The sequence below is a fragment of the Pecten maximus genome, chromosome 18 (assembly GCF_902652985.1).
Source record: "Pecten maximus chromosome 18, xPecMax1.1, whole genome shotgun sequence".
NCBI lineage: Eukaryota > Metazoa > Mollusca > Bivalvia > Pectinida > Pectinidae > Pecten > Pecten maximus.
In genome coordinates this window covers 538682-595797 of record NC_047032.1, presented here as the reverse complement: position 1 = coordinate 595797, position 57116 = coordinate 538682, and the positions used below count along the sequence as shown (strand labels likewise).

General features: G+C 37.4%; 2 protein-coding genes across 2 annotated transcripts; one reads left to right on the top strand and one right to left on the bottom strand.

The window, feature by feature from the left end:
• Positions 1-15634: 15634 nt before the first annotated feature.
• LOC117316937 (serine/arginine repetitive matrix protein 1-like) lies at positions 15635-18583 on the top strand. The gene is made up of 4 exons (XM_033871715.1): positions 15635-15787; positions 16131-17399; positions 17560-17868; positions 18233-18583. The coding sequence occupies exons 1-4, from the start codon at positions 15635-15637 to the stop codon at positions 18581-18583; spliced, it is 2082 nt and encodes a 693-aa protein (XP_033727606.1).
• A 15061-nt stretch (positions 18584-33644) lies between these two features.
• Positions 33645-54702, bottom strand: LOC117316935 (carbohydrate sulfotransferase 1-like). Its single transcript, XM_033871713.1, has 3 exons — positions 54441-54702; positions 39298-39466; positions 33645-34425 (listed from the first exon to the last, which is right to left on the bottom strand). Exons 1-3 carry the CDS (start codon positions 54700-54702, stop codon positions 33645-33647), a joined length of 1212 nt encoding a protein of 403 aa, XP_033727604.1.
• Positions 54703-57116: the final 2414 nt, after the last annotated feature.

The following is a 57116-nucleotide window of genomic DNA, read 5'->3' as shown; positions in this document are numbered from 1 at the left end:
TTACATCATGACAAATGTACATCACATAATGACAAATGTACATCACATAATGAAAAATGTACATCACATGACAAATGTTCATCACATAATGACAAATGTACATCATATAATGACAAATGTACATCACATAAAGACAAATGTACATCATTCAATGACAAATGTACATCATAAAATGACAAATGTACATCACATGACAAATGAACATCACATACTGACCAATGTACATCATTCAATCACAAATGTACATCACATAATGACAAATGTACATCATTCAATGACAAATGTACATCATAAGATGAAAATGTACATCACATAATGACAAATGTACATCATTCAATGACAAATGTACATCATAAAATGACAAATGTACTTCCCATGACAAATGTACATCACATACTGACAAATGTACATCATTCAATGACAAATGTACATCACATAATGACAAATGTACATCATTCAATGACAAATGTACATCATATAATGACAAATGTACATCATTCAATGACAAATGTACATCACATAATGACAAATGTACATCATTCAATGACAAATGTACATCATATAATGACAAAAGCTGGAAACGTTTAACATGCATTTTCAGCTAAACACTTTGAAATCACATGTGAACAAAAATCAGATGCATGGACAAATACCAAGTGGTCGGACAAATACCAAGTGGTCGGACAAATACCAAGTGGTCGGACAAATACCAAGTGGTCGGACAAATTCCAAGTGGTCGGACAAATACCAAGTGGTCGGACAAATACCAAGTGGTCGGACAAATACCAAGTGGTCGGACAAATACCAAGTGGTCGGACAAATTCCAAGTGGTCGGACAAATACCAAGTGGTCGGACAAATTCCAAATGATTCATACATGCTCCCATCCGATTAGGGAATCAAACCAAGGTCGACTTGTTGAACGAAAAACTCACTAACTTTTATGCAAACTCGCTATCCTCTATACAAACCAGCTATCCTATATATAAACTCCCTATCCCTTATACAAAATCTGTTGTCCTCTGTACAACCTCGCTATCCTCTATAAAACTCGTTATCCTCTATACAGTCTCGGTATCCTCTATATGAATTCGTTATTCTCTATACAAACTCCCTAACCTCTATACAAACTCGCTATCCTCTATAAAAACTAGCTAACCTATATACAAATTAGCCATCCTCTATACAAAATAACTATCCTATATACAAACTCGCTATCCTCTATACAAACTCCCTATCCTCTATACAAACTCGCTATCCTATATAAAAACTAGCTAACCTATATACAAACTAACCATCCTCTATACAAAATAACTATCCTATATACAAACTCGCTATCCTCTATACAAACTCCCTATCCTCTATACAAACTCCCTATACTCTATACAAACTCGCTATCCTCTATAAAAACTAGCTATCCTCTTTACAAAACTCCCCCTCCTATTAAAAACCCCACCTCATACAAACTCCCTATCCTTATATAAACTCCATCCTCTATAAAACCCCACCCATAAAATCCCAATCTCTATTATACCGACCTCTATCAAACTCCCTATCCCTATACAAACTCCCTATCTTTTATACAAACTCCCTATCCTCTATACAACTCCCTATCCTCTTAAAACTCCCAAACCTCATACAAACCAATCCTCATATAAATCCCACCCCTGGACAAACCCCAATCCTCTATACAAAATCAACTCAAAAAAGCCCTTCACCCCCCTATTCAAACCTACAAACCCCACCAAACCCTTCCTCACAAGGACTATACGATGTCGTTTATCCTCACAAAGACTATATGATGTCGTTTATCCTCACAAAGACTATATGATGTCGTTTATCCTCACGAAGACTATATGATGTCGTTTATCCTCACAAGGACTGTACGATGTTGATCATCCTCACAAGGACTGTATGGTGTCGTTTATCCTCACAAGGACTATACGATGTCGTTTATCCTCACAAGGACTATACGATGTCGTTTATCCCCACAAGGACTGTACGATGTCGTTTATCCTCACAAGGACTATACGATGTCGTTTATCCTCACAAGGACTATACGATGTCGTTTATCCCCACAAGGACTGTACGATGTCGTTTACCCGGAAAACTTCCCACTCAAAGAAAACGTTGCGTGTTCTGATTTACATGATAACACAACCATTAAAATTTTTATAATATATTTTCGTTAGTACCACACTCAGAATTAAAACGTTAATCGTTCAAAATAAAAACAATAACATCTTACCGTATACATATATGCGTTATTAGTTTTTTGTTCGACAACACTTTGGCGATAAAATCTTAGATATTGAGATTATTTCTATCAAAACAATAGGGAATATCATCATAATAATCGTAATTATATCGCAAAGTAAATTAAAATGAGAAGTTTCATTCAATGACAAATGTACATCATATACTGACAAATGTACATTACATAATGACAAATGTACATCACATGACAAATGTACATCACATAATGACAAATGTACATCACATAATGACAAATGTACATCATATACTGACAAATGTATATTACATAATGACAAATGTACATTACATACTGACAAATGTACATCACATAATGACAAATGTACATGATATAATGACAAATGTACATCACATGACAAATGTACATTACATAATGACAAATGTACATCACATAATGACAAATGTACATCATATAATGACAAGTGTACATCACATAATGACAAATGTACATCACATGACAAATGTACATCACATAATGAAAAATGTACATTACATATGACAAATGTACATTACATGATGACAAATGTACATTACATAATGACAAATGCACATCACATAATGACAAATGTACATCACATGACAAATGTACATCACATAATGAAAAATGTACATCACATGACAAATGTACATCACATAATGACAAATGTACATCACATAATGACAAATGTACATCACATAATGACAAATGTACATCACATGACAAATGTACATCACATAATGAAAAATGTACATCACATAATGACAAATGTACATCACATGACAAATGTACATTACATAATGACAAATGTACAGCACATAATGACAAATGTACATCATATCAATACAAATGTACATCACATGACAAATGTACATCACATAATGAAAAATGTACATCACATAATGACAAATGTACATCACATGACAAATGTACATTACATAATGACAAATGTACAGCACATAATGACAAATGTACTTTACATGATGACAAATGTACATTACATAATGACAAATGCACATCATTCAATGACAAATGTACATCATCTACTGACAAATGTACATCATATACTGACAAATGTACATCATTCAATGACAAATGTACATCTTAAAATGACAAATGTACATTACATAATGACAAATGTACATCACATAATGACAAATGTACATCATATACTGACAAATGTACATTACATCATGACAAATGTACATCACATAATGAAAAATGCACATCACATAATGACAAATGTACATCACATAATGACAAATGTACATCACATGACAAATGTACATTACATAATGACAAATGTACAGCACATAATGACAAATGTACTTTAAATGATGACAAATGTACATTACATAATGACAAATGTACATCACATGACAAATGTACATCACATAATGACAAATGTACATCACATAATGACAAATGTATATCACATAATGACAAATGTATATCACATAATGACAAATGTACATCACATGACAAATGTACATCACATAATGAAAAATGTACATCACATAATGACAAATGTACATCACATGACAAATGTACATTACATAATGACAAATGTACATCACATAATGACAAATGTACTTTACATGATGACAAATGTACATTACATAATGACAAATGTACATCACATAATGACAAATGTACTTTACATGATGACAAATGTACATTACATAATGACAAATGCACATCATTCAATGACAAATGTACATCATACGATGTCGTTTATCCTCACAAGGACCGTATGATGTCGTTTATCCTCACAAAGACTATATGATGTCGTTTATCCTCACAAGGACTATACGATGTCGTTTATCCTCACAAGGACTATACGATGTCGTTTATCCTCACAAGGACTGTATGATGTCGTTTATCCTCACAGGGACTATACGCTTTCGTTTATCCTCACAAGGACTATACGATGTCGTTTATCCTCACAAGGACTATACGCTGTCGTTTATCCTCACAATGACTGTATGATGTCGTTTATCCTCACAAGGACTATACGATGTCGTTTATCCTCACAAAGACTATATGATGTCGTTTTTCCTCACAAGGTCTGTATGATGTCGTTTATCCTCACAAGGACTATACCCTGTCGTTTATCCTCACAAGGACTGTATGGTGTCGTTTATCCTCACAAGGACTATACGATGTCGTTTATCCTCACAAGGACTGTATGGTGTCGTTTATCCTCACAAGGACTATATGATGTCGTTTATCCTCACAACGACTGTATGATGTCGTTTATCCTCACAAGGACTATATGATGTGGTTTATCCTCACAAAGACTATATGATGTCGTTTATCCTCACAAAGACTATATGATGTCGTTTATCCTCACAAGGACTGTATGATGTCGTTTATCCTCACAAGGTCTGTATGATGTCGTTTATCCTCACAAGGACTATACGATGTCGTTTATCCTCACAAGGACTATACGATGTCGTTTATCCCCACAAGGACTGTACGATGTCGTTTACCCGGAAAACTTCCCACTCAAAGAAAACGTTGCGTGTTCTGATTTACATGATAACACAACCATTAAAATTTTTATAATATATTTTCGTTAGTACCACACTCAGAATTAAAACGTTAATCGTTCAAAATAAAAACAATAACATCTTACCGTATACTTATATGCGTTATTAGTTTTTTGTTCGACAACACTTTGGCGATAAAATCTTAGATATTGAGATTATTTCTATCAAAACAATAGGGAATATCATCATAATAATCGTAATTATATCGCAAAGTAAATTAAAATGAGAAGTTTCATTCAATGACAAATGTACATCATATACTGACAAATGTACTTTACATAATGACAAATGTACATCACATGACAAATGTACATCACATAATGACAAATGTACATCACATAATGACAAATGTACATCACATAATGACAAATGTACATCACATGACAAATGTACATCACATAATGAAAAATGTACATCACATAATGACAAATGTACATCACATGACAAATGTACATTACATAATGACAAATGTACATCACATAATGACAAATGTACTTTACACGATGACAAATGTACATTACATAATGACAAATGTACATCACATAATGACAAATGTACTTTACATGATGACAAATGTACATTACATAATGACAAATGCACATCATTCAATGACAAATGTACATCATATACTGACAAATGTACATCATATACTGACAAATGTACATCATTCAATGACAAATGTACATCATACGATGTCGTTTATCCTCACAAGGACCGTATGATGTCGTTTATCCTCACAAAGACTATATGATGTCGTTTATCCTCACAAGGACTATACGATGTCGTTTATCCTCACAAGGACTATACGATGTCGTTTATCCTCACAAGGACTGTATGATGTCGTTTATCCTCACAGGGACTATACGCTTTCGTTTATCCTCACAAGGACTATACGATGTCGTTTATCCTCACAAGGACTATACGCTGTCGTTTATCCTCACAATGACTGTATGATGTCGTTTATCCTCACAAGGACTATACGATGTCGTTTATCCTCACAAAGACTATATGATGTCGTTTTTCCTCACAAGGTCTGTATGATGTCGTTTATCCTCACAAGGACTATACCCTGTCGTTTATCCTCACAAGGACTGTATGGTGTCGTTTATCCTCACAAGGACTATATGATGTCGTTTATCCTCACAACGACTGTATGATGTCGTTTATCCTCACAAAGACTATATGATGTCGTTTATCCTCACAACGACTGTATGATGTGGTTTATCCTCACAAGGACTATATATGATGTGGTTTATCCTCACAAGGACTGTATGGTGTCGTTTATCCTCACAAAGACTATATGATGTCGTTTATCCTCACAAGGACTGTACGATGTCTATACTCACAAAGACTATATGATGTGGTTTATCCTCACAAGGACTGTATGGTGTCGTTTATCCTTACAAGGACTATACGATGTCGTTTATCCTCACAAAGACTATATGATGTCGTTTATCCTCACAAAGACTATATGATGTCGTTTATCCTCACGAAGACTATATGATGTCGTTTATCCTCACAGGAACTGTACGATGTTGTTCATCCTAACAAGGACTGTATGGTGTCGTTTATCCTCACAAGGACTATACGATGTCGTCTATCCTCACAAAGACTGTATGATGTCGTTTATCCTTACAAGGACTGTACGATGTCGTTTATCCTCACAAGGACTGTATGATGTCGTTTATCCTCACAAGGACTATACGATGTCGTTTATCCTCACAAGGACTGTACGATGTCGTTTACCCGGAAAACTTCCCACTCAAAGAAAACGTTGCGTGTTCTGATTTACATGATAACACAACCATTAAAATTTTTATAATATATTTTCGTTAGTACCACACTCAGAATTAAAACGTTAATCGTTCAAAATAAAAACAATAACATCTTACCGTATACTTATATGCGTTATTAGTTTTTTGTTCGACAACACTTTGGCGATAAAATCTTAGATATTGAGATTATTTCTATCAAAACAATAGGGAATATCATCATAATAATCGTAATTATATCGCAAAGTAAATTAAAATGAGAAGTTTTATTCAATGACAAATGTACATCATATACTGACAAATGTACATTACATAATGACAAATGTACATCACATGACAAATGTACATCACATAATGACAAATGTACATCACATAATGATAAATGTACATCATATACTGACAAATGTATATTACATAATGACAAATGTACATTACATACTGACAAATGTACATCACATAATGACAAATGTACATGATATAATGACAAATGTACATCACATAATGACAAATGTACATCACATAATGACAAATGTACATCATATAATGACAAGTGTACATCACATAATGACAAATGTACATCATTCAATGACAAATGTACATCACTTGACAAATGTACATCACATGACAAATGTACATCACATAATGAAAAATGTACATTACATAATGACAAATGTACATTACATGATGACAAATGTACATTACATAATGACAAATGCACATCACATAATGACAAATGTACATCACATGACAAATGTACATCACATAATGACAAATGTACATCACATGACAAATGTACATCACATAATGACAAATGTACATCACATAATGACAAATGTACATCACATGACAAATGTACATCACATAATGAAAAATGTACATCACATAATGACAAATGTACATCACATGACAAATGTACATTACATAATGACAAATGTACAGCACATAATGACAAATGTACATCATATCAATACAAATGTACATCACATGACAAATGTACATCACATAATGAAAAATGTACATCACATAATGACAAATGTACATCACATGACAAATGTACATTACATAATGACAAATGTACAGCACATAATGACAAATGTACTTTATATGATGACAAATGTACATTACATAATGACAAATGCACATCATTCAATGACAAATGTAGATCATCTACTGACAAATGTACATCATATACTGACAAATGTACATCATTCAATGACAAATGTACATCATAAAATGACAAATGTACATTACATAATGACAAATGTACATCACATAATGACAAATGTACATCATATACTGACAAATGTACATTACATCATGACAAATGTACATCACATAATGAAAAATGTACATCACATAATGACAAATGTACATCACATAATGACAAATGTACATCACATGACAAATGTACATCACATGACAAATGTACAGCACATAATGACAAATGTACTTTACATGATGACAAATGTACATTACATAATGACAAATGTACATCACATGACAAATGTACATCACATAATGACAAATGTACATCACATAATGACAAATGTACATCACATAATGACAAATGTACATCACATGACAAATGTACATCACATAATGAAAAATGTACATCACATAATGACAAATGTACATCACATGACAAATGTACATTACATAATGACAAATGTACATCACATAATGACAAATGTACTTTACATGATGACAAATGTACATTACATAATGACAAATGTACATCACATTATGACAAATGTACTTTACATGATGACAAATGTACATTACATAATGACAAATGCACATCATTCAATGACAAATGTACATCATATACTGACAAATGTACATCATATACTGACAAATGTACATCATTCAATGACAAATGTACATCATACGATGTCGTTTATCCTCACAAGGACCGTATGATGTCGTTTATCCTCACAAAGACTATATGATGTCGTTTATCCTCACAAGGACTATACGATGTCGTTTATCCTCACAAGGACTATACGATGTCGTTTATCCTCACAAGGACTGTATGATGTCGTTTATCCTCACAGGGACTATACGCTTTCGTTTATCCTCACAAGGACTATACGATGTCGTTTATCCTCACAAGGACTATACGCTGTCGTTTATCCTCACAATGACTGTATGATGTCGTTTATCCTCACAAGGTCTGTATGATGTCGTTTATCCTCACAAGGACTATACGCTGTCGTTTATCCTCACAAGGACTGTATGATGTCGTTTATCCTCACAAGGACTATACGCTGTCGTGTATCCTCACAAGGACTGTATGATGCCGTTTATCCTCACAAGGACTATACGATGTCGTTTATCCTCACAAGGACTGTACGATGTCGTTGATCCTCACAACGACTGTATGATGTCGTTTATCCTCACAAAGACTATATGATGTCGTTTATCCTCACAAGGTCTGTATGATGTCGTTTATCCTCACAAGGACTATACGATGTCGTTTATCCTCACAAGGACTGTACGATGTCGTTTATCCCCACAAAGACTGTATGATGTCGTTTATCCTCACATAGACTATATGATGTGGTTTATCCTCACAAGGACTAATGTACAAATGTACATCACATAATGACAAATGTACTTTACATGATGACAAATGTACATTACATAATGACAAGTGCACATCATTCAATGACAAATGTACATCATATACTGACAAATGTACATCATATACTGACAAATGTACATCATTCAATGACAAATGTACATCACATAATGACAATTGTACATCACATAATGACAAATGTACATCATATACTGACAAATGTATATTACATGACAAATGTACATCACATAATGACAATGTACATCACATAATGACAAATTTACATTACATGATGACAAATGTACATCACATAATGACAAATGTACATCATCTAATGAAAAATGTACATCACATAATGACAAATGTACATCACATGACAAATGTACATTACATAATGACAAATGTACATTACATGATGACAAATGTACATTACATAATGACAAATGCACATCATTCAATGACAAATGTACATGATCTACTGACAAATGTACATCATATACTGACAAATGTACATCATTCAATGACAAATGTACATCATAAAATGACAAATGTACATTACATAATGACAAATGTACATCACATTATGACAAATGTACATCATATACTGACAAATGTACATTACATCATGACAAATGTACATCACATAATGAAAAATGTACATCACATAATGACAAATGTACATCACATAATGACAAATGTACATCACATGACAAATGTACATCACATAATGATAAATGTACATCACATAATGACAAATGTACATCACATGACAAATGTACATTACATAATGACAAATGTACAGCACATAATGACAAATGTACTTTACATGATGACAAATGTACATTACATAATGACAAATGTACATCACATGACAAATGTACATCACATAATGAAAAATGTACATCACATAATGACAAATGTACATCACATGACAAATGTACATCACATAATGAAAAATGTACATCACATAATGACAAATGTACATCACATGACAAATGTACATTACATAATGACAAATGTACATCACATAATGACAAATGTACTTTACATGATGACAAATGTACATTACATAATGACAAATGTACATAACATAATGACAAATGTACTTTACATGATGACAAATGTACATTACATAATGACAAATGCACATCATTCAATGACAAATGTACATCATATACTGACAAATGTACATCATATACTGACAAATGTACATCATACGATGTCGTTTATCCTCACAAGGACTATACGATGTCGTTTATCCTCACAAGGACTATACGCTGTCGTTTATCCTCACAAGGACTGTACGCTGTCGTTATCCTCACAAGGACTGTACGATGTCGTTTATCCCCACAAAGACTGTATGATGTCGTTTATCCTCACAAAGACTATATGATGTGGTTGATCCTCACAAGGACTAATGTACAAATGTACATCACATAATGACAAATGTACTTTACATGATGACAAATGTACATTACATAATGACAAATGCACATCATTCAATGACAAATGTACATCATATACTGACAAATGTTCATCATATACTGACAAATGTACATCATATACTGACAAATGTACATCATTCAATGACAAATGTACATCACATAATGACAAATGTACATCACATAATGACAAATGTACATCATATACTGACAAATGTATATTACATGACAAATGTACATCACATAATGACAATGTACATCACATAATGACAATGTACATCACATAATGACAAATGTACATCACATGATGACAAATGTACATCATCTAATGAAAAATGTACATCACATAATGACAAATGTACATCACATAATGACAAATGTACATTACATAATGACAAATGTACATCACATAATGACAAATGTACATTACATAATGACAAATGTACATCATATAAATACAAATGTACATCATATACTGACAAATGTACATTACATAATGACAAATGCATATCACATAATGACAAATGTACATCACATAATGACAAATGTACATCACATAATGACAAATGTACATCATATGACAAATATACATCACATGACAAATGTACATCACATAATGACAAATGTACATCAGATAATGACAAATATACATCATATAATGACAAATGTACATCATATAATGAAAAATGTACATCATATAATGAAAAATGTACATCACATAATGACAAATGTACATTACATGATGACAAATGTACATTACATACTGACAAATGTACATTACATAATGACAAATGAACATCATATAAATACAAATGTACATCATATACTGACAAATGTACATTACATAATGACAAATGCACATTACATTATGACAAATGTACATAACATAATGACAAATGTACATCACATAATGACAAATGTACATTACATAATGACAAATGTACATTACAAAATGACAAATGTACATCACATAATGACAAATGACATCACATAATGACAAATGTACATCACATAATGGACAAATGTACATCACATGATGACAAATGTACATCATATGATGACAAATGTACATCACATAATGACAAATGTATATCACATAATGACAAATGTACATCACATAATGACCAAAGTACATCATATAATGACAAATGTACATCACATAATGACAAATGTACATCACATAATGACAAATGTATATTACATGACAAATGTACTTCATATACGGACAAATGTACATCACATAATGAAAAATGTACATCACATAATTGCAAATGTACATCACATAATGACAAATGTACATCACATAATGACAAATGTACATTATATACTGACAAATGTACATCACATGACAAATGTACATCACATAATGAAAATGTACAGTACATAATGACAAATGTACATTACATAATGACAAATGTACATCACATGACAAATTGTACATTACATCATGACAAATGTACATCACATAATGACAAATGTACATCACATAATGAAAAATGTACATCACATGACAAATGTTCATCACATAATGACAAATGTACATCATATAATGACAAATGTACATCACATAAAGACAAATGTACATCATTCAATGACAAATGTACATCATAAAATGACAAATGTACATCACATGACAAATGAACATCACATACTGACCAATGTACATCATTCAATCACAAATGTACATCACATAATGACAAATGTACATCATTCAATGACAAATGTACATCATAAGATGAAAATGTACATCACATAATGACAAATGTACATCATTCAATGACAAATGTACATCATAAAATGACAAATGTACTTCCCATGACAAATGTACATCACATACTGACAAATGTACATCATTCAATGACAAATGTACATCACATAATGACAAATGTACATCATTCAATGACAAATGTACATCATATAATGACAAATGTACATCATTCAATGACAAATGTACATCACATAATGACAAATGTACATCATTCAATGACAAATGTACATCATATAATGACAAAAGCTGGAAACGTTTAACATGCATTTTCAGCTAAACACTTTGAAATCACATGTGAACAAAAATCAGATGCATGGACAAATACCAAGTGGTCGGACAAATACCAAGTGGTCGGACAAATACCAAGTGGTCGGACAAATACCAAGTGGTCGGACAAATTCCAAGTGGTCGGACAAATACCAAGTGGTCGGACAAATACCAAGTGGTCGGACAAATACCAAGTGGTCGGACAAATACCAAGTGGTCGGACAAATTCCAAGTGGTCGGACAAATACCAAGTTGGTCGGACAAATTCCAAATGATTCATACATGCTCCCATCCGATTAGGGAATCAAACCAAGGTCGACTTGTTGAACGAAAAACTCACTAACTTTTATGCAAACTCGCTATCCTCTATACAAACCAGCTATCCTATATATAAACTCCCTATCCCTTATACAAAATCTGTTGTCCTCTGTACAACCTCGCTATCCTCTATAAAACTCGTTATCCTCTATACAGTCTCGGTATCCTCTATATGAATTCGTTATTCTCTATACAAACTCCCTAACCTCTATACAAACTCGCTATCCCTCTATAAAAACTAGCTAACCTATATACAAATTAGCCATTCTCTAGACAAAATAACTATCTATATACAAAATCGCTATCCTCCTATACAAATATCCCTTATAATCTATACAAAAATCGCTACCTTATATAAAACTAGCTACCTATATACAAACTAACCATTACTCTATAACAAAAAATAACTATCCTATATACAAACTCGCTATCATCTATACAAACTTCCCTGACCGCTATACAAACTCCCATTACTTCTATACAAACTCGTATACTCTATAAAAAACTAAGCCTATTCCTCTTTACAAACTCCCTTTCCTATCTATAAAACTCCTATCCCTTCATACAAACTCCCTATCCTTATATAAACTCCCTTCCTTTTATATTAAACTTCCCTATCCTCTCTATTATAAATAAACTCCTCCAATTCCTCTATCTAAAATCGATATCCTCTATACAAACTCCCTATCCTCTATACAAACTCCCTATCTTTTATACAAACTCCCTATCCTCTATATAAACTCCCTATCCTCTTTATAAACTCCCAATCCTCTATACAAACTCCATATCCTCTATATAAACTCCCTATCCCCTTTACAAACTCCCAATCCTCTATACAAACTCCATATCCTCTATATAAACTCGCTATCCTCTATTCAAACTCCCTAATCTATATACAAACTCCATATCCTCTATACAAACTCCCTATCCTTTATATAAACTCGCTATCCTCTATACAAACTCCCTATCCTCTATATAAACTCCCTATCCTCTATACAAACTCGCTATCCTATATACAAACTCGCAATCCTCTATACAAACTCCCTAATCTCTATACAAACTCACTATCCTCTATACAAACTCGCTATTCTCTATACAAAATCGTTAACCTCTATATAAACTCCCTATCCTCTAAACAAACTCGCTATCCTCTATATAAACTCGCTATCCTCTATACAAACTCCCTATCCTCTATACAAACTCGCTGTCCTCTATACAAACTCCCTATCCTCTATACAAACTCGCTATCTTCTATGACAAACGAGCGAGCCCGCGAGAAACGCCGCGAGTACGGCGAGAGAAACGCCCGAGCCTCGAGAGAAAAGACAGATCCTGGAGAGAAACGTCCCCACGCGCTCTAGACAAAAGCGCGGGAGTGCAGAAAGACGCCCCGAGCGAGAGACCAAGCGACGAGCCTTGCGAGTACGAAACGAATGATCCCGAGGCAAACGCCCGTATGCACGCTATACAAACTCGCGTCATGAGAGAAAACTCCCCGATCGGCTGAGACAAACGGCTGCGAGGCCGGGCGAGACAAAAGCCAGAGGCGAGTACAAACCGCCCCGAGCCGCGAAGAAAAACGGCCGATCCGCGATACAAACCTCCCGATCCTCTATTACAAACTTTCCCGTATCCTCTATGACAAACTCCCCATCTCTTTACAAAACGCCTACCTTCGAGTACAAACTCCCAATCCCTCTAGATAAAAACTCGCTATCTTCATATAAACTCCCCTCTCCTCTATATAAAAACTTTCCCAATCCTCTATATAAACTCCCATGGTACTATAAAAAACTCGCTTCCTCGATACAAAACGCCCAATCTCGATATAAAACTCGCTATCCCTAGACAAACTCCCGAAGTCGCGAGAACACAAACTCGCCTATCCTCTATATAAATCGCTAATCCTCGAACCAAACGCCCGAGGCCTCGAGAGAAACTCCCTAGCCGTGAGAACAACTCCCTAGCCTCGAGGGACAAAAAACTCCAGAGCATCGAGCGAAAATCCCATTTCCTCTATACAAAAACTCGCTGTCTCAGATAAAATCCCGATTCCTCTATATAAAAACTCCATATCCTCTATTACAAAAACCCATAAGCCTCCGATACAAATAAGCCATATCCCTATACAACTCCTATCCTTCGAGAGAAAACTCGCGCGAGCCTTCTATACAAACTCCCCGAGGCCGCGAGAGCACCGCCAGAGCAGCGAGAAAACGCTGGAGACGGGAGGACCAAAAGTGAAGCGCGAGACAAACGCCCCGAGCCTGCGACGACAAACGCCCGAGCCGCGAGAGACAACGGCCCGAGCCGACGAAGACAAACGCCCCGAGCCGCGAGACAAACGCCCTGAGCCGGTAGAGAACCGCCCCGAAGCCGGCTAGACGATAACGCGCGAGCCGCGAGAGACAACGCCCGCGAGCCGCGAGAAAACGGCCCAGCCGCGAGAAAACGCCCGAGCCGCGAGAGAACGCCCGAGCGCGGAGACAAACGCCCGAGCCGGGAGACAAACGCCCGAGCCGCGAGAGCAAACGCCCGAGCCGCAGGACCAAACGGCCCGAGCCGCGAGACGAATAACGCCCAGAGCCCTCGAGAGTCAACGCCCGAGCCGCCGCGAGGAGCAAACGCCCAGAGAGCGCTGAGACAAACGCCCGAGCCGCGAGACAAACCGCCCGAGCCGCGAGATGCAAAACGTCACGAGCCGGCGGATTGACAACGCCCGAGCTTGGCGAGAGACAACTCCCACCCAAGCCCGTCGAGACAAACGCCCCGAGACGCGAGCCAAACGGTCCCTAGCCGCGAGTACAAACGACCTAGGCCGCGATACAAAACAGCGAGTCCGAGAGACAAAATGCCCCCAGTCCGAGAGACAACTCCCGAAGCCTCGAGACACCAAACTCCCTATCAGCTAGATAAACTGCCATATCCTATATACAAAAACTCCCCTAACTCTATACATAAACTCCCTATCTCTATAACAAAAAACTCCCTATCCTCTTATAAAACTCCCTATAATCTATACAAACTCCCTATCCTCTATACAAATACTCCGCTATCCTCTATAAAAATAAACTTCCACTATTCCTACTCTATAAACCCTTATCGTTTACAAAAACTCCCTATCCTCTATACAAACTCGGTATCCTCTAAACAAACTCGCTATCCTCTATACAAACTCAGAGATCCGCTAGACAAAGCCGCAGCCGTAGTACAAACACGCGAGCAAACGCCCGCGAGACAAACGCCGATCCGCGAGACAAAACGCGCCGAGCCGCGAGAGAAACGCCGAGCTCGGAGGACAACGTCCCCGAGCCGCGAGAGAAAAGCCCGAGCCGCGGAGAGCAACGCCGAGCCGCGGAGAGAAACGCGCGAGCCGCGAGACAAACGCCCGAGCCGCGAGACAAACGCCCGAGCCGCGAGAGAAACGCCCTAGCCGCGAGACAAACGCCCAAGCGCGAGACAAACGCCGAGCCGCGAGACAACTGCCCGGAGCCGCGAGAAAACGCGGAGCCGCGAGACATAACGCCCGAGCCGCGAGAGAAACGCCCGAGCCGCGAGAGAAAACGCCCCAGGCCGCGAGCGAAACGCCCGAGCCGCGAGAGAAACTCCCGAGCCGCGAGACAAACGCCCGAGCCGCGAGAGAAACGCCAGAGCGCGAGACAAACGCCCGAGCCGCGAGGACAAAACGCCCGAGCCGCGAGACAAACGCCCGAGCCGCGAGAGAAACGCCCGAGCCGCGAGAGAAACGCCCGAGCCGCGAGACAAACGCCCGAGCCGCGAGAGAAACGCCCGAGCCGCGAGACAAACGCCCGAGCCGCGAGACAAACGCCCGAGCCGCGAGACAAACGCCCGAGCCGCGAGAGAAACGCCCGAGCCGCGAGAGAAACGCCCGAGCCGCGAGAGAAACGCCCGAGCCGCGAGACAAACGCCCAGCCTCGAGAAAACCCCGATCCGGATACAAACCCCGACCCGAGACAAACGCCGAGCCTGAGAAAACCCGCGAGCCGCGAGACAAACGCCGAGCCGCTAAGAAACGCCCAAGCCGCGAGACAAACGCCCAGCCGCAGGAAAACGCCCGAGCCGCGAGACAAACGCCCGAGCGAGCACGCGTCGAGACAAACCCCGAGCCGCGAGAAAACGCCCAAGCCGCGAGAAAACGCCAAGCCGCGAGAGAAACGCCGAGCCGAGACAAACGCCGAGCCGGAGAGACAAACGCCCGAGCCGCGAGACAACCGCCCGCGATCCGCGGACAAACGCCCGAGCCGCGATACAAACGCCCAGATCCGCGAGAGAAAACGCCCGAGCCGCGAGACAAACGCCCGAGCCGCGAGACAAACCCGAGCCGCGAGAGAAACGCCCGAGCCGAGAAAACCAAAGCCGCGAGTACAAACGCCCGAGCCGCGAGACAAACGCCAGCCGCGAGAACAAACGCCCGGCCGCGAGACAAACGTCCCATCCCGAACAAAACGCCATCCTCTATACAAACGCCCATCCTCTATAATAACTCGCCCGTAGCCTCTATAAAACTCCCTATCCTCTATACAAACTCCAAGCCGCGAGAGCAAACGCCCAGCCGCTATACAAACGCAAGCCTCTATGAAACGCCCAGAGCCGCGAGACAAACGCTCGAGCCGCGGACAAACCACGAGCGCGAGAGAAAACGCCCAAGGCCGCGAGACATCACGCCCGAGCGGCGCGAGAAAGCCCGAGCCGGAGAGAAACGGCCCATAGCCGCGAGAGAAAAACGCCCGAGCGCAGAGAAACGAGCGATCGCGGGGACACACGCCGAGCCCGGGAGAGAACGCGCGAGCCGCGAGACAATCGCCGAAGCGCGAGACCAAAGCACGAGCGCGAGAGAAAAGCACGAGCCGCGGAGAGAAAACGCCCGAGCCGCATAGACAAAAGCACGAGCCGCGAGGCAAAACGCCCGAGCCGAGCAGACAAAAGCCAGAGCCGCGCAGACAAACGCACCTGAGCAGGCCGAGAGAAAAAATAGCCAGAGCCGGGAGAGAAGACGCCCAAGCAGCGAGACAAACGCGGCAGAGGGCAAGACAAACGCGCGAGCAGCGGACAAACGCCCGAGCCGCGAGACAAACCCGAGCCGAGAGAAACGCCCGAGCCGGCAGACAATAACTCCCCTCAGGGCGCGAGGACAAAAGCCCGAGCCGAGAGACAAACGCACGACCGCGGTACAAACGCCCGAGCCGCGAGACAAAAGCCAAGCCGCGAGAGCAACTCGTATCGGCTAGATAAAGCGTATCCTGATAGACACAACTCACTAGCCGCTATACAACGTCCCGATCGCGAGAGAAAACGCCCAAGCCGAGAGACAAGACGCGGGTAGACGAGAGGCAAACGCGACAAGGCCGCGAGACCAACGCCCGAAGCGCGAGACCAACTCAGAACCGCGAGAAGAAAGAACAGGCCGCGAGGAAACGCAAGAGCGCGAGGACAAACGCCGAGCCGCGAGACAAACGCCTAGCCGCGAGACAAAGCCGGATCCGCGAGAAAAACGCCCGAGCCTCGAGGGACAAACGCCCGATGCCGCGATAGAAACGCCCGAGCCGCGAGACAAAACACCCGAGCCGCGAGAAAACGCCCGAGCCTCGAGAACAAACGCCCGAGCGCGCTGAAACTCCTCGAGCCTTATTACAAACTCCAGCACGCGAGAGAAACCCGATCCGCAGACAAACGCCGAGCCGCGAGACAAACGCCAGAGCGCGAGACAAACGCCCAAGCGCGAGAGAAACGCCCAAGCCTGCGAGACAAAACGCCGAGCCGCGAGACAAACCCGCCGCGGACAAAACGCCGATCCGAGAAACTCCCAGCCCTAGAGAAAACTCGAGCCCCGATCAAAACGCCATCCGCTTAGAAACTCGCCAAGCCGCGATACAAACTCCCTATCCGAGACAACTACCCCCCTAGTAAAACTCCCGAGCCGCGAGACAAACTCCCGAGCCTCGATACAAACCCCATCCTCTAGAAACCCGCCCCGTAGAAAACTCTATCCTCAACAAACTCCCAATCTCTATACAAACTCCTATCTATAATAAACTCCGCATCCTCTATACAAACTCTATCCTCTATATAAACTCCCTAATCCTCTATACAAACTCCCTATCCTCTATATAAACTCGCTATCCTCTATACAAACTCCCTATCCTCTATACAAACTCCCAATCCTCTATATAAACTCCCTATCCTCTATACAAACTCCCTATCCTCTATACAAACTCGCTATCCTCTATACAAACTCGCTATCCTCTATACAAACTCCCTATCTTCTATATAAACTCCCTAATCCTCTATATAAAACTCGCTATCCTCTTTACAAACTCCCAATCCTCTATATAAACTCGCTATCCTCTATACAACTCCCTATCCTGTATATAAACTTCCGAGCCTGTCATACAAACTCCCTATCCTCTGATACAAACTCCCTATCCTCTATATAAACTCGCTATCCTCTATACAAACTCCCTATTCTCTATATAAACTCCCTATCCTCTGTACAAACTCCATATCCTCTATACAAACTCCATATCCTCTATACAAACTCCCTATCCTCTATACAAACTCGCTGTCCTCTATATAAACTCGCTGTCCTCTATATCAACTCCCTATCCTCTATATAAACTCCATATCCTCTATACAAACTCCATATCCTCTATACAAACTCCCTATCCTCTATATAAACTCGCTATCTTCTATACAAACTCCCTATCCTCTATACAAATTTGCTATCCTTTATATAAACTCCCTATCCTCTATATAAACTCGCTATCCTCTATACAAACTCCCTATCCTCTATACAAACTCCGATCCTCTATACAAACTCCCTATCCTCTATACAAACTCCCTATCCTCTATATAAACTCCAATCCTCTATACAAACTCCCTATCCTCTATATAAACTCCCTATCCTCTATATAAACTCCCAATCCTCTATATAAACTCCCTATCCTCTATATAAACTAGCTATCCTCTGTACAAACTCCCTATCCTTTATATAAACTCGCTATCCTCTATACAAACTCGCTAATCTCTATACAAACTCGCTATCCTCTATACAAACTCCCTATCCTCTATACAAACTCCCTATCCTCTATACAAACTCGCTATCCTCTATACAAACTCCCTATCCTCTATACAAACTCCCTATCCTCTATACAAACTCCCTATCCTCTATATAAACTCCATATCCTTTATATAAACTCCCAATCCTCTATACAAACTCTCTATCTGCTATACAAACTCGCTATCCTCTATACAAACTCCCTATCCTCTATACAAACTCCCTATCCTCTATATAAACTCCCTATCCTCTATACAAACTCCCTATCCTCTATACAAACTCCCTATCCTCTATACAAACTCCCTATCCTCTTTACAAACTCCCTATCCTCTATACAAACTCCCAATCCTCTATATCAACTCGCTATCCTCTATACAAACTCGTTATCCTCTATACAAACTCCATATCCTCTATACAAACTCCCTATCCTCTATATAAACTCGCTATCTTCTATACAAACTCCCTATCCTCTATACAAACTCCCTATCCTCTATATAAACTCGCTATCCTCTATACAAACTCCCTATCCTCTATACAACTCCCTATCCTCTATACAAACTCCCTATCCTCTATACAAACTCCCTATCCTCTATATAAACTCCCTATCCTCTATACAAACTCCCAATTCTCTATATAAACTCCCAATCCTCTATACAAACTCGCTATCCTCTATACAAACTCCCTATCCTCTATATAAACTCCCATCCCTATATAAACAAACTCCCTATCCTCTATACAAACTCCCTATCCTCTATACAAACTCCCTATCCTCTATATCAACTCGCTATCCTCTATATAAACTCCCTATCCTCTATACAAACTCCCTGTCCTCTATACAAACTCCCTATCCTCTATACAAACTCCTAATCCTCTATATAAACTCGCTATCCTCTATACAAACTCCCTATCCTCTATATAAACTTCCTATCCTCTATACAAACTCCCAATTCTCTATATAAACTACCAATCCTCTATACAAACTCGCTATCCTCTATACAAACTCCCTATCCTTTCTATAAACTCCCTATCCTCTATATAAACTCCCTATCCTCTATACAAATTCCCTATCCTCTATACAAACTCCCTATCCTCTATATCAACTCGCTATCCTCTATATAAACTCCCTATCCTCTATACAAACTCCCTGTCCTCTATACAAACTCCCTATCCTCTAAACAAACTCCTAATCCTCTATATAAACTCGCTATCCTCTATACAAACTCCCTATCCTCTATATAAACTCCCTATCCTCTATACAAACTCCCAATTCTCTATATAAACTCCCAATCCTCTATACAAACTCGCTATCCTCTATACAAACTCCCTATCCTTTATATAAACTCCCTATCCTCTATATAAACTCCCTATCCTCTATACAAATTCCCTATCCTCTATACAAACTCCCTATCCTCTATATCAACTCGCTATCCTCTATATAAACTCCCTATCCTCTATACAAACTCCCTGTCCTCTATACAAACTCCCTATCCTCTATACAAACTCCTAATCCTCTATATAAACTCGCTATCCTCTATACAAACTCCATATCCTCTATACAAACTCCATATCCTCTATGCAAACTCCATATCCTCTATATAAACTCCGTATCCTCTATACAAACTCCCTATCCTCTATACAAATTCCCTATCCTCTATACAAACTCCCTATCCTATATACAAACTCCCTATCCTCTATACAAACTCCCTATCCTCTACATAAACTCGCTATCCTCTATACAAACCAGCTATCCTCTATACAAACTCCCTATCCTCTATACAAACCAGCTATCCTCTATACAAACTCCCCCTCCTCTATACAAACTCCCTATCCTCTATACAAACTCCCTATCCTCTATATAAACTCCCTATCCTCTATATAAACTCCCTATCCTCTATATAAACTCCCTATCCTCTATACAAACTCGCTATCCTCTATACAAACTCGCTATTCTCTATACAAAATCGTTAACCTCTATTCAAACTCGCTTTCCTATATACAAGCTCGCAATCCTCTATACAAATTCCCTATCTCTATACAAACTCCCTATCCTCTATACAAACTCGCTATTCTCTATACAAAATCGTTAACCCTCATTAAAACCTATCCTCTAAATAAACTCGCATCCTCTAGATAAATGCGCATCCGCATCAACAAAACGCCCTAGCGCGAGACAAACGCGCGGCCGCGAGACGGACAATCGCCAGCGCCGAGAAAAGCGCGAGCGGCGAGACAAAAACGCCCGAGCCGCGAGACAAACGCGCGAGCGAGAGAGAAAACGCCTCGAGCCGGGAGAGAACCCCAGAGCCGCGAAGAACGCCCGAGCCGCGAGACAACGTCCGAGACGCGTAGACAAACGCCGAGCGCGAGAGCAACGCGCGAGCCGGAGAGAAAATGCCAGCCGCGAGACAAACGCCAGGGCCGCGAGACCAAAAGCTAAGAGCAGACGAAACAACTCCGAAGACGCAGAGAAAGACGAGAGAGAGACAAACGCAAGAAGGCCGATGAGACAAAACTCCAGTCCGCGAGACACAAAACTCCAGATCCGCGAGAGCGTTAAAGCCGTGAGCAGCTAGACAAACGACGAGCATCAGTAAAAGGCCCGAGCCGCGAGACAACGCCCGGAGCCGAGAGACAAACGACCGAGACGCAGACAAACGCCGCAGCGCTACAGAGTAAACGCGATATCGCCGACACACCAGCCGAGCCTCTAGTACAAAATCCGCTCCTCTAGACAAAACCTCCCGAGTCATCGAGAAAAAACGCCAGAGCCTCTATACAAAGCCGAGCCTCTATACAAACTCCATATCCTCTATACAAACTCCCTATCCTCTATATAAACTCCTATCCGCTATACAAATACCTAGACTCTATACAAACAACTCGCATGCTCTATACAAAAGCGTTAACATCTATCAAAGCGCTAATCCTATAACAAGCTCGCACGCTCTATACAAACTCCCTAATCTCTATAACAAACGCCAGCCTCGATACAAAAGCGCGATTGCGTCGATACAAAAGCGTTTAACAGGCTAGATAAACTCCCTATCTCTAAATAAACTCGCTATTCCTCATTATAAACTCGATCCTTCTACAAACTCCCATCATCTCTACAAAACTCGCTTGTCACTTATACAAATCCCATCCTCTATACAACTCGATATTTCTATACAATCCTACCCTATCCTCTATACAAACTGCTATATTCCTTATATAAACTCCCTATCTCTATATAAACTCCCTATCCATATATAAATCCCAATCCTCTATACAAACTCGCTATCTCGATACAAAACTCCTATCTCTATATAAAAACTCGCTATCTTTATATAAAACCTCTATACTCTATACAAACTCTCTAGCCCCCCTCATATAAATCGCTCTATTTCTATATGTAAAAAGCGCTTCCGGTGTCAACTATACAAACTCCCAATCCTATATATAAACTCGCTATCTCTATATAAACTCCCTATCCTCTACAAACTCCCTATCCTCTATACAAACTCCCAATCCTCTATATAAACTCGCTATCTTCTATATAAACTCCCTATCCTCTATATAAACTCCCAATCCTCTATATAAACTCCCTATCCTCTATATCAACTCCTAATCCTCTATATAAACTCCCTATCCTCTATAAAACTCCGCTATCCTCTATACAAACTCCCTATCCTCTATATAAACTCCCTAATCCTCTATACAAACTCCCTATCCTCTATACAAACTCCTATCTCTATATACTAAACTCGCCTATCCTCTATATACAACTCGCTATCCTCTATATAAACTCGCTATCCTCTATACAAACTTCCCTATCCTCTATACAAACTCCATATCCTCTATATAAACTCCCTATTCCTCTATATAAACTCCCTATCCTCTATACAAACTCCATATCCTCTATACAAACTCCCAATCCTCTATACAAACTCCCTATCCTCTATATAAACTCCCTATCCTCTATATAAACTCCCTATCCTCTATATAACTCGCTATCCTCTATATAAACTCGCCTAATCCTCTATATAAACTCGCTAGCACTATACAAACCCATATCCTCTTACAAACCTCCAACCTCATACAAACTCCCTATCCTCGAGACACAACTCCCTATCCATATATACAAACTCCCCTATAATAATACAAACTCCCGATCCTTATCTAAACTCCCTATTCCTCTATACAACTCCCTAGCCTCTATACCAAACTTCCCTATATATCTCTACAAACTCCCTATCCTCTTTACAAACTCCGTATCCTCTATCAAACTCCCTATCCGTCATATAATTACTACCTATCATCTATATAAACTCGTATCCTCTAGAACAAACTCCCAATCCTCGAGATAAACTCGCTATCCTCTATACAAACTCCCTATCTATATAATTAATAACATCCCATCCTCTATACAAACTCCATCCTCTTATCAAATCAGCTATCATCTATATAACGCCCAAGTTCGCGGAGATGAAAAGACTCCCAAGCCGCTAGACAAAACGTCCCGAGCCGCGAGAGAACTCCCCAAGCCCTATAGTAATCCCTATCTTATGATACAAACTCCCTATCCTTATAGAAACTCGATAGCCGCGAGACAAAATCCCGATCCGCGATAGGAAACGCCTATTCCTGAGACAAACGCAAAAGGCCGCTTAGAGAAAACGCCCAAGACGAGAGACAAACGCGCGGCCGCGAGAGAAAACGCCCTAGCCTAATAGAAACGCCCGGGCCGCGAGACAAACGCCCAACGCCGGGAGGAGAAACGCCGGGACGCGAGAGAAACGCCCCAAGCCGCGATGACAAACGCGGAGCCTGCGATAAAACGCCAATCCGCGAGACAAACCGACTAGCGCTATAGAAAACACAAGCAGCGAGACAAAGCCAGAGCGCGAGAAAAACGCCAGGCGCGATATAAACGCCGGACAGATCTGAGACCAAACCCCGAGCAGGGAGAGAAAACGCCGAGCGGCCGAGACAAACGCCCGGTCCTCTATACAAACTCCCTATCCTCTATTACAATGAGAGGTCCCAATCGCGATATAAACTCCCTATCCTCTATACAAACTCCCTATCCTCTATATAAACTCCCTATCCTCTATACAAACTCCCTATCCTCTATATAAACTCCCTATCCTCTATACAAACTCCCTATCCTCTATATAAACTCCCTATCCTCTATACAAACTCCCTATCCTCTATACAACTCCCTATCCTCTATATAAACTCCCTATCCTCTATACAAACTCCCTATCCTCTATATCAAACTCCCTATCCTCTATACAAACTCCCTATCCTCTATATAAACTCCCTATCCTCTATACAAACTCCCTATCCTCTATACAAACTCCCTATCCTCTATACAAACTCCCTATCCTCTATATAAACTCCCTATCCTCTATACAAACTCCCTATCCTCTATACAAACTCCCTATCCTCTATACAAACTCCATATCCTCTATATAAACTCCCTATCCTCTATATAAACTCCCTATCCTCTATACAAACTCCCTATCCTCTATACAAACTCCCTATCCTCTAATACAAACTCGCAATCCCTATACAAACTCCCTAATCTCTATACACAAAAACTCCTATCCTCTATAAAATCGCTTTGCTCTATACAATCGTTAACTATTATAAACTCTTCTCCTCTAAATAAACTCGCTATCCTCTGATATAAACTCGCTTCATCATACAACTCCCTATCCTTTATACAAACTCGCTTGTCTCTATACAAAACTCACCTCCTCATATACAAAATCGCATCGTTATACAAAACTCGCTATCCTCCGAGTACAAAAGCCGATCATCGGATAGACAACTCGTCTCTTCTATAAACTCGCGATCCCTATACAAACTCCCAAGCCGCGGAGGAGAAACTCGCTATGCGAGAGAACGCCCGAGGCGCGAGACAAAAGCCCAGGCCGCGTAGACAAAACGCCCAAGCCTCGAGAGGAAAAGCGGAGAGGCGAGAGAAAGCGCAGAGGCGAGAGAGAAACGCGCGAGGCCGCGAGCCAAACGCACGAGCGCGAGAGAAAACGCCGAGCCGGAGACAAACGCACGAGCGCGAGAGCAACGCGCGAGCCGCATGATAAGAAACGAGAGATACGCGCAGAAAAACTCCCTATCCTCTATTATAAAACGACAAAGTATCGGAATAACTACAGATCCTCGAGACAAACTCACGCTCACTCAATACGAAATCGCGATCCTAGAGACAAAATGACCCTATCATAATTTAACTCCCTATCCTTACAAACTCCAAGTCGCTTAGTATAAACTCCAAATCCTCTATTACAAAACGCCCGATCCTCTATAAAACTCACCATCCGCTATACAAACTCTATTCTATATTAAACTCGCTGGTCCTCTATACAAACTCCCATCCTCTATATAAATCCCTATCCTCGATATAAATCCCAATTCTCTAGATAAACTCCCCCATCATCTAGACAAACGCGTTATCCTGATATAAAATCCCTATCCTCTATACAAACTCGCAATTCTTCTATATAAACTCGCTGTCCTCTATACAAACTCCCTATCCTCTATACAAACTCGCTATCCTCTATACAAACTCCCTATCCTCTATACAAACTCCTATCCTCTATATAAACTCCCTATCCTCTATACAAACTCCCTATCCTCTATATAAACTCCCAATCCTCTATACAAACTCGCTAAATCCTCTATATAAACTCCCTATCCTCTATACAAACTCCCTATCCTCTATATAAACTCCCTATCCTCTATATCAAACTCCCTATCCTCTATACAAACTCCTATCTCTATACAAACTCCCTATCCTCTATATAAACTCCCTATCCTCTATATAAACTCCCTATCCTCTATACAAACTCCCTATCCTCTATACAAACTCCCTATCCTCTATATAAACTCCCTATCCTCTATATAAACTCCCTATCCTCTATACAAACTCCCTATCCTCTATACAAACTCCCTATCCTCTATACAAACTCCCTATCCTCTATACAAACTCCCTATCCTCTATACAAACTCCCTATCCTCTATACAAACTCCCTATCCTTTATATAAACTCCCTATCCTCTATACAAACTCCCTATCCTCTATATAAACTCCCTATCCTCTATACAAACTCCCTATCCTCTATATAAACTCCCTATCCTCTATACAAACTCCCTAATCTCTATATAAAACTCCCTATCCTCTATATAAACTCCCTATCCTCTATACAAACTCCCTATCCTCTATACAAACTCCCTATCCTCTATATAAACTCCCTATCCTCTATACAAACTCCATATCCTCTATACAAACTCCCTATCCTCTATACAAACTCCCTATCCTCTATACAAACTCCCTATCCTCTATACAAACTCCCTATCCTCTATACAAACTCCCTATCCTCTATATCAAACTCCATATCCTCTATACAAACTCCCTATCCTCTATATAAACTCCCTATCCTCTATACAAACTCCCTATCCTCTATACAAACTCCCTATCCTCTATACAAACTCCCTATCCTCTATACAAACTCCCTATCCTCTATACAAACTCCCACCCCTCTAGACAAAACGCGCGAGTCGTATAGAACAAAATCGGTAAATTCTATATAACTCCCTATCCTTAAAGAAAAGCGAATAGACCGCGAGAGACACGCCCATCAGCTAGAGAAAACTCCCTATCCTCTATACAAACTCGCTGTCCTATACAAACTCCCTATCCTCTATACAAACTCGCTATCTTCTATACAAACTCCCTATCCTCTATACAAACTCGCTATCTTCTATATGAAACTCCCAATCCTCTATATCAACTCCCTATCCTTTATATAAACTCCCAATCCTCTATACAAACTCCCTATCCTCTATAGAAACTCAGCACGCGTTTATAGAAACTCGGCGATATCCTCTCAGAGACAAACTGCCCTTAGGCGCGAGAGAAATCGCGAGCGGCTAGATAAACCTCGCTAGCTCTATACAAATCCAATCCTTATATAAACTCCTATCGGCGAGAGACAACGCCGAGGCGCGAGACAAAGCCCGATGCCTCGAGAAAAACTCCTATCCTGCTATATAAACTCCTATCCTCTATACAACTCGCCTATCCTCTATACAAACTCCCTATCCTCTATACAAACTCCTATCCTATATACAAACTACGCTAGCCTCTATACAAACTCCTCTATCCTCTACTAAACTCTCTATCCTCTATACAACTCCCTATCCTCTATACAACTCCCTATCCTCTATATAAACTCCCTATCCTCTATACGAAACTTCCCTATCCTCTATACAAACTCCCTATCCTCTATACAAAACTCCCTATCCTCTATACAACTCCTATCCTCTGATACAAACTCCCTATCCTCTATACTAAACTCGCCTATCTCTATATACAACTCCCTATCTCTATACAAAATCGCTATCCTCTATACAACTCCGCTATCCTATATACAACTCGCTATCCTCTATACAAACTCCCTAATCTCTATACAAACTCCCTATCCTCTATACAAACTCGCTATCCTCTATACAAACTCCCAATCCTCTATATAAACTCCCTATCCTCTATATAAACTCCCTATCCTCTATACAAACTCCCTAATCCTCTATTAAAACTCGCTATCCTCTATATAAACTCGCTATCCTCTATATACAAACTCCCTATCCTCTATACAAACTCCCTATCCTCTATACAAACTTCCCTATCCTTTATATAAACTCCCTATCCTCTATACAAACTCCCTATCCTCTATATAACTCCCTATCCTCTATACAAACTCCCTATCCTCTATATAAACTTCCCTATCCTCTATATAAACTCCCAATCCTCTATACAAACTCCCTATCCTCTATATAAACTCCCTATCCTCTATATAAACTCCCTATCCTCTATATAAACTCCCTATCCTCTATATAAACTCCCTATCCTCTATATAAACTCCCTATCCTCTATACAACTCCCTATCCTCTATACAAACTCGCCTATCCTCTATACAAACTACCTATCCTCTATACAAACTCGCTATCCTCTATATAAACTCCCTATCCTCTATATAAACTCCCTATCCTCTATATAAACTCCCTATCCTCTATACAAACTCCCTAATCCTCTATACAAACTCCCTATCCTCTATACAAACTCCCTATCCTCTATATAAACTCCCTATCCTCTATACAAACTCCCTATCCTCTATATAAACTCCCTATCATCTATACAAACTCCCTATCCTCTATACAAACTCGCTATCCTCTATACAAACTCCCTAATCCTCTATATAAACTCCCTATCCTCTGTACAAACTCCCATATCCCTATAACAAACTCCGGTATCCTATAGATAAACTCCTATCCTCTATACAAACTCCTATCCTCTAACAACTCCTATCCTCTATACAAACTCCCAATCCTCTATATAAACTCGCTATCCTCTATATAAACTCCCTATCCTCTATACAAACTCCGCTATCCTCTATATAACTCGCTATCCTCTATACAACTCCCTATCCTCTATACAAACTCCCTAGTCCTCTATACAAACTCCCTATCCTCTATAGCAGAACTCGCTATCCTCTATATAACTTCCTATCCTCTATATACAACTCCTATCCTCTATACAACCTCCTATCCTCTATACAAACTCCCAATCCTCTATATAAACTTCCTATCCTATATAAACTCCCTATCCTCTATACAAACTCCCTATCCTCTATATAAACTCCCTATCCCTCTATATAAAACCCCTATCCTCTATACAAACTCCCAATCCTCTTATATAAACTCCTATCCTCTATATAAACTCACTATCCTCTATACAAACTCCCTATCCTCTATACAAACTCTCTATCCTCTATATAAACTCGCTATCCTCTATACAAACTCCCTAATCCTCTATACAAACTCCCTATCCTCTATATAAACTCGCTATCCTCTATACAAACTCCCTATCTCTATATAAACTCCCTATCCTCTAAAAACCCCTATACAACTCCCAGGCGGGGGAGAAACTCGCGAGCGCGAGCAAAAACGCCCGCGCAGCGAGGAGAAAACGCGCGGGGCCGCTAGACAAACGCCCGAGCCGCGAGAGAAACGCCGATCGCGAGAGAAACGCCCAAGTCGCGAGAGAAAGCGACCAAGCCGCGAGACAAACGCGCGAGCCGCGAGAGAAACGCCTATCCGCGAGCAAACGGCCCAAGCGCGAGAGAAACGCCCAAGCCGCGAGGAATACGCGCGAGCAGCGAGGAACAAAAGCCCCGAGCAGCGAGACAAAAACGCCCGGGGCCGCGGCAGACCAAAAGCCCAAGCCGGGGGAGAAACGCACGAGCCGCGAGAGAAACGCCCGGGCCGAAGAAAAACGCCCGAGCCGCGAGAGAAAGCCGAGCCGAGAGACAAACGCACGAGCCTCGAATAAAAGCCCGATCCTCATATAAACTCCCTATTCCTATATATAAACTCGCTATACTCTATCAAAACTACCTATCCTCTAAAAACGCCAATCCTATATACAAACTCCCTATCCTCTATATAATTCCCTATCCTCTATATAAAATCCATTCCTCTATATAAACTCCCTATCCTGCTATTAACTCGCCTATCCTCTATATACCAAAACTCAACTATCCTCTATATAAACTCACTATCCTCTATACAAACTCAATATCTGTGATATAAACTCAATATCCATCTAATACAACTCCCTATCTCTATTAAAAACTCGCGTCCTCTAGGACAACTCCCGTACCTCTATACAAAAGCCCTATCCTCTATACACAAAGCCTACAGCCTACAAACGCCTATCCTCTATATTAAACTCCATATCCTCTATATAAACTCCCTCTCCTGTATAACCCAAACTTTCCTCTTACAAAACAAACGATCCTCGAACAATCTCGTATGACTATGGCCGGATACATTTCAATTAGTGGCATTTAATATTGCAAGCATCAGAAATTAAGGATATGATCTAAAATTAGTTTGTAATATTCGAAAGGATCACCGCATCGCGATAGCTATAACTAGTTTGAAAACCGATTAAAGATCACCGGTTATCATGTACATTCACAGGGATGCCTTGTATTGTCATTGTTATTATATGGACGTTGTTTAGTGTGAACATTAACGTTACAAATCTATATGCCCTTAATGAGAGTCTAATCGAGTTTTCCATAAAACCAGCTTTCAGAATCAAGAACTATCGACCAGTGGGCCAAGAAGAAAGAAATGTTCGATACGCTTTTCTAAATGTAATATGAAAATAAAAAATAATATTTTGCTTACTTTTATTAAAATCAAACAGACAGGTATGGAAAAACGATCATGAGATATTTTATATAAGACATCCAACAACTAATCCTCATTAGATCAAACCAGCCAGGATTTTATTGAATAAGAAAGCAAAATAATGACTCTAAGTATGTGGAAAACGGAGCTTTGAAATGAAGATCTTGAAGTAGATGTGAGATTTGGATATCCTTGTAACCGATTCTTTGATAATACTGTCACAGCATTGATCTTACAACAGAACACATTTAACGGGGTTGTTTTTCCGCCATTCCTCAGCTTGTTAGAAGAAACTTTGGTCGTTACACATTTTCCGACACTCCTTTTCGGGGGTGTTGGAGTGGAGTCTAGCTGTGATGATGTCTCTTGTTTCTTCCGATTTCAAACCAGCAATTTGTAATCCTTTGGGCTTCAATAATGGATGATATGCTACTACTCGTTAAAACAGTGGACATTAATTTTTCGGGATAGATATTCTGTTGAATTCTTTTCCCAATCCTCTATATAAACTCCCTATCCTCTATATAAACTCCCTATCCTCTATATAAACTCGCTATCCTCTATATAAACTCGCTATCCTCTATACAAACTCCCTATCCTCTATATAAACTCCCTATCCTCTATACAAACTCCCTATCCTCTATATCAACTCGCTATCCTCTATATAAACTCCCTATCCTCTATACAAACTCCCTATCCTCTATACAAACTCCCTATCCTCTATATAAACTCCCAATCCTCTATACAAACTCCCTATCCTCTATACAAACTCCCTATCCTCTATATAAACTCGCTATCCTCTATACAAACTCCCTATCCTCTATATAAACTCCCTATCCTCTATACAAACTCCCAATTCTCTATATAAACTCCCAACCCTCTATACAAACTCGCTATCCTCTATACAAACTCCCTGTCCTCTATACAAACTCCCAATCCTGTTTATAAACTCGCTATCCTCTATACAAACTCCCTATCCTCTATATAAACTCGCTGTCCTCTATACAAACTCCCTATCCTCTATATAAACTCCCTATCCTCTATATAAACTCCCAATTCTCTATATAAACTCCCAATCCTCTATACAAACTCGCTATCCTCTATATAAACTCCCTATCCTCTATACAAACTCCCTATCCTCTATATAAACTCCCAATCCTCTATATAAACTCGCTATCCTCTATACAAACTCCCTATCCTCTATACAAACTCCCTGTCCTCTATACAAACTCCCAATCCTGTTTATAAACTCCCTATCCTCTATATAAACTCCCTGTCCTCTATACAAACTCCCTATCCTCTATATAAACTCCCTATCCTCTATACAAACTCGCTATCCTCTATATAAACTCCCTATCCTCTATATAAACTCCCTATCCTCTATATAAACTCGCTATCCTCTATACAAACTCCCTATCCTCTATATAAACTCCCTATCCTCTATACAAACTCCCTATCCTCTATATAAACTCCCTATCCTCTATATAAACTCCATATCCTCTATATAAACTCCCTATCCTCTATATAAACTCGCTATCCTCTATACAAACTCCCTATCCTCTATATAAACTCCCTATCCTCTATACAAACTCGCTATCCTCTATATAAACTCCATATCCTCTATATAAACTCCCTATCCTCTATATAAACTCGCTATCCTCTATACAAACTCCCTATCCTCTATACAAACTCCCTATCCTCTATACAAACTCCCTATCCTCTATACAAACTCCCTATCCTCTATATAAACTCCATATCCTCTATATAAACTCCCTCTCCTGTATACAAACAAACTTTCCTCTATACAAACAAACTATCCTCTATACAATCTCGTTAATGACTCTGGCCGGATACATTTCATTAGTGTGCATTTAATATTTGAAATGCATCAGAAATTAAGGATATGAATCTAAAATTAGTTTGTAATATCGAAAGGATCCACCGCATCGCTATAGCTATAATATGTTTGAAAACCGATAAAAGATCACCGTTTTATCATTGTACATTCACCGTGCTATTGTATTGTCATTGTTATTATTGTGACGTTGTTTAGTTGTGTAACATTACACGTTACAAATCTATATGACCTTTAATGAGATTCTAATCTGAGTTTCCATACAACCAGCTTTCAGAATCAAGAAATCTCGACCCTTGCCAAGAAGAAAGAAATTTCGATACGCTTTTCATAAAATGTAATATGAAATAAAAAGTAATATTTTTTGATACTTTTATTAAAATACTAAACAGACTAGATGTATGAAAAACGATACATTGAGATATTTATATATAGACATCCAACTAACTCCTCATTAGATAAAACCAGCCAGGATTTAATTGAATTAAGAAAGCAAATAATGACTAAGTATGTGGAAAACGGAGCTTGAAATGAAGATCTTGAAGTAGATGTAGATTTGGAATATCCTTGTAACCGATTCTTTGATAATACTGTCTACAGCATTGATCTACAACATGAACAAATTTCAACGGGGTTGTTTTCCGCCATTCCTCAGCTTGTTTAGACGAAACTTTGGTCGTACACATTTTCCGACACTCCTTTTCTGGTGTTGGAGTGGTAGTCATAGCTGTGATGATGTCTTCTTGTCTTCTTCCGAATTTCAAACCAGCAAATTTGTAAATCCTTTGGGCTTCAATAACTGGATGATATGCTACTTCCTCGTAAAACAGTGACATAATTCTTTCGGGATATTTCTGTTTAATCTTTTCCGCAACCTTTGCATCATCATTAAGTCGATAACAAAAGTTTGTCACGTCCTCGATTTCTGTTTTCTTTCTTATCATCCCAAAATGCACTCGTGCTCGTGCCATTGCCCTCGGATCCCGCTGAAGATATATTACTTTTAGCTTAGGAATCGTCTCTAACAACTTTAATAGAATTGAAAACGAGAGTCGAATGACCTTTATTAACATGACCTCCGATCCCATGCAGCTTTGTAATAACTTCTGTAGACATGTTTTCTTATGATCATATTTTTTGTTGGCGTGATCGTGTATACACAGGTTGTACTGTCTTGCTTTCTTACTCCTGTTCAAAAACATGTCACGAAGAATACCACTCGGTACCTTATTGAGCTCACATCTACTCAGGTGAGTTTGGATTGATTCTGTCTTATTTCGGAACCTACAACAGGAAAACATGAAAGTGATGAATATAGTTAAAAACGCTCGAAATGTAAATATGTTTTTCGGCATAGCGTATAATTTTCTTTTTGCCCCGGATATGACGCGACAGGTGGCGTTATTGGTCAAGATGAAGTTTGTGATTGGTCAATGTAGCGGTAAATGCAAAATGCAGAAATGTAGTTAAAAACGAAACAAAGTTAAGATTGAATGCAAGCTGAAAAAGTGGATGAATCTTTTCAAATGACATACAATTGTATCAATAAAATTACATTCCTGATTCAAAGATTATTAAAACTGATATAATTTTGTTATCCGTGCTGAAACGCATTAGATCGTTAATTTATTTCACCAGCAGTTTTACATTATAACCACCAGCATTAAATCTATGCCATTTATCTTTTTTTTTAAAGATATTTCTTGTTTCTTATGATATGTGTAGTCCGAACTATGCGGCAAGGAGGTGATTATTGACCTGGCGGTAACACGGCGGGATTATTATTACAATGTACCATTATTATTGACGTACCACTATCATTGACGTACCATTATCATTGGCGTACCATTATTATTGACGTACCATTATTATTGACGTACCATTATTATTGGCGTACCATTATCATTGACGTACCATTATCATTGACGTACCATTATTATTTGCGTACCATTATCATTGACGTACCATTATCATTGACGTACCATTATTATTGGCGTACCATTATTATTGGCGTACCATTATCATTGACGTACCATTATCATTGACGTACCATTATCATTGACGTACCATTATTATTGGCGTACCATTATTATTGGCGTACCATTATTATTGACGTACCATTATCATTGACGTACCATTATTATTGACGTACCATTATCATTGACGTACCATTATCATTGACGTACCATTATTATTGACGTACCATTATTATTGACGTACCATTATTATTGACGTACCATTATCATTGACGTACCATTATTATTGGCGTACCATTATCATTGACGTACCATTATCATTGACGTACCATTATTATTGACGTACCATTATTATTGACGTACCATTATTATTGACGTACCATTATTATTGACTTACCATTATCATTGACGTACCATTATTATTGACGTACCATTATCATTGACGTACCATTATTATTGGCGTACCATTATCATTGACGTACCATTATCATTGACGTACCATTATTATTGACGTACCATTATTATTGACGTACCATTATTATTGACGTACCATTATTATTGGCGTACCATTATCATTGACGTACCATTATTATTGACGTACCATTATTATTGACGTACCATTATTATTGACGTACCATTATTATTGACGTACCATTATTATTGGCGTACCATTATCATTGACGTACCATTATTATTGACGTACCATTATTATTGACGTACCATTATTATTGACGTACCATTATCATTGACGTACCATTATTATTGACGCTTTCATGTCAGAAACGTTTCTATTAAACTATGTGTGCATAAATGATGCTGCAAATTATATACAAAAATCGCCCTAAACCGAACGCGAATAGGTGTGAACCTCAGTAGTGCTGTTAGTGGGAGGTCGGGTGGCACAGTGGTAGCACACTTGCCTTTCACCTAGGCGGCCGGGGTTCGATTCCCCGAACAGACGTGAAAAGGTTTGGGGTCACCTGCCCGACCACGTGGGTTTTCCCCGGGTACTCCGGTTTCCTCCCACAGTAAGACCCCTCGCACACTTCCATCCGGGCCAACAAGCGTTATTAATATAAGTTGATATAACTTGTCTCGCAATTGTTGTAAAATAAATAAAGTTTACATTTATTGCTGTTATATTATTTCAACGATCCACTGTACGGTAGTTTATAGATGACATCCGCTCCAAACGGACCATCTGGTGGAAATGTTTGAGATGGCCTTTATAGTCATAAAGAGATGTATTGAATTAGTATTCGCGGAATTGTCAATGCATCATAGAATGTAAATTAATCATAAACGTCATAATAGTGTTATTAAACAAGTCTATTACGATATTGTTCTGATGGGAATGTATGTATATACAAGGCTTAAAAGGCCAGTTATTTGATAAACCAAAACTATCCAACAATTAGCCTACAATTAGCCTACAATTAGCCTACAATACAAATGACTTACAACATTAAATCCCACAGAGTATCATAAGTTTGGAAGGACGAACGGACGATTGCTATAAGTATTGTTTAAGTACATTTAAGTAATTATTTCTATGACACCAGCATTAAGATGTATTTATTAAACTGTTACAGTAATTTACCTGGGATAAAGCTAAGGTCCTTTATAAGGTATTTCTCTAGATGTATTTATTACACTGTTACAGTAATTTACCTGGGATAAAGCTAAGGTCCTTTATAAGGTATTTCTCTAGATGTATTTATTACACTGTTACAGTAATTTACCTGGGATAAAGCTAAGGTCCTTTATAAGGTATTTCTCTAGATGTATTTATTACACTGTTACAGTAATTTACCTGGGATAAAGCTAAGGTCCTTTATAAGGTATTTCTCTAGATGTATTTATTAAACTGTTACAGTAATTTACCTGGGATAAAGCTAAGGTCCTTTATAAGGAATTTCTCTAGATGTATTTATTAAACTGTTACAGTAATTTACCTGGGATAAAGCTAAGGTCCTTTATAAGGTATTTCTCTAGATGTATTTATTACACTGTTACAGTAATTTACCTGGGATAAAGCTAAGGTCCTTTATAAGGTATTTCTCTAGATGTATTTATTAAACTGTTACAGTAATTTACCTGGGATAAAGCTAAGGTCCTTTATAAGGTATTTCTCTAGATGTATTTATTACACTGTTACAGTAATTTACCTGAGATAAAGCTAAGGTCCTTTATAAGGTATTTCTCTAGATGTATTTATTACACTGTTACAGTAATTTACCTGGGATAAAGCTAAGGTCCTTTATAAGGTATTTCTCTAGATGTATTTATTACACTGTTACAGTAATTTACCTGGGATAAAGCTAAGGTCCTTTATAAGGTATTTCTCTAGATGTATTTATTACACTGTTACAGTAATTTACCTGGGATAAAGCTAAGGTCCTTTATAAGGTATTTCTCTAGATGTATTTATTACACTGTTACAGTAATTTACCTGGGATAAAGCTAAGGTCCTTTATAAGGTATTTCTCTAGATGTATTTATTACACTGTTACAGTAATTTACCTGGGATAAAGCTAAGGTCCTTTATAAGGTATTTCTCTAGATGTATTTATTACACTGTTACAGTAATTTACCTGGGATAAAGCTAAGGTCCTTTATAAGGTATTTCTCTAGATGTATTTATTACACTGTTACAGTAATTTACCTGGGATAAAGCTAAGGTCCTTTATAAGGTATTTCTCTAGATGTATTTATTGCACTGTTACAGTAATTTACCTGGGATAAAGCTAAGGTCCTTTATAAGGTATTTCTCTAGATGTATTTATTACACTGTTACAGTAATTTACCTGGGATAAAGCTAAGGTCCTTTATAAGGTATTTTGTATAGATGTATTTATTACACTGTTACAGTAATTTACCTGGGATAAAGCTAAGGTCCTTTATAAGGTATTTTGTATAGATGCTAGCCAGAGAAAGTAACACTTGATATCTGTATACCTGGTGAGGTTTGAGAGATCGGCAGCCTTCATTGAGAGCTGATATCCATAGATCAGTAACTTACATAGACAGGTTATCCTCATAGATCAGTAACTTACATAGACAGGTTATCCTCATAGATCAGTAACTTACATAGACAGGTTATCCTCATAGATCAGTAACTTACATAGACAGGTTATCCTCATAGATCAGTAACTTACATAGACAGGTTATCCTCATAGATCAGTAACTTACATAGACAGGTTATCCTCATAGATCAGTAACTTACATAGACAGGTTATCCTCATAGATCAGTAACTTACATAGACAGGTTATCCTCATAGATCAGTAACTTACATAGACAGGTTATCCTCATAGATCAGTAACTTACATAGACAGGTTATCCTCATAGATCAGTAACTTACATAGACAGGTTATCCTCATAGATCAGTAACTTACATAGACAGGTTATCCTCATAGATCAGTAACTTACATAGACAGGTTATCCTCATAGATCAGTAACTTACATAGACAGGTTATCCTCATAGATCAGTAACTTACATAGACAGGTTATCCTCATAGATCAGTAACTTACATAGACAGGTTATCCTCATAGATCAGTAACTTACATAGACAGGTTATCCTCATAGATCAGTAACTTACATAGACAGGTTATCCTCAGAGATCAGTTACTTACATAGACAGGTTATCCTCATAGATCAGTAACTTACATAGACAGGTTATCCTCATAGATCAGCTACTTACATAGACAGGTTATCCTCATAGATCAGTAACTTACATAGACAGGTTATCCTCATAGACTGGTGGGTTTTACCAAGTTATTATTTATTTAATCATCACTCAAGTGTTAAAGACACATTACACATATATTGCAATCATAGTGGATATAATTGACACAGGGTTGTGGGAACCTATTAAATTTGACAAACTACTATAAATAGCAAACTTAACACATCCTTGCTCTTTGTATACAGGTCTTAAAGACCTCCACTTCACAGTGGCCTTAATAGACATGTTTAGAGAGACCGCCTTCTGAATGAATTCCTTTATCAATAAATACTAAATGAATAAAAAATTATGTCAATATGTATATATTTAAGAAAGTAAACGACAGTCTTGTACGTATTTAATGCAAAAGTAGTTCTTGATATGTAAGTATTCGTATCACTTTGAACAAAAACAAAAAAAACAAAAAAAAACTAACATTCCACGCGCTACTTACCTACTTATGCTCTGTGGTGAAGTATGATTGAGTAATTTGAACCGGGTTGTGTGGGATCTTAATGGCTCAAACAGGTAGAAAACACCTTCATGTGCTTGTATAATATCTCCCACGAATGATGAGCCACTGCGGAAGTAGGCCATCAGGATGATAGGAGTTGGACTCTGGTCTTAAAAAAAAAAAAAAAAAAAATCATTAACCTGTTAAATCACAGAACATAGAAGAAAAAAAACAAGTCATAATAGGAAATTTAGATTTATGATATATTTTCTGTATAGAAATGCCTTAACGACTAAAAAGGCTTTACAAAAAGATAATAGCGGTATTTAAGAAATAATTAACGATGACTCGTGTATTGTTGCAGGATATACAACGAGGACGAGGATATTTTGCAATTAAATTAATGACGAAGGCCGCAGGCCTGAGTTATTAATTAAAATTGCAAAATGTCCGAGTCCGAGTTGTATATCCTGCAACAATACACGAGTCAAAGTTGATTATTTCCATTCTACCATGTACTGTTTAGTTCTGAGATCGACCTCTTTCTAATAGAAAAACAGCAAAGAAACCCCGGGAAAACCTTGTAATTTATTTCTCAAGTATTGCATTATTTGTTGATGAAATATACATTTCTTTACAGGCACTACAATATTACGATCAAGAACATCTATAATATGACATTGATTATGAAAATTTAAAAAAAAGGGATAAAGAAAAGAAAAAAAAAGAAAAAAAGGGGGCCTCCGTAGGATTCGAACTCGCGTCGTGATAAAAATTTATAAAAGACTAACCCATTAGCCCACTCGGCTTATAAAAAATAAGTGCATATTAGATATATAAAGTTGTAACGGCCGTGACTCACGAGCGTGTATTATTGGCACGAGCGTGTATTATTGGAAAATAATACATGGTTTTAAACCAATCAAAACTGGCGTTGCAAAGCAAACATGGTAGAATTTGAGTTAAACCACTGTGGAGTGTGTAATTAGTTTCAACCTCCGGATACTGTGTTTAGGATAACAGGATGATGAACGTCTAACATGTATCTATTTTGGTTTAGGATGATACGATGATAAACGTCCTACATATTACGGTTTAAGATAACACGGTAATAAACGTCCTACCTATTACGGTTTAGGATAACCCGATGATAAACGTCCTACCTATTACGGTTTAGGATAACACGGTGATAAACGTCCTACCTATCACGGTTTAGGATAACACGGTGATAAACGTCCTACCTATTACGGTTTAGGATAACACGGTGATAAACGTCCTACCTATTCTGGTTTAGGATAACACGATGATAAACGTCCTACCTATTACGGTTTAGGATAACACGGTGATAAACGTCCTACCTATTACGGTTTAGGATAACACGGTAATAAACGTCCTACCTATCACGGTTTAGGATAACACGGTGACAAACGTCCTACCTATTACGGTTTAGGATAACACGATGATAAACGTCCTACCTATCACGGTTTAGGATAACACGGTGATAAACGTCCTACCTATCACGGTTTAGGATAACACGGTGATAAACGTCCTACCTATTACGCTTTAGGATAACACGGTGATAAACGTCCTACCTATCACGGTTTAGGATAACACGATGATAAACGTCCTACCTATTACGGTTTAGGATAACACGATGATAAACGTCCTACCTATTACGGTTTAGGATAACACGGTGATAAACGTCCTACCTATTACGGTTTAGGATAACACGGTGATAAACGTCCTACCTATCACGGTTTAGGATAACATGGTGATAAACGTCCTACCTATTACGGTTTAGGATAACACGATGATAAACGTCCTACCTATTACGGTTTAGGATAACACGATGATAAACGTCCTACCTATTACGGTTTAGGATAACACGGTGATAAACGTCCTACCTATTACGGTTTAGGATAACCCGATGATAAACGTCCTACCTATTACGGTTTAGGATAACCCGATGATAAACGTCCTACCTATCACGGTTTAGGATAACCCGATGATAAACGTCCTACCTATTACGGTTTAGGATAACACGGTGATAAACGTCCTACCTATCACGGTTTAGGATAACACGGTAATAAACGTCCTACCTATTCTGGTTTAGGATAACACGGTGATAAACGTCCTACCTATTACGGTTTAGGATAACACGATGATAAACGTCCTACCTATTACGGTTTAGGATAACACGGTGACAAACGTCCTACCTATTACGGTTTAGGATAACCCGATGATAAACGTCCTACCTATTACGGTTTAGGATAACACGATGATAAACGTCCTATCTATCACGGTTTAGGATAACACGGTAATAAACGTCCTACCTATTCTGGTTTAGGATAACACGGTGATAAACGTCCTACCTATTACGGTTTAGGATAACACGGTGATAAACGTCCTACCTATTACGGTTTAGGATAACACGGTGATAAACGTCCTACCTATTACGGTTTAGGATAACACGGTAATAAACGTCCTACCTATTACGGTTTAGGATAACACGGTGATAAACGTCCTACCTATTACGGTTTAGGATAACACGGTAATAAACGTCCTACCTATTCCGGTTTAGGATAACACGATGACAAACGTCCTACCTATCACGGTTTAGGATAACACGGTGATAAACGTCCTACCTATTACGGTTTATATTGCTTTATCCACGATTCCCCCATTCAGATACACGTAAGATTCAGTTAAAGCCTCAATCTCAATATGAGAACTAAGATGGTGACAACGGAATACCTAGACAAATCAGTTAACACCGAACATGTCCGTCTCCATATCACACGAGGAGTACTTCCTAATGAGGTCAGGATAACGACCTTATCAATTGATTTTTGATAGAAATACTATTAATCAATTTTGTCGATATACTTACTAACGACGTTTGGTACCGGAGGCGGATGTTGAATGTTGTCCCGTATGGGTTGTCTTACTTTGATATTTATCTCAGGTAAGGACGGGAACGCTACGTTGTTCCATATGGACTCTTCTGTTGTCACCGTATCCCGGACAGTTTCCAAAACTTTCCTTCTACCACTTGAACCTTTAAGATCCCAATGATGATAAGAAAATATATAAATGGAACGAAGCCATGATAAACATAATTAAAACATGAAAAAGATTATAATATACATTGTACAAATGGAACGAAGCCATGATATATATGATTACACATGAAAAAGATTATAATATATAAATGGAACGAAACCATGATAAACATAATTAAAACATGAAAAAGATTATGGTATACATATTGAACGAAGCCATGATATACATGATTACACATGAAAAAGATTATGGCATACAAATGGAACGAAACCATGATATACATAATTACACATGAAAAATATCATGTTAATTGTTTTCCATAGATTTGTTATTACTCTGTCTCTGATTCACTACACGTAGTTTTACTTCTTTAAAGTTAAAATACATGTTCTTCTCAATGACATGAATAGAAATCAGGGAAAGTTTGATAATACGGTCACACACTCCTGGTTTACGATATATGGGTAAATTTGATGACTTAAGAACAAATCCTGACATATCAGTTCTCCATATACAATGTACAATATCATTAGTACTTCTACAACGGCCTCGCGTTGGTGAATTGTCCTATGTCTATTTTGGATGTTTTAGACCAGATCAGACGTTTTGGGTGTTGCTTAGATTAACAGCTGTCACAGTCACTAGTCACCACCATAGACTGGACGCTTTGGATTCTCCACCTGGATATATCTAGGTAGAGTTTCGCCGCAGGCCATTTATATGTACTTATATAATTAGTCCACGGTAAAAAACACAATGCCATTGAGGAGGTACGGACCCCCCCCCCCCCCCCCCCCCCCCCCCCGTCGGAATAATCATATTATATTCAAACAGAAACACCAGGATACATAGATGTGTATGCCGTTAATGAAACCGAAGACGTTTATTTCTCCTGGTCGTATCAGTCCCCTACAGGTGAAATCAGGGGGACTAGAGGTTTCCTCCCCGTCCGTCTGTCTGTCTGTCTGTCTGTCCGTCTGCCTGTCTGGCCGTCAGTCCACTCTGTTTTCCGCACTTTTTTCAGCCATGCTTCAAGAAGTATCGGTGAAAGTTGGTATATTACTTCAGTATGAGTAGCTTCATATCGAGTTCAAATTTCAGGGGTTTTTAATCAAGATCAAGGTTACTGTTACTTGGGGGTCCGCAGGGGACACGTATTGCTTCAGCAATACCCAGGATGGCTGTTCTTCTTGTTTCGTTATCATGTCGATACATGTATACTTTTATGTTTTCATACTCACGGGGTGTTTTTGGGTAACAGCAAGAACACTTTTCTTGGCTGTTTTACACGGGAACAACATTCTTATCACCCTAACATCGAGAACAAAGTACAGAACATGCTCAAGGAACAGCAAGAATAGGAAGAACAAAGATGGCAGCGCTTTGTCAATTAAAACTGACAAATGTCTGTATGTCATTCATAGTGTGTTCAATAAACATCTTTGATCACGGAAATGGCTACACTGTGTGATATTGTGTCTTAAAACTGATAAGAATTAAACATCGACACCGAGAGTTATTGTGTGGCGTATATTTCCTCTTGTATTTTACTTCGGGGCATCAAAGAGGCCATATTTAATAGCAGAGCCAAGAACATTTACAGTATTAAATTATTTTGAGCCTACTTTATGAAAAAGTGATATTTCAGGCTTGGGCGAAAATATATTATATTCGAGGTACAAAATAAAACTTTAGCACTCAAAACTATAAGAAAAGCAAAGTTATTATCCAAAATTAATTACATATATGTGAATACTTACCCGTGCTCAGTATCATATGTACGAGTCCAATTAACAGACACGCCGAAATCACAATAAGAAATGCATTTTGATAGAAACGTTTTTGAACCAATGCACGCGCGAATAAGGTAATCTTCATGTTTACTAATACTGTATTTGAGTTATTGACGTGTATAGGGAAAGTGAAGCATATGAACTTTAATAGGATTGGAAAATAAATATTGTACATATCTAGGGTACAACAGCTTGATCGCATTATATATGGCACGTGTCACTATGTCTACGGCCAGGTCCAGTGTTTAGTATGATGTTATATAGAGGATATTGAATGGTTTCCCGTTTACATATATTTCACGAGTATGACAGAAGATCGATATTTCACGAGTGCGAAGCACGAGTGAAAAATATCGAAATATTCTGTCATACGAGTGAAATATATGTTACATTTAACGGGAAACCATTCAATTTTCTTTTTATTGCATTTCATATACTTAAAAACAAATTGAAAACATCGAAAAATTATTTGTGTTAAAAAGTGCGGGAATTAGTAATGACGTCATCTCTTTGTGACGTTACTCCACGTCAACTTGACGGCGCCATTTGCGAAAATGCGACGGCGAAAACGCGAGATTGTTCTCGCACTCTCGCCGTCGCGATTTCGCATTCTCGACGTCGAGTTTTCGCATTCTCGCGTTTTCGACCTAAGGTCGAGAGTGCGAGAATGCGAGATTATGCTTTAACGGCCACCCTCGCATTTTAGTTTATCCAACCAAGCTACAGATGGAAGCACATAAGTCTGACATCCAGGTGTCCAATTTTAAGGATAGTACATGCACAAACAGATGCTCTACTCAAGCTGCCCAGGAACAAATCCAACATATGCAAACCTTAGGTCCCCAGATAATCAACTTTTATACTGGTTTAAAAGACTGAGACCTTAGAGCATGTTTACCACACTTCAGCCAACAGCAGAAGCTATAATCAGGTGGACTATCTATATACAGAAGCTATAATCAGGTGGACTATCTATATACAGAAGCTATAATCAGGTGGACTATCTATATACAGAAGCTACAATCAGGTGGACTATCTATATACAGAAGCTATAATCAGGTGGACTATCTATATACAGAAGCTATAATCAGGTGGACTATCTATATACAGAAGCTATAATCAGGTGGACTATCTATATACAGAAGCTATAATCAGGTGGACTATCTATATACAGAAGCTATAATCAGGTGGACTATCTATATACAGAAGCTATAATCAGGTGGACTATCTATATACAGAAGCTATAATCAGGTGGACTATTTATATACAGAAGCTATAATCAGGTGGACTATCTATATACAGAAGCTATAATCAGGTGGACTATCTATATACAGAAGCTATAATCAGGTGGACTACCTTTATACAGATTTTAAGTTTTGTATATTTTGTTCAATGTCCTATTAACAGCCAGGGTCATTTGGGGACATGCCCAGTTTTAGAGGTGGAGAAAAGCTGGATTACTCGGAGGAAAAACCAGGCAACTGTCCGACATTGGATTCAAACTCGCGACCCAGAAGTGGAGGGCCAGTGATAAAGTTTCGGGACACCTCAACCACTCGGCCACCACAGTCCAATATATATATGTACATCACAGAAGTCACCCAAGACTTAGATTGATGTCATCCAGTGATCCAGATATACAGACAATATCAGGCTGAACCCTATTATAATAAAACATTGCCATTGATTGATGAGTTGATGCTTGGTAGTTTGGCCATTTAGTCACCTCAACATGTGATTGACAGTTTCTTTTCAGAGGATTTTGGTAATTTGAGTCTAGGATCAAATTAGGAAAAATGGATCCACATAACACCTAAATGGCTGATAGATGGCAATATTGGAGTTTGACAGTTTGTTATCACTATTTCTTCATAAGTATTATCATTTTCAAACTGTATCAGTTGACAGTTGATTCAATTTTGAGTTTTGTCTGGGAATCAACATGGCTGACAGGAAATCATCTTGGATTTTGAGGCAAAAGTAGAGAAAAGATCAGTCTTTTCATAAGACAATCATTTAAAGTGGCATTCCTTCCTTAGGGCAACAGAAACATGCACAGTTTCTGTTGATGAAATCTATGTCCGAACGATGATTATATGAGTGTCTGTGCCTACACCTAACCTTTATTTAAACAAAAGAATGCCCCTTTATAGGTTGGCGCCAAAATCCCTGTCAACAAAGTTTTGTATATATGTACATTGGAAACTTCACCATAAATCTGTAATAGATTTGAATGTAAGAAATCATTTGTATGTTTTAATACTTCACAGTGACAGCCTTGTAAATGAAATTATCTCTTTTTTGTTTTGATTACCGGTAGATAAAATAAATTTTATTGGGGAATATAATTTTGTCTTCATTTATTACTGGTGATAACATTAACAAATGTGTCACTTCTAGTCTAAGGATTCTGATTATTTTGTTTTCAATTTGAAATAAAAGCCACATTTTTTTTATTACAGATTAGTGTATGCAACTTCAAAAAGAAACTACAAATTATATGTATATGGCCATTCTGAAGACCAGACGGAAGATTGACAAACATTCCAAATCAATCATGAGTAGGTAACAAATCTTTACCTAAAGCATCATATGCAGTTTCACAGTAAAATATCTGTGTCTCAAACTTTCAGACAAGAAATTATCAAAATTAAGTTTGTCCAATGACCATCTAATTTAATGTTTCCCATTGTCCTTCATCAGAGTCCAGTTAAACCAAAAACTATAATCTGTCCCATAACTTTGGAATGACATATTTACTAATGAATGTGATTGAGTTTGAATGTTTATTTCATGAGGATTCTTGTTGTACTCTCCAAATGAATTACCTGGGCATTTGATTCCCCAATAACCCATACTGATCGAGATACAGAATGTTGGTCAGAAATTGTTCTGTCTTGGATTACTCCAAGGTAATGACACACTTGGATTGATATCAAATCCACACAGGTTAATGTTTCAAGCTATTTCAAATTTAGCTTTGATGTAACAACTTATGTTTACACCAATTTTCATTGCTGCAGTCTGAATATTTTATACTCTTGAGAAGCTCAAAATAATCTGCCCTCCTGTCACATTTTCTCATTCTAAACCAGTAGCTGCTAAGACACATACAAATGCCTTTTTATTACCAATTACTGTCTATATATATATGTCAGGATTCCATATTTCTAGCCTTGCGTTGATACATAACTGTTAAACTAAACTTTGAACAAATAATATAATTTTAGGCATGGCCTATGTGAGAGCGCAGCAATCCCGGTGCCCATGGAATTCGAGAAACAACCACACATAATCTAGTGTACTAGAATAGTAAATCCCACGTTACAAAATGAATATATTGCCAACAGATCTATACACTGGTTTGTAATAAAGTATATATCAACAAGAATTATGATTTAGATAACTTACTACAAAAACTAATCATAGAATAAGTCTTAAAATAGACTGATTAAGCGATGACAAGGTGACGGGACAGCAGATCTCGCAGATGAGCAGCAGATGATAACAAAAAAATTCCGAAGTCCTCTTTATTTTATGTGCTATATTTGGTAAACTTGTATGCAACTCGAACGGACCGGAGCTGCACTCGTTAAACACCGGAAATGTTTTCGTTGAAAATTATACCGTTACGTTTTGAATATAAAAAATTAAGAACTTGTTCGTGATAAATTTTATTAACAAATTCTAACTAGTGTGAAGTCAAACATTTGCATATTTTTAAAATCTTGATATTTTGTAATCTCCCGAGAATGTGACTTTGAATACAGTCTTGCGCAACACTGGATCTTGTCGTGACTTCCTGTTTCCGGTTACTGAGAAAGTTTTTGAACTCTAAGTATATTGGGGGGGGGGGGGGGGGGGTCCGAGACATCTCTACCATTAAGTTGCGCTCTCTACTACATTTGTATTCAACTGTCATGCAGTATATTTTCCAATGTAGATTAGAAATTAATCTGGATTTGAATAAGAGATATACATTTTGTAAGTTTGTAATTAAATTAGAAATACAGATAGATGTATTAATGTATTAGATATATATATCTGCATTTAAAATATAGATAGTATATATAATTATTAAATAAATAGACATCTGAATTAAAAACAGAAATAATGGTGTTGAAATAGACATCACCATTCAAAATAAAGATATGTTAATGGTGCTGGTAAAAGACAAACGGCTTGTCAGTACAAACTCATAAAAATGGTTATTTTTCATGAATACTTTACAGATGCAGATGCCTGTGACCACACTATATAGCAATAGGTACATTTAGAGTAAAAGTAACTAATAGATAAACGGTAGCTGCGCTCTTTCCAGGCATTGCCTGTTTCGTATTAACAACGCAATATACCACCATTTTGGTATCGAATGTAAACAAACCAGGAAATGCGGTTGCCTTCCGGAAGCGTTTATGCGCAGACGCGAATAGCAGGACCGCAGTTAACGTGAAAAGGTTTATTTGGGCGTTTTCTACTGTTATCGGAGAATATGTGCATGAATAGCTAACGTCAAGTGAGTATTTTGTCAAAATGTTTCAGAAATACAGCAAAATAACCAATTTATCTATCTCCGCTTCGATTGGAAAAATCGGCAAGTTTCAACGAGGTGAATACAAAGGTCTGCTCTGATTGGTCAAAAACGGAAAACTTATATTTTCACTGCAAAATCTTATATTTTCACTGCTTATCGCTGCAGTGAAAATATAAGTTTTATTAGTTTCATCAATCTCTATATTTCACTGGCAAAAATTGCAATAAAAAGGTATACTTCACGTGATAATTTGTTTTTTTCATATAAAATTCACATTAACCAAACTTACATACTCAACTTGTTCCCTAACAGTTACCATCAATTTTCTAAGCAACACTGACCGTGACAGCAACGAACAGCTGTCTTATTTTAACACTAATTTTGTAATATTTTTATGATGCTGGGCGTGAAATGAGACTATAACAATATCTAACTACCCGAGTACTCCAAAATAAATAACTTCTATCCCTGGTTGTATTTCAATCTAACTTCTATGTTATCTGTCGTATGGTTGGTACCACTGAACAAAACCTGGAGTCCTGAGGCGGGATAGATGTTTTACGGGAATAACCCTTACTAGCATAACTGTTGACAATGTAAAAGTTTTGAATTTTTAAGTTGTGATATGAAAATGAAGGCAAACAATAAGTATGATTGTTTATACACCGTGGTAAGAATATAAATATCATCAAAAGAGCTGAAATACACGCAATGTGGACTTTGAGATGTGGGTAATGATGACAAGCCTATGGATGGTCATTGATATGATTAGCTGTAGACAATGAATGCACATTGTATGTTAAATATGCTTGTAGTCTATAAAAATGGATAATGAGCCACGTTATTATTGTATGAAGTTTTAATCAAATCCATCAGTCTTTTCTGAGGTTATCATATGGGAATCAAATTTTGACAATCAAATATCTATCTTTAGCAGCAGTGACCTTCGTATTTCACCTTTCGACCATAAAATCAGTCCCATTCAGTATTACCCAATGACCTAACAGTAAATGAAGATTTATTCAAATTCATCAATCTTTTTCAAAGTTATCGTCTGGAAACTAATATCCAGGCGGACGGACGGACAACAGACACATGTAGCAGCTCAGACCGATGAATCATGTATCGATCTAATCACCCAAACCAAAAATAAACCGTGTATCGAAATCACCATCAAGTCTTTAACTGTCTATCACCACCCATGTGTAGACTCATCAACATAGAGAGGACAGTGACGTCATTGCTGTGCTGGGAGTGCGGTCGTCCATGTCGGGTACTGTGGTTCATACTGCGGCTGACTTAGATACAGTGACAGTCGGAGTGGCGTCGAGGAATGTAGGAGTGGCCAGCATACGAATCTGTGACAGTCATTGTCCACGTGACAGCTGTCGTGTTGGCGTGTCTGTCGGTGACTTTGAATACCAAACTTAAGGTATCGGCCGGCGGTGTAGCACGGTACGCTGACTAAACCACGAAGGTAATATAAACTAAATAGTGAGACAAACTCGGTAAATGACGCTTAATATAATTAACATTTACCATTGACGCTTAATGTGATTAACATTTACCATTGACACTTAAAACAATTAACATTTACCATTGACGTTTAATACAATTAACATTTACCATTGACGCTTAATACAATTAACATTTACCATTGACGCTTAATACAAGTAACATTTACCATTGACGTTTAATACAATTAACATTTACCATTGACGCTTAATGTGATTAACATTTACCATTGACGCTTAAAACAATTAAAATTTACCATTGACGCTTAATACAAGTAACATTTACCATTGACGCTTAATACAAGTAACATTTATCGTTGACGTTTAATACAATTAACATTTACCATTGACGTTAAATATAAGTAACATTTACCATTGACGCTTAATGTGATTAACATTTATCATTGACGTTTAATACAATTAACATTTACCATTGACGCTTAATGTGATTAACATTTACCATTGACGCTTAAAACAATTAAAATTTACCATTGACGCTTAATACAGGTAGCATTTACCATTGACGCTTAATACAAGTAACATTTATCATTGACGTTTAATACAATTAACATTTACCATTGACGTTAAATACAAGTAACATTTACCATTGACGTTAAATACAAGTTACATTTACCATTGACGCTTAATGTGATAAAAATTTACCATTGACGTTAAATACAAGTAACATTTACCATTGACGTTAAATACAAGTTACATTTACCATTGACGTTTAATACAACTAACATTTACCATTGACGCTTTTTTATACAATAAACATTTACCATCGACGTTTAATACAATTAACATTTACCATCGACGTTAAATACAAGTAACATTTACCATTGACGCTTAATGTGATTAACACTTACCATTGACGTTTAATACAATTAACATTTACCATTGACGCTTATTGTGATTAACATTTACCATTGACGCTTAATACAATTAACATTTACCATTGATGCTTAATGTGACTAACATTTACTATTGACGCTTAATACAATAAACATTTACCATCGACATTTACTATTGACGCTTAATACAATAAACATTTACCATCGACACTTTTTAATACAAGTAACATTTACCATTGACGCTTAATGTGATTAACATTTACCATTGACACTTAATACATTTAACATTTACCATTGACGCTTTTTAATACAATTAACATTTACCATTGACGCTTAATACAATTAACATTTACCATTGACGTTTAATACAAGTAACATTTACCATTGACACTTATTGTGATTAACATTTACCATTGACACTTAATAAAATGAACATTTACCATTGACGTTTAATACATTTAACATTTACCATTGACGCTTAATGTGACTAACATTTACCATTGACGCTTATTGTGATTAACATTTACCATCGACGTTTAATGTGATTAACATTTACCATCGACGTTTAATACAATTAAAATTTACCATTGACGCTTATTGTGATTAACATTTACCATCGACACTTAATACAATTAACATTTACCATTGACGCTTAATGTGATTAACATTTACCATCGACGTTTAATACAATTAACATTTACCATTGACGTTTATTGTGATTAACATTTACCATTGACGTTTAATACAATTAACATTTACCATTGACGTTTAATACAATTAACATTTACCATTGACGCTTATTGTGATTAACATTTACCATCGACGTTTAATACAATTAACATTTACCATCGACGTTTAATACAATTAACATTTACCATTGATGCTTTTTAATACAATAAAGATTTACCATTGACGCTTTTTAACATAATTAACATTAACCATTGACGCTTAATGTGATTAACATTTACCATTGACGCTTAATACAATTAACATTTACAATTGACGCTTTTTATTACAATTAACATTTACCATTGACGCTTACTGTGACTAACATTTACCATTGACGCTTAATGTGACTAACATTTACCATTGACGCTTTTTAATACAATTAACATTGACCATTGACGCTTATTGTGATTAACATTTACCATTGACGCTTATTGTGATTAACATTTACCATCGACGTTTAATACAATTAACATTTACCATTGACGCTTATTGTGATTAACATTTACCATTGACGTTGAATACAATGAACATTTACCATTGACGTTTAATACAATTTACATTTACCATTGACGCTTTTTATTACAATTAACATTTACCATTGACGCTTAATGTGACTAACATTTACCATTGACGCTTTTTAATACAATTAACATTTACCATTGACGCTTATTGTGATTAACATTTACCATTGACGTTTAATACAATTAACATTTACCATTGACGCTTATTGTGATTAACATTTACCATCGACGCTTAATGTGATTAACATTTACCATTGACGCTTATTGTGATTAACATTTACCATTGACGTTTAATACAATTAACATTTACCATTGACGCTTTTTAATACAATTAACATTTACCATTGACGCTTATTGTGATTAACATTTACCATTGACGCTTAATGTGATTAACATTTACCATTGACGCTTAATACAAGTAACATTCACCATGGACGCTTAATAAAATTAACATTTACCATTGACGCTTATTGTGATTAACATTTACCATTGACGCTTAATACAATTAACATTTACCATCGACGTTTAATACAAGTAACATTCACCATTGACGTTTAATACAATTAACATTTACCATTGACGCTTAATGTGACTAACATTTACCATTGACGCTTTTTAATACAATTAACATTTACCATTGACGCTTAATGTGACTAACATTTACCATTGACGCTTTTTAATACAATTAACATTTACCATTGACGCTTATTGTGATTAACATTTACCATTGACGTTTAATACAATTAACATTTACCATTGACGCTTTTTAATACAATTAACATTTACCATTGACGCTTATTGTGATTAACATTTACCATTGACGCTTATTTTGATTAATATTTACCATTGACGCTTATTGTGATTAACATTTACCATTGACGCTTAATGTGATTAACATTTACCATTGACGCTTAATACAAGTAACATTTACCATTGACGCTTATTGTGATTAACATTTACCATTGACGCTTAATGTGATTAATATTTACCATTGACGCTTATTGTGATTAACATTTACCTTTGACGCTTATTGTGATTAACATTTACCATTGACGCTTAATGTGACTAACATTTACCATTGACGCTTAATACAATTAACATTTACCATTGACGCTTATTGTGATTAACATTTACCATTGACGCTTAATACAATTAACATTTACCATCGACGTTTAATACAAGTAACATTCACCATTGACGTTTAATACAATTAACATTTACCATTGACGCTTAATGTGACTAACATTTACCATTGACGCTTTTTAATACAATTAACATTTACCATTGACGCTTAATGTGACTAACATTTACCATTGACCAATATTAAAAAATTGAGAGAAAAAACCATGTTGTGTAACACATAAAGATGCCTTTTGGAATAAAGTATGGATAACATTTTTGAAATAATTACCAAAGTTAAAATATTTTAAAACCTTTGTTATGAAGTTCCATGAAATAGAGTCGAAGGCCTTTTCGAAATCTATTAATAATAATAAACCAGGTATCTCCTTCTCTTCTGCATATTGCATTAAGTCATAAATTTGTCTAACATTTTCACCAATAAATCTACCTTTTAAAAAACCCCTTTGATTTTCATGTATTATACTGTTTAAAACATCTTTTAATCGATAAGCAACTGCATTAGAGAGTATTTTATAGGAAACATTAAGAAGAGATATTGGTCTCCAATTTTTTAGGAGTTCTCTAGGTTTAATACCCTTAGGTAGTAGAGATACAACACCTTGTTTTTGTGTAAGTGATAGCTCGCCTTTTTGAATACCCATAGTTAAGGATTTCGTGATAAAAAACTTGAGATCAATCCAAAAGAACTTATAGAATTCTGTTGTAAACCCATCTGGGCCGGGACTTTTGCCATTTTTAAGACATTTAACTGAATGAGCTAGTTCTTTCATGGTAATTGGTCGATCTAACTAACGATTTAATTTCATTGTCTATTTTAGGCACTTCATAATCCCCGAGAAGAATATCCAAATCAACTTCTTCTAATTCATTATCTTTACTTGCATATAAATTTACGTAAAAGTTTTTTATTTCGTTCAGCAAATCATCTTGATCGTTTATAATTTTACCATCCCCCTGGATTATTTTTGTGATATTTTTATTAACATAATTACGTTTTTCTAAGTTACAGAAGTATTTTGTGGGTTTTTCACCGCTTTCGATCCACTGAGCCTTCGCTCTTATTAGCAGCCCATTCATTTGATTTTCCCGGAGGTCCTCTAACTCGGACTTAAGATCAGTTAAAATCTCTACTAGAATATGATTAGGGTCAATGTTGTCTATAATTAATTCTTCAGTGACTCTGATAAGGTTTTCCAATTGTATCTGTCTTTCCCTATTTTTCCTCTTCTTTTGAGAGCAATAAGATATAGTCATGGATCGTATATTCAGTAAAACCATTTCAAAAAATAATTGGTCATTGAGTGATGACTGAAACATAGATGGGTCTATCTCTGGTATATTTGAAATATTATAAACCGGCAGAGCATATTCTTGTTTTGTTTTCAAAATGATTTCTTTTACTTTATTTATATAAAGAGTATCTTTCAGGAGGGAGTTATTAAACTTCCAGAATCCCCTACCGCGTTTAAAGTCAGATATTATTATTTGCAAGGTGATTGCTGAGTGATCAGTTTTGTAACCTGGAATTATATCTGTTTTACCTATGTTTGTTAACAGCTCGGAAGAAATAAGGAAAAAGTCTAGTCTGGATTTTTTTTATAGGGTTAAACCAAGTGTAGCATTTTAAATCTGGATTTTTGACTCTCCAGGGGTCTACAAGGCCGAAGTCATTTGCAGTGTTTTGTAGCTCTTCGCTAGCCCTAACATTATTTCTCGAATTATAATTAAGACAGTCTAAATCATAATCTTGAACCATATTAAAATCACCACATAAAATTATAAATTCTTCCTCTTTCTCTAATATTTTTCCTTTCAATGTTTTGTAAAAATCTGGATCATCTCTATTTGGTCCATAGACATTCACTAAAGTAATTGTAAATTTATTTTCTATCAATATATTCACTAGTAAATAGTTACCATCTTTGTCTGCATCAACAGAGATTAATTTGTAATCAAAATTATTATTTATTAAGATACACACTCCCCTCGAGTTAAGAGTACCATGACTGAATAAACACTCATATCCCCACTGCGATCGAATTAATTTTTCATCTGATTCTGTGAAGTGCGTGTCTTGGAGACAGTATAGAGAGAATTTTTTTTTCCTTAAATAATTAAAAACATCTCTACGTTTGTTTGCATCCCGCAGTCCCCTGCAGTTTAGACTCATAATATTAACACTATCCATTTGGGTTAATTTTAAATATGATGTTTACATTAGAACAAGTTTTCATGGTGGTAACTAAATATACTACTTCTTTCACACACTCATACAAAACATACAAAGACAAAAAATATATCATTCTAATTCCGTATTTCACACACTCCCTCTTCATTGACTCTTTCAATGAAGCAAGAAAAGTCATATTGATATGACGTACACTTGGAGGTTCTCACATACTTTGTGGGGACCAACTTGTATTTATTTAACTTATTGAATATTCAACCTTTGATTGAAGTTTGAATTATTCATTTTAAAAATAATTTGTAGAAAAAACAAAACCGTCTTGTGTATTCAGATTATTCCACACAACTTATTTAAATCAAGGCTAGAATGATATTGGTAGAGGATGTAGACAAGGCGATCCGCTGTCACCCTATCTTTTTATTATGTGTGTGGAGATACTTGGCATATTAATAAGAAATGATAAAGACATAAAAGGCATCAAAGTCGGTAATAAAGAATTCAAGTTATCACAGTATGCTGATGATACTGGTCTCACATTAGATGGCTCAGACAAAGCACTCAAGAAAACTTTAGATCTTCTTACTCAATACGCCAAATACTCTGGGTTAAAACCCAACATCGAAAAAACAAAGTGTATATGGTTTGGAACTAAAAAATTAAGTACAGATAGGATATGTGCTAATAATAACCTTTCTTGGTCAAATGAACCATTCACTTTCCTAGGAGTGAAATTTAGTCCGAATCTGTCAGAGCTTGCTGACTTGAATTACTGTGACAAACTTAAAGAAATTAAAACTCTCATTCACATATGGTCAAAGAGGTGTCTTAGTCTAATAGGTAGAATTACAGTTGTTAAAAGCATCATTCTTTCTAAATTAACACATTTATTTATAAGTATTCCAAGACCTGATAAGGACTTTGTAAAAATCCTAGAAAGACTTTTATACAATTTTATATGGGGCAGGAAAAACGACAGAATCTCAAGAAACCTGATAGTTCAAAATTACAAAGATGGCGGTCTTAAAATGGTTCAAATTGATGCTTTCATTAAATCCATGAAACTATCCTGGATAAAACGCCTGTTAACAAATGATAATTCATGGACCTACCTTTTTGAAGAAGTGATTGGCGAATCAAAATTTACTATTATTTCATATGGGGCGGACTATTGGAGAAAAAAGTCGAAATCTATTAAAAATCTGTTCTGGAAAGAAGTCCTTGAAAATATACATTGTTTTTTGTACCTTCCATGCAACGAAGAAAGTGTTTTGTATCGTCCCTTGTGGCACAATCCAGAAATAAAGATTGATAACAAGACCTTACATTTTAAACAATGGTCACGAAAAGGGATATGTTATGTGTATGACTTATGTAATGACCAAGGTAAATTAATTGAAAACTATGAAGAATTTTGCGAAAAAGTTTCTTTTTCACCAATACTAACTCAGTTCTATGGCATCAGGAATACCATTCTGTCTAA

Coding starts and splice junctions, on each gene's coding strand:
- LOC117316937 (XM_033871715.1), top strand. CDS start 15,635: ATGCAAAACGTCACGAGCCGGCGGATTGACAACGCCCGAGCTTGGCGA. Junction 17,400..17,559: donor CGCCCGGCCGCGAGACAAAC/GTCCCATCCCGA, acceptor TGAAACGCCCAG/AGCCGCGAGACAAACGCTCG. Junction 17,869..18,232: donor ACAAAAGCACGAGCCGCGAG/GCAAAACGCCCG, acceptor ACAACTCACTAG/CCGCTATACAACGTCCCGAT.
- LOC117316935 (XM_033871713.1), bottom strand. CDS start 54,702: ATGACTATATCTTATTGCTCTCAAAAGAAGAGGAAAAATAGGGAAAGA. Junction 39,467..54,440: donor CTTCTGTAACTTAGAAAAAC/GTAATTATGTTA, acceptor TTTTTTTTTAAG/ACCAGAGTCCAACTCCTATC. Junction 34,426..39,297: donor TCACCACAGAGCATAAGTAG/GTAAGTAGCGCG, acceptor TTCCTGTTGTAG/GTTCCGAAATAAGACAGAAT.